The sequence below is a fragment of the Heloderma suspectum genome, chromosome 7 (assembly GCF_057233095.1).
Source record: "Heloderma suspectum isolate Gila_16-S chromosome 7, 16-S_ref, whole genome shotgun sequence".
Lineage (NCBI taxonomy): Eukaryota > Metazoa > Chordata > Lepidosauria > Squamata > Helodermatidae > Heloderma > Heloderma suspectum.
In genome coordinates this window covers 28,954,710-29,026,798 of record NC_139464.1, presented here as the reverse complement: position 1 = coordinate 29,026,798, position 72,089 = coordinate 28,954,710, and the positions used below count along the sequence as shown (strand labels likewise).

At 45.3% G+C, this 72,089-nt stretch overlaps 1 protein-coding gene across 2 annotated transcripts; it reads left to right on the top strand.

The window, feature by feature from the left end:
• Positions 1-39,418: 39,418 nt before the first annotated feature.
• Positions 39,419-68,636, top strand: FAM180A (family with sequence similarity 180 member A). 2 transcript variants are annotated; one of them, XM_084811721.1, is made up of 4 exons: positions 39,419-39,685; positions 48,502-48,572; positions 60,579-60,679; positions 64,798-68,636. In XM_084811721.1, the coding sequence occupies exons 3-4, from the start codon at positions 60,581-60,583 to the stop codon at positions 65,152-65,154; spliced, it is 456 nt and encodes a 151-aa protein (XP_084667847.1). In that variant the 5' UTR covers positions 39,419-39,685; positions 48,502-48,572; positions 60,579-60,580; the 3' UTR covers positions 65,155-68,636. The 2 variants fall into 2 exon arrangements, with proteins under 2 accessions (XP_084667847.1, XP_084667846.1); XM_084811720.1 differs by lacking the exon at positions 48,502-48,572 and having other exon boundaries at positions 64,798-65,425.
• Positions 68,637-72,089: the final 3,453 nt, after the last annotated feature.

Sequence of the window (72,089 nt, the reverse complement as noted above, 5' to 3'; positions counted from 1 at the left end):
TTCCCAGAGAAGCTCAGCAGCCTTGGGAGGTGGGGTGGGGCGGGGCAATGGGGTGGGCTAAACTATCACATTTTATGTTACAAGCTGTTGAAGCACTTGCTGGGGAATATGGTGCTCACCTCGGTAATGCAGGTGACTTGGTGAGCATTTACAAGCAGTGGAAGTGCATATACTGAGCCTGGGTGGGAATGATGTAAGGATGTACGAAAGTCACTTACCTTTGCAGAGCTTGGATTCGCGGTGGGGGGGAGGTGCTCCATCCCTCCCCCTGGAATCCTCCTTTGGCCAGCTCTGCTCCGCAGCAGCTCCGTGGAGCCACCGGCCAGGGCTGTCTGTCCGCAGCCAGAGTTCCGGCTGCGGACGGGCTGCTGTGGATGCAAATGGCGGACGCCGTAGCAGACGCCATTTGCGTCCTGTGAAGCTGCCATGATAGGCTACATAAGTGTTTACGTAGCCTATCATGGCAAGCAAAAAAAAAAACAGCGTACGCAAATGGCGGCGGCTACGGTGGCTGCCATTTGCGTTCCCTATTTTTAGCCGTTTTAGCCTACGTAAATATTTACGTAGGCTATTACGGCAAAAAACAAGGGGAACGCAAATAGCGTAGTGGGCGCCATTTGCGTTCCTCCCCCCCCCCCCCCGTTTTAGCCTACATAAATATTTACATAGGCTATTACGGTGAAAAAAACGGAACACAAATAGCGCCCACTATGCTATTTGCATTCCCCTTGTTTTTCACCGTAATAGCCTACGTAAATATTTACATAGGCTAAAACGGCTAAAAAAAGGGGAATGCAAATGGCGGCCGCCATAGCCGCCACCATTTGCGTACGCTGGGGTTTTTTTTTTGGCTTGCTGTGATAGGCTACATAAATACTTACATAGCCTATCACGGCCTCCGCAGGGACGCAAAAAGCGTCCCTGTGTTTGCTGTGATAGTCTACATAAGTATTTACATAGCCTATCACGGCTATGATGAAGAAGCGAATGGCGGCTGCAGGGCGGCCGCCATTCGCAAATCAGTGTGGATGGCAGCAGGTAAGTGCTCCATTTTGTGCGCCTTTCGTGGGTTGTGGGGGGCGGGGGCTTCGTTCCACCACAGATTTCGGGGGGCCAAATGCACTGGCATTCAGCCTCACCGAGATCCATGGCGGAATTCTCTGACATCCCTAGAATGATGGAGATTGGCAACATCATCATGATATGTTTGGCAACCCATAACATATTTGTATGAAATCTATTATTTTCAAATGAAAGGCTCATCTGACTGATCTGAGTCTCTCACACTCACCCACAGAAGAGGCTGCTCACTGCAACTCTTCATGATTCACTACTCCAGTCTGAGCATTTTCCATTGAAACTGGGCAAAGGAATTCACAGTGCCTCCTTGCTCAAAACATTAAGCAGAGAGACATTTGGGAACTCTATTTCCCAGGCAACCTGGTGGATAGGGTGGCCATCTGTCCTACCTAACAGACCTCTATTTGAAGGCCCATCAGATGACTGTCCACTATTTGAAGGTGTCCATTATTTGAAGGGCTGTCCAGTCCAAGTCCAGTTTAAAGAAAAAGAATTGTGGAAGAGAGGGCTGAGCTGGTGTGCACTACTGAGAGCTGGGTGGGGGAACTGGGAGGGGTTAGTCTCTCCCAGCTTTGCCCACCTGGGTATCCAGTGCAGCACCAACACCAAATTGAGGGTCAGGGTGGGTGCATGGGGATTGCTGTGGTCTACAGAGATTGTATTTCCCTTGTTAGGCTTCCTATCCATTCGAGCACTGATCTTGAGTGTCTGTATCTTATGTCCTGGACAGGTTAGGGATTCTGGTGTACCACCCACCCTGCTACCCATCAGACTACCTGCCTGAGCTGATGGAGATGGTCTCAGACTTGGTGTTGAGGACCCCTAGGGTGATGTTTCTGGGCGGTTTCAACCTCCACAAGGAGGCTATCAGATCCAGGGTGGCTCAGGACTTCATGGCCACCGTGACAACCTTGGGCCTGTCCCAACATGTCATTGGCCCAACACATGTAGGAGGACATACTCTTGATCTGGTTTTCTTAACTGGGCAGGAGGATGGTGATCTGATGGGTTCCAGAGGGCTCTGGGAGATTTTCCTGCTGGTACAGCTGGCAGTCCTGTCGAAGCCCTGGTTACTCTGTGGAATGCAGATATGACTAGGGCAGTTGCCACAATGGCTCCCAAGTAGGGATGGCGGAGAATTCCGCCATGGACCCCAATGAGGCCGAATTCCAAAGCATCTGGCCTCCAGAGTCTGTGGTGGAACGGGGCACACACCTCCGCCTCCCTCCGGAATCCATCTGGGCCGGCTCCCCTGTGCAGCGATCCTGCGGAGTCAGCCGCTAGGTCCACATCGCTGGCAATACAGCCGGCTGCCATTGCTGTGCTGTATCGCTGGGCTAACTTTGGCCGCAAATGGTGTCCGCTACGCCATTTGCGGCTGCAGAGCTGTTTGGTTATCCTAAATGCAGCTGGTTACGGCTGCATTTAGGTTAATCTAACAGCTTTATGGCTGCAAATGGTGTCCACTGCACCATTTGCGTCCCTGTTTTTTCATGCGATAGGCTAACCCATCCCTACTCCCAAGTGACCTCTCCCTGTGAGCAGAGCCCGGGAAGGTCCTTGGTATACACCCGAGCTGAGGACAATGAAGCAGGAGGGAAGACAGTTAGAACGCAGGTGAAGGAAGACTCGTGCTGAGTCCGACGGAGCACAGGTTAGAGCTCATTATCGAGCCCGCTCTGTGGCGGTGGCAAAGAGAGAGTTCTTTCCCACCAGCATTGCATCTTCTCAGTGTTGGCCAGCAGAGCTTTTCTGAGTGGTTTTTGCAATCTGGGCCAGGGAGAGAGATGGCGGGACCCTTGGTAGCACGCTGTGATAAGGTTGCACGGCATTTTGCAGATAAAGTCGCTTGCGTTCATTGTGACCTGGACGCCACAGTTCATGCAGTTCCACTAGCCGAGGTGTCCAGAGCACCATCTGGTTCTTCTGCTTTATTGGATGAGTTTCAGTTCTTGAGGCCTGAGGATGTGGACCTGTGTGCCTGACCCTTGCCCATCATAGCTTATTGCATCTAATAGAGAGGGGATGTCCAGCTGGGTCCGGGAGCTGCCCCCTTTTCACTAGTGTAAATGTTACAAAGGGGGTGAGCTGGCAGCTCGGAGGGCTGAGAGGTGGCAAAAAATGCTGCCATTTGGCTGAGCCATTATGAACCAGGCCTGACCATTGGGCAGATTTGGGCTTGGCTCAGAATTGCTCAGAATTGTCTGAACCTGGGGGAGTTCATTTCAGCCCCCCACCCATCCCCAGTTCCAAATGTTGGCTCCTTCACTAATGATCACACATGCATTGAGCACCCAGCAGTGCTTTCTTTACTTTATTAACTGGTATTGACGAGACTATGAATTATTACAAGAAAGTTAGTCACCTTCACAAGTTCATGCTTCATTTTTACAAATGTTCCCCCTCTTAAATAGGTAAGTGCCTGGAGATCTTTTGGGACCTATTTCTCAACTGGTCTTATTTGCTCTGGTGTGACTTAACAACTCTCTAAGTAGATAAAGGATTGTGTCCATATGCTGGTTTGTGACAGAAGTTTGTAAGGCTTATATTTCTCATAGTTTTTTGTTGTTGTTGTTTACAATCAAAATATGTGTTGCCATCTGGAGATTATGGCATTGCGGCAACCAGGATAAATACTGTAACACAAGAAAGTACATGACTTGCTAATTCTCAATTAAGGCTGCATTTTAAAACTCCTAACTATGCTGTTTGTATAAATGTTTTAGAAGATCGTAAAGTTTGTGCCTTTTCCTGGTGTAATGATATCTCCTGCTAGCTGTAGATTATGCTTTTGCCTCATTTATATTCTGAAACTAAAATATCTGCAGCTGCTGTTGTTCCTATATGCTAGCAGCTATTCAAGACAATAGCTATTCCCATAACTTATTATTATAACTTGTGGCTTAGATATTTCATTCTTTATCTCTCCCAGTGTAATGGGGAAAACTGAGCTGCAGACTTTAATCAATAGGTTAATCAAACAAAGTTGTAATAGACTGATCAATGAGGACAACCCTTAACTAGTGGAACTGTGAGTAGGGATGTACGAACGCCCCACTGTCTGGTCTAGGGGGGCGGTCCATGGAAGGGCAATTCGGATTGCTCGGGGCTCCACGGAATCCTCCAGAGCCCATCTACTGGATCGGCTCTCTGGCTCCCTATAAGACAGGATACACAGCCACTATTAGCCTATCACAGGAAAAATTCAGCAGCTGTAAAGCACTGCCTTTGACCTAAATTGCAGCTGTTTATGGTTGTATTTAGGTCAAAGCAAATGCTTTGCAGCTGCAAATGGTGTACAATATGCCATTTACAGCTGTATTTTTCCCGCAATAAGCTAATGGCGGCCACCATTAGCGTATCACATCTTACAGGGAGCTGGAGAGTTGTCCCACGTGAGCTCCTCCAGACCAGGAGATAAGTGCAGCCTCTCCACTGCGGACTCTGGAGGTCGGATTCTTTGAAATCTGGCCTCATCTGAGTCTGTGGCAGAATTCTCCAGCGTCCCTAACTATGAGCAGATATTTGTTTTGTTTTGCTTTCAGCTATTTTGGCTCTGGTGTGCTACTGCAATAGGGGTGTGTGTGAAAAATAAAATATTGGAGATGGCTTTTTTTCTAACAGTGAGTGGTAGCCATTAATTAATCCATTTAAAATCCTTTCAGTCCTCCTCCTGTCATCATTCATCCTTTAGGCCTTCCCTGTAGGTAGTATCAGAATAATATATAAGCACTAACCTACCTTGTAGCTTTGTTGTAAGGCAAGGGTGGGGAACGGTGGGCCCGCAGGCCAAAGCCAGCTCACCTGGGGTCCCAATCTAGTCCTCTGGGGGTCCCCAGATGGCCACACACCCTTTTCCTGGCCACACCCCTTTCCCCGACAGCCAGTCATTTGGTGACTTTCCAGCTTTTGCACAGTTTTTCTTCCTTTTCTAAAATGTAGAGATGCCTCCCCTAAAGTTTAGTTATTGTAAGTAAGAGCTTTAAGCTAATACATGCTAGTATCTTGGCCCCACCCCTTTTCCCTTTGGCCCTGTCCACCACTGGAATGCAGCCCCCAAATTCTGAAACTGAATTTGGCTCTTGGCTGAAAGAGGTTCCCCAGCCCTGTTGTAAAGACTAAAGAGAGAGATGGAGTGTATATTGAGAATTCTGACACTTCAGGAAAGCTCTATATGAATATTGAATGTTGTTAAATATAGTTGCATGATCCACCAGACATAACCAGGATCTGCCCCTTAACCCACCAGGTGCCTTTCTCTGCCCCCAACAGGAGCACCTAGGCTCTGTTCCTACCCTGTCAGGCCCCACCCTTTAGCATCCAGTCTTTGCTTCCTGCGGTCTGAAATTCAAGAGACCAAGCAAACAACCCTAACCAGACCTACGTGTCAAGGGGGGAAAAAGGAGTAGATAGATGTATAGATATAGATACGAATATATACTTCAGGGGCACTACAAATAAAAACAATGCACATTTGTGGTTGGATCCAGAATTAGTCATGCTTAGAGTCAGGGCCGGCCCTCCCATGAAGAGAGCAGAAGCCCCCGCCTCAGGTGAGAGAGCAGGAGGAGCAGGGAATTACACGGTAGTCCCACCACCACCAGGAGGACCTGCCACTACTGTGTCTTCCACCCTGTTGCTGATGATCCTGTCCACTCTGCAGATCCTCTCAGAGCGAGCTGGCAGAGCGGGCCACAGTGGCAATGTGAGAGGGAGGGATGGGGGACCAGTGGGCAGGCAGGCGAGGAGGGAGATCGACTGGGTGGACAGGTGAGGGAGGAGGATGGAGCAAGATGCAGGGAAGAAAGGGGGCAGTGGCAACTGTGGCTGGCAGTGGCATGTGTGCTTTGCTTTCCTGCTTTGGGTGATAGACTCACTGAAATCAATGGGACAAATTAGCCATGAAAAACATAACCTATCAAGCCTTACATGGCTTGGGACCGCAATACCTGATGGAGCACCTCTCCCAACATGAGCCTACCCATACACTATCCTCAACATCTAAGGCCCTCCCCTGGCTGCCTACTCCGAGGGAAGCTCGGAAGACAGCAACAAGGGAGACGGCCTTCCCGGTGGTGCCCCCCCTCCAATTATGGAATGATCTCCCTGATGAGGCCCGCCTGGCACCAACATTGTTATCTTTTCGGCACCAGGTTAAGACCTTTCTCTTCTCCCAGGCATTTGGCAGCATATGATAAATTTTAATTGATCCTGGATTTTTTTTATGGTTATGGTTGTTTGTTTGAGATGGCTTGCTTGAAGTTGTTTTATATGTGTGTGTGTGTGTGTGTGTGTATATATATATATATATTCTCTTGTGTATATTGTCTGTTCGTGTGTTCTTTATGTAAATGGCTTTTAATCTCTTTATTCTGTATTTTTAATGGTTTTAATCATTGTGAACTGCCCAGAGAGCTTTGGCTATTGGGTGGTATAGAAAGAGGAGGAGGCAGAGGAGGAGGAGGAGGAGGAGGAGGAGGAGGAGGAGAAGAAGAAGAAGAAGAAGAAGAAGTCATCCCAGTGGGTCTACTCTAAGCATGATTAAGGGTGCAGTGCTATGCTTGTTGGGGAAAGCTGGGAGTTGTAGGGATTTTCTGTCTAAACATGCATAAGATTGTGCCCTAAGTCTGGATCCAAGCCAGTATATAAGATAATGCTATCAAAACGATTGTACAATGTCATTCCACAGATGAAACTAATATATTTTTTCAAAAAGGAAAAGAAGAAAAGATTTTATTGCTCTTCTTTGTACTGCTCCTGCATAAGAACATGTTGGCCAATGAACCGTCGTGTTCTGGGGCATCCTTGGGATTCCGCCTTCCCCTGGCAATCCTTCTGTTTAACTTCACCATCTGGGTAGTAAATCCAAACATTACTGCTAGGCTAGGCTGGCTGGCGATGATGGGAATTGCAGTCCAACACCCCTGGAGGGCCCCGTGTTGGGGAAGGCTGGAGCAAAGCCGTAAGAAGCAAGCACTCGGGTGCCACTCACATATCTCCCTCTGCCTCCCCGCCATTGGAGGCTCCAGCACTGCCATGCTGACCTAAAAAGAGCTACCCTGCAGTAAGCAAGATGGAAGGAGACGTCTAAGTGGCTTTTAACTGCGTACTCGCTACACGGGGGGGGGGGTCCTCCCCCACCACTGCTGTGCTTTCATTTATCTAGATAAAGAGCCGCTTTAAGTGAAATATGTCTTGTGGGAACCGAGGAGGCGCTGGAATGTGGATGGGACTTACCAGAGCGATTTAAAAAACAGCTTCGTTCAGAATCTCAGTCCTTCAGTCTGCCATATCAGATCGGAATGCAGCAGGCCGGAGGGGCTTTGCAGCTTCCATATAAAACACAAAAAGTGAAGGAATGCTGGAGGGGACACTGTCCCACCATAATATAAATAGCTTTGGCTGCCAGAAGCAAACAAACGGTGGCATATTTACATGCTCTCCCTTGTGTTTTTCTAAAACTTGCCACAGGTTCAAGGAGCCTGGCTGCTGAATAGCTTCACCAGCCATTTTGTTTGTTTTAACAAAAAAAGAGATGATTTTACTCTCCTCCAAGGAGCTCAAGGCAGCATTCATGATCCTCCTCCTCTCCATATTCGCAACAACCCTGTGAAGATTAGAGTCAGTGACTGGCCCAAAGACACCCAGTGAGCTTCATGGCCAAGTGGGGATTAGAACACGGATCTCCAAGTCCCAGTCCAACACTCTAACCACTATACCATACTGGCTGTCTACATAATCCATGCAGCCTATCAGTTTCTGTGATGCTTTGTCATCACCTTCTCCAAACTACCACCCTCCAAATGTGTTGGACTACAACTCCCATCCAACATGAACAATGGCCGTGCAGGCTAGGGGTGATGGAAGTTATAGTCCAACACATCTGGAGAGCGCCTGTGTGGGAAAGGCTGCTTCATCTTATATCCTCCTAAAGCAAAATTTATCTCTAGTGTCTTTCTTAGCCATATGTCCTACAAGCCAGCCCAAATGAGAACCTCTTCTGGGGCTTCTCAGAATTGCTCAGGCTCTGACAGTTGACCAGACTCTGAAGAGACTTGCAGAACAGTTCTTGATATTACCCTTCTGTATGCCCGTACAATGTAGATGGTGCACACCTCTCCAGCCGCTTGAGCTTAGGGGGGAAAAAACGTAGATGACTTTACCAGGACTTTTCCCTTGGGTCTTTCCAGTGCCATTCCCTGCGGAGTACCTGAAAGCTGAGTGAATTCTTTTTCTTGTTGTTGTTAAAAGGGCTTTTTAACAAAAACAGAACCAAGCCAACCATGCTTAGCTCAGCCACCCATCAGGAAGTAGCTCTGGAAAGCCCCGAGGGAGGAAGCCCTGGTTAAGTCCTCTAGCGGGCTTTTCAGGAAACTCAAGCAGGCGCCAGAGAGGCAACATGGACAGAATAGGAAAAAATGGAAAAAAGAAAGAGCGTGCGCATGCATGCACGCGCGCGCGCACACACACACCCCTCAGCCACCTCATTACAGGATGGCAAGCCCTGAAGTCTTGCACCCTGAGAAATTTCTCCAAAATTCTCTAAAGCCCCGTGAAAAAGGCAGAAAAGCCAGTGGGGTGTAGTGGCTAGAGTGCTGGACTGGGAGTCAGGAGATCCGGGTTCTAGTCCTCACACGGCCATGAAAGCTCACTGGGTGACTTTGGGCCAGTCACAGACTCTCAGCCCAACCCACCTCACAGGGTTGTTGTTGTGAGGATAAAATGGAGGAGGAGGAGGATGTACGCAGCCTTGGGTTCCTTAAGGAGGAAAAAAGGCGGGATATAAATGAAATGAAATGGATGGATGGATGGATGAAAAATGACTGCCTCTTTCCCAGGGAAACAAAGAGGTTGTGAAAAGGCACAGCACTATAGGAGACAATAGTGGACTAGAGGGATAAATAGCCTGACTTGGTATATAAAGCAGCTTCCTAAGACAGCAGAAAACAAGATCAAGGTGGATACGGGCAGGAGAAGTTGTGACTTCCTTGGGTACCACTTCACTGAATGATTTAACCATATATCAACGTTCTTCAGGCTACAGCCTGGCAATCCTACAGGAGGGCCTATGACTGGACAGCTTGCATGGACTTCGAAGGATTTTTCATCAATTTGCTGCAATCTTTATCTTGATGAGTAATTGTGAATCAAAATATACAAACAGCCCAGTCCTATGCTTATGTGTTGTCAATCTCAGGCTAAAACCTCATCTGAACTTGTTTAGAATTGTCCTCCCTTGAACATGGTTCAAAGTATGTCCCCCCCCCACCTCCATAGACACACACACACACTGCCCACCCCATGGTGCAGAGTTTGCTTAGGAAGTTGCGTTGGCTCCCTGTGAACAACTCTTTGGTTTCCTTCTTTGAAAAACAAACAAATAAAATCACCAGCATTAAATGGCTACTCCTAATATGCAAGAAATGTGTGGTGTGCTACAGTTCTCCTGTAATGGGGCTGTAATGCAATACACACACAAAGAAAGATGGCCCTTGAGTGATTAAGCTCAAGTAATAAATTAAAAATGTTTTTAGGATGCAAAGGAAGCAGCACATGAAGTTGTGGCTATGGTGTCTGTTGCTGTGTTTCAGAGATGTCTCTGCTCTTGCTCCTAGAGGCTTCCCTTTGGGTCAAAGACCAGATTTAATTTAGCAGTCCCTGGCCAGTAGGTTACCAAGCAACTAAAATGAATGTCTTCCCACTGGGTTATTAAGTACAAGGGCATGCAAGGAGGAAAACCCTAGCTTTGAATCTCTGAAATCTCTGAGACTTGAAAGCTTTTCACTTCTGTGTTCAACACTATTGATATCACTTTTAGTGATACCATTCCTAAATGCTTGCAATCAGATCTTGCTACTGAGTTTTACTTGTTGTTGTTGTTCAAATTGATTAAATGGTGAATGATTTCATTCCATTTTTATCATTTTAAGGCTGCAATCCTATAGTCCCTAGGTGGGCATATTGAGAAGGTAGACAAAGCAAGTAAGAAGAGCATCAGGGTGTCAGGAGCTGCTGACCACTGCCCCATGTGGTGAGCCACATCACTGCAGCTTCTCAGTAAAGTGTTAGGAGCTGCTGACCACTGCCCCATGTGGTGAGCCACATCACTGCAGCTTCTCAGTAAAGTGTCAGGAGCTGCTGACCACTGCCCCATGTGGTGAGCCACATCACTGCAGCTTCTCAGTAAGGTGTTAGGAGCTGCTGACCACTGCCCCATGTGGTGAGCCACATCACTGCAGCTTCTCAGTAAAGCGTTAGGAGCTGCTGACCACTGCCCCATGACTGCAGCTTCTCAGTAAAGTGTTAGGAGCTGCTGACCACTGCCCCATGTGGTGAGCCACATCACTGCAGCTTCTCAGTAAAGTGTTAGGAGCTGCTGACCACTGCCCCATGTGATGAGCCACATCACTGCAGCTTCTCAGTAAAGTGTCAGGAGCTGCTGACCACTGCCCCATGTGGTGAGCCACATCACTGCAGCTTCTCAGTAAAGTGTCAGGAGCTGCTGACCACTGCCCCATGTGGTGAGCCACATCACTGCAGCTTCTCAGTAAAGTGTCAGGAGCTGCTGACCTCTGCCCCATGTGGTGAGCCACATCACTGCAGCTTCTCAGTAAAGTGTTAGGAGCTGCTGACCACTGCCCCATGTGGTGAGCCACATCACTGCAGCTTCTCAGTAAAGTGTTAGGAGCTGCTGACCACTGCCCCATGACTGCAGCTTCTCAGTAAAGTGTTAGGAGCTGCTGACCACTGCCCCATGTGATGAGCCACATCACTGCAGCTTCTCAGTAAAGTGTTAGGAGCTGCTGACCACTGCCCCATGTGATGAGCCACATCACTGCAGCTTCTCAGTAAAGTGTCAGGAGCTGCTGACCACTGCCCCATGTGGTGAGCTACATCACTGCAGCTTCTCAGTAAAGTGTTAGGAGCTGCTGACCTCTGCCCCATGTGGTGAGCCACATCACTGCAGCTTCTCAGTAAAGTGTTAGGAGCTGCTGACCTCTGCCCCATGTGGTGAGCCACATCACTGCAGCTTCTCAGTAAGGTGTTAGGAGCTGCTGACCACTGACCCATGTGGAGAGCCACATCACTGCAGCTTCTCAGCAAAGTGTTAGGAGCTGCTGACCACTGCCCCATGTGGTGAGCCACATCACTGCAGCTTCTCAGTAAAGTGTTAGGAGCTACTAACCACTGCCCCATGTGGTGAGCCACATCACTGCAGCTTCTCAATAAAGTGTTAGGAACTGCTGACCGCTGCCCCTTGTGGCAAGCCACGTCACTACAACTTGTCACTGAAAACCCTCTGGACTGACTCTGCCAAGCTAGCCATTGGCTCTTCCTGGGCAAAAAAGAGTCTTAGAGGAACATTGCTTGAACGACGAGGTCTACCTGAGCTCTTGTGTTTCTGGTTTTGCTGTTTGAGCTTGACTCCTAGCCTGTTCTCCATTCCTGCCTTCTGGTTTGCCATCTGATCCTAGTTGTTCTTTGGTCCTGACTCCAGGATTGTTCTCTGGTCCTGTCTTCTTGTTTGTCCTTTGATCCTGATTGATCTTCATTCTGGGCTCCCATTTTCCAGCTCCTGACTCACTCCAGACTGCTGCCCATGGCATAGCCCTGGCACAGGCCAGGAAGCTTCAGGAACTGGCAGTGGGGCGCCTACTGGGGCACAGACCTCAGTAAGGGCCCAGTGATGTTGATCCCTGATACTGGCACTGTCCTGTTTGGTGTGGTTGGTAGTGAATGTATTTGTACCTGTCTAAGCGGCTATCATCAGAGTGTGCCATTGCTTTGCCTCACTGCTGTAATATCACATTTCACTTGTGGGTGCAAAGCAGCATGCAGAGAGAAAATGCCCCTCTCCAAAATAAATGAGTGAATCCTCAGATTGGCTTCTTTATTGGTCTTGAAATAGGCACATTATTTCAGCTCATTATTTCAGTGAACACTAAAATTTAGGGAGTTTAAGAAGTTCCAGACAACAGACAAATAATTTATTCTCTTCACCGTGGTCTTGTCTCACCACATAGCACTTATAAGGTGACTTCTTGTCTCATTGCACTGTTTGTCAAAGAGATAAGATACATTTTGCTGCAGTAATTTGTTTTCTAGCATCCTGAATGACAAAGGGCAGATCATGTTTTCCAGCTAAAAATTGTTGCAGTCCAGGAAATGCTGATGTATTCATTATAAATTATAACATGTCCTGGGAATCCAGTTGTACCTTAAGTTTCCTATAAATTGCAAAATTGTTCTTCATGTGGCCTGAGAAGTATCTTAAGGAACATTGTTTTTCCAAGACACCTTTCAGAAGGTTGGCCATGTTAATCTGTTTAAGCAGAAAAAACAACAGAGAAAGGTGTAGCACCTTAATGACTCACTTTATCAGATGACGTGTTATCTCAGTTGACAGATAGCTAGATAGTTAGAGATGGAGATAGAAATAGACACACACAATTTTTTAAGGTAATGCCAGACCAGCCATTTTAAAGGACATTGGAATTTTCCAACCAGTAGGACCATAATTTCAAAGGGGAACTCCCACAGGAAATAATTAAATCAGCATTAATGACAGCGTTTGATTCTATTCTTTGGGTTCTGAATAGAGATGATTTTGTGCCCCACTACAGGTGTTAATTCACTTAGCTGTACTAAGATGATTGTGTCACTGCTGTTGTGAATGGTCACTATGCATATCTGTATCCATTGAGGCTACAATCCTATACACCATTACTGGGGAGTAAGTCTCATTTAACTCAGTGGGACTTAATTCTCAGACATATAGAATTGTGCTGTTAAACTCTATTTGAGACTGTACTTTTTAAGTCCACTTTCTACCATTGTCTTCTATAATTGTATGCGTCTATATCTCTATCTCTAGCTATCTAGCTATCTGTCAACTGAGATAACACGTCATCTGATAAAGTGAGTCATTAAGGTGCTACATCTTTCTCTGTTGTTTCTGCTTAAACAGATTAACATGGCCAACCTTCTGAAAGTTGTTCCCTATTGAGTTTGTTAATACACACCTACCTGGGTGTAAGCCCTATTGAGCACAGTGGAATTTGCTTCTAAATACATAAGAACCTAAGAAGAGCCATATTGGATCAGACCAGAGGCCTCTCTAGTCCAGCATTCTGTTCCCACGGTGGCCAACCAGATGCCTATGGGAAGCCTATGAAAAGGGAATGAGGGTATTAGCACCACCACCCCTGTTTATGTTCCCCAGCAACTGGTGTTGAGAGGTATAATGTTTCAAATACTGGAGGTAATATATAGTCAACATGACTAGTAGTAGCTATTGATAGCCTTATTCTCCATGAATTTGTCCAACCCCCTTTTAAAGACATCCAGCTTGGTGGCCATCACTACGTCTTGTGATAGCGAATTCCATAGTTTAACTATGTGCTGTGTGAAGAAGCACTTCCTTTTATCTTCCCTGAATCTCCCACCAATCAGCTTCAGTAAACATGCATAGAATTCAATTGTGTTGTTAGTCTTCATAAACATTCCTGCACTCCATCTTAAGACTGTAATCCTGGGAGTCTATGGTGCTGGGGCGTTTCCATCATGTCCAGTAAGATATTTTTCTCACCTGTATTCTTCTTCTTCTTCTTCTTCTTCTTCTTCTTCTTCTTCTTCTTCTTCTTCTTCTTCTTCTTCCTCTTCCCACTTCTCTTCGCCTCTTCTTCTTCTTCCTCCTCCTGCTCCTCTTCCTCCTCTTCTTAACATCCAGCCTGAAGAAGTATCTTAGTGAGCTTCAAATGCATCACACTTGTGATATTTAGTCGATCCTGTAACTAGAGGTATTACATTATTGTCACTTCTGGATATATTCTGCTGTAGTTTTCCCCTGCTTAAGCAGATGCAGTGGGACCTGCAGCTAGCCACACCAAAACTAGATATCCCTGGGTTTCTGGAGCAGTTTCTTGTTCTCTCTCTCTCTTTTTTTAAAAATACCTTTTATTCTATTTTTTATCTTTATAAATGAAATAAACAGTACCAACAACTTAATCATTATCTACAGTTTCCTAACAATACAGTATTGTTAGGAGGACACAGCAATAATGAAAAAGAGGGGGGAAAAGAAAAGAGAAAAAAGAAAACAGAAGAAGGAGAAGGAAGAAGAAAGCAAGAAAGAAAATGAAAAACTATAAATAAGTTACTTAAAAGGATTAAATTTAAACTCCATTACTTACAAACTTCAAATACCATTCTACTTAAAAGTTATACCTATAACATTGGCAATATTATGATTCAGTACAGCATAGATAATCAACCTTACATTTCAATATCATATGATCAGTCTTATAGCAAGGAAGCAGGCCTACAATTCATTTCCAATAATCATATATTGCCCTTCAGTTAATATATAATAGTAGAGCTTAACAATTTAACCAGCCAAAAATATTACTAACCGAAGTCTCATAATAATGATAGTAATAATAATAAAAAGGAAGGAAATTAGAAAGGATAAGTAATAATAATAACAAATCTAATAAATTTTATACTGTTATATAATAATAAAGCTTAAAATCAACCTTACAACAATCATTAATGTATTTTGTACTAGATATATAAATTAGTGTGCACATTTCTATAGACCCTCAGACAGTAGATTTAAGTACAGTATATCATATACATTTTAAAGAGAAAGGATTTAAAAGAAAAGAAAAAAATGAGAGAAAAAAGATGGATATATATGAGCAAATATCTCTGGCCTAGCCTGGATCTTACAGACTAAACATAGCCAGTTGACAAAACATGTTTATAAATTCCAGTTCATGGAGCTGGAACAGAAGTCTCATGCATTTTTCTGATTAGCCATGCCTCCGCCACTTCGTGATTTAGAAACTTCTTCATCTGACCTTCAGAAAAAATGCAAAATGTAGCAGGATATTTTAAATGATATTGTAAGTTCATTTGTTTTGCCAGGTTTTTCACCTTGGTAAATTGCCTTCTTTTATGAGCAACTTCCTTGGTGTAATCCAGAAATAACATAACTTTATCTTGTTTTGATCCCCATAAAAGATTTCTGCCCCTCTTGCCAAATGTAGGATATAATTTTTTGTGGAGATTCTTGCAAATTGGACTATAATCGTATAACCAGTCCCTTTGGCATTTGGCACATGGAATGCCTGCTCCATATCAAGTAAATAATCAGATGACACAGGGAGTATCATGCAGAAGCTTATCTACAAAAGTAGACAAATTTACATCAGTAGGTAGATCTTTTTACCGATAACACGTACATTTGCCCTGCACATGAAAGCCTCAAGCTGGGAGATTCTGACAGAAAAAATGTTGTAAAAAGCTTGTGATGCAATCTTCTTCGCTGCCACCCAATCTTGCAGCTCGTTAACCCTCACCTCCATTTTTTGCCAAGAAGTGTTAATTAAGTCCACAGCCCCTTGCGGGGCGGTGATGGAATTTTGAATTGTATCCAGCCTCTTAGCCTGTTCAGCAAATTGCGAAGACAGAGTTTTTATCAGAGCAAGCAACTCCCCTGTATTTTCGCTTCTCGGAGCCTTTTCCACGGAAGGTATAGTGGGGGCTGAAGGAGATCCTGCTCCTTTTTCCATCCTTGATGTAGCCATCCTTCTCTTCAAACAGATCTTGCAGGTCCTCAAATATTGTTGGTATTTCTTAGTTCATAAACTACATTGGGGCACATCAGCCTTGAATTCTCCTAATTAAATAGGAGTTTCAACACAACTTTGAGTGGTGATTAAGCTCTCTGGCAGACTAGCCTCAGAGCCCAGCCCCTCTGCTGCTTCGCAAAAAGAGCTACTCTTCCAAGACTTCACCCAGATTCTGCTCCTGCCACCCCTTTTCATTCCAGGGGAAGATGAAAAGGTTTTTCAACCTTTTAAAAGCTGTTTGAGATAGCGTCCCACAGAGGCTCCGCAGAACGCTGCCAGGGCGACATTGGCTCCGACCGGAAATCCCAGCAGTTTCTTGTTCTCAATGAGGCATGCTAGAGTTAGCCAGGTATGTAGCACCTGTTTTCATTGGGTGACCAGAAGGTGGTGGTGGAGGAGGAGGTATTTCCCCCCAATTTAATGACTCTAGAGCAGTGGTGGGCAACCTTTGGGCCTCCAGATGTTGTTAGACTGCAACTACCATCAGCCCTAGGCAGCATAGCCAATGGTGAGGCATGGTGGGAGTTGCAGTCCAACAACTCATGGAGGGCCAAAAGTTGCCTGCTCAGTCTGAGGCAAGCATCCTTCTTTTCCAGTGGTGGTTGGTGACTCCAGTTCCAGAGGGGTTGTGAGTCCATTCAGGGTTTAGTTACCACCAACCAAAACTCTAATGGTGCTATCCAAGATGTTGGACACATGTTGGGGATAGTGCACAGTACCTTGGATAGCACCTTTCAGCACCTTGGATAGCACCTTTCAGCAGGCCAGCAGGGCACTGGATACCTAGAAGCCTCCATGTTCAGAGGCTTCCAGCTAACCATAGGATTGCACCCTAAATGTTTTAAAATATAATCTATGAGCATCTGTTTATAAAGTAACTGTGTTGGCTGTGTATTATTCAGTCTTTCTTAGCGTCAAGAAAACCACATCTCTTTGAAGCCAGATATAGACAGGAAGTAAGATTCTTTTGCTAGGAAGCAGGGGGTCTGCTTAATTAGATGTATTTTCCTTAAGTTTAACTCTCATACAAATCTGAAAATAATTACTTTAATTCAAATAGAAATAAATCTCACCGTAGTGTGGAAGACTATGACGAGGTGACCTGTGTGCCTGTTCAGTCTGCTGTCCATTTGTTAAGTGTTGATGGACAACTTCAAGGCCCCTGCTATCCCTTCTTATGGTGTGATGATCTTTAAACAGAACATGGCCTGGACTCCCTTTTAAATAGAGAAGTGCCCTCTGAGAGCCTTTCAAAGAGAAGACTGTCCTCTCTAAAGTAGGACACAAGGCCTCCTGGCTGAGGTGGCAGCATCTCAAGCAGTGCTGAGAATCCATTCCTTATATTTTCCCACAATGCCCCACAGTGATGCCAGTTTGGGAGCATTATGCAAAACTAAAAGGCACTCCCATATCAGAATTAACAGGTAACCTGCATGGTTTATTGGTTTTATTTATTTATTCATTGATTGATTGATTTGATTTGATTTGTACCCTCCTTTCTACCAAAAAAAAAAGGTATTCAGGGTGGCTCACAGAGACAATTAAAATTGGTTAAAACAATAAAACAACACATTAAAATACAATAAAACCATAACATTTACAGCACTGAACACAACAGACCCATGTACAGGCCAAAATCTTCTGGAATAAAGTGATCTTTGCCCGCCAGTGGAAGGACAGCAAGAGAGGGAGTGCTCCTAGCCTCCCTTGGGCATGGCAGTGGCCACTGAAAAGGCCCTTTCTTGGGTCATCACCAAACATACCTCTGGAGGTGGTGGTCTTGAAAGAAGATCTTGAGAACTGGGCAGGCTTGTATGGGAGAAAGTTGTCTTTAAAGTAGCCTGGTCCCAAGCGATTTAGGGCTTTATAGGTCAAATAGCTAGGGAGAGCACATTTTTTAGCTAGGGAGAGCACATTTTTTAGCCATCCTCCAATCCTCCTAACACACTTGACCCTCATATACAGCCATTTGCACTTGGTTGATCCATTCCATTTTTCCTAGTAGGCCATTCTCATTAGGAAGAGCTCCTAGGCAAGTTGAGCCTTCAATAACAGCCACAGCCATCCATATTTTGTCCAGGAGAGAATTGGAACTTCAGAAGTATTATCTTGCAGGAACATATGCTTGTAGTACCCATTTTATCTCCAAAGTGCCTTTCTGTTGCTGGCTATTAAAATCAGAAGAACAGAATCACTCTTTATGGTAAGAAAGGGACAAACAAATCAATTATTTTGGATATATACCCTGTAAGTCCTGCAAAGTGTCTTTCTCCTCTCGGTTCCTCTGCCCTCTGCAATGGAGAAACAGCTGAGTGTTGGTGTTGTCCACTGGGCTTACTGTCAAAATAAAATAAAAATAAGAAGGCGAGATAGCAGATGCAATAGAAGGGAAAATAGAAAAGAAGGGATCATCCTTCTTTAATTTATAATTTCAAAAAGGATTATGTTAAATTCCTTTTCCTTTTTCAGTTTGCTAATGTTCAGAGTCAATCTTGCTTTCAGACTGGCCAGCATTTGCTTTAGCATAATTTCTGTCTCATTCTCCCCTTCCCCTCAAAAAAAATTATAGTCATCCATCCTTGAAAGGTAGAACATTATAGTTTAATTCCGCTTAACTTCTTAATATGATCCACTGAAATCAGTGGGACTTATTTCTGAGGCTGCTTCCAGACAAGGCTATTATCATGCAATCACCTTGCTTCATTCACAGGATTTTATGGAGGGTCCAGATGTTGTCATCTTCCAATTGTAACTCTCCCATGTTTCCCCATCACTTCCTCCTTCTTTTCCTCACCACTGAAGTCCATTAAAGAGGAAATGATGGAATAGCTGTACAATGTCCTTGATTGGTAGCATTTGGAGCTGTCCATCTGGAAACAGCCCTGCAAAGGTTTGTGCAAATACACTTGAATGGTAAGAAACTGGAAGCTGGTCAATAGTAATGCTCACCACAGGGATGCTGCTGAAAATGGTATCCTTGGAGCAAGATCTCTTTAAGAACATAGGAACATAAGAAGAGCCATGCTGGATCAGATCAAGGGTCCATCTAGTCCATCGTTCTGTTCACACAGTGGCCAACCAGCTGTTGACCAGGAACCCACAAGCAGGACATGAGTGCAACAGCGCTCTCCTGCCCATGTTCCCCAGCAACTGATGTACATAGTCTCATTGCCTCTGATACTGGAGATAGCACCTAGCCATCAGGACTAGTAGCCATTGATAGCTTTCTCTTCCATGAATTTGTCCAACCCCTTTTAAAGCCATCCCAATTGGTGGCCATCACTACATGTTGTGACAGTGAATTCCATAGTTTATCCACATTCTGAGTAAAGAAGGACTTCCTGTTATCTATCCTGAATCTCCCACCAAACAGCTTCATGGGATGAACCCAGGTTCTAGTATTATAAGAGAGGGAGAAAAATGTCTCCCTATCCACATCATCCACACCATGCATAATTTTGTACATGCATAATCTCTTTCTCCCTCCTGAACTTGTAACATCTAGTACTAGTCACTGTATGAATGAATGCAGCATCGTTATGTTGCAGGTTTCTTTGCATGCAGCAACCCATTGCATGGAGTGACTGTGGGCAAAAATAGAGCCAGATTTCTCATGTCATGGCCACATCAGCTATGATCATGAAGAAGCATGTGGCACATGCTGGCTCCAGAGTTTTGGGGGACCTTGGACAAGGCACCCTCAGTGGTCCCCCTACCTTCTCACCACCATTATCACAATTGGTGTTGCTCCTTCTCCTCTTTTTCCTCATTGCTACCACTCACCAGTTTGACAGGCAGAGAACCACTGAGCAAGTAGGCAGTGCCATCTGCTTCTCCTTCTCACCACCACTGCTGTCTTGGCCAGAGCGAAAGGAAGGTGAACACACAGGAGGAGCAGGTCTAGGAGGCTCTTTCAGTGTGCCCCTGGTGGGGTGTGTGCCCTCAGCAGGTGCCCAACCATGCCTACCATTGACACCAGCCCTGTTTATGGCAGATTATTTTGCATAATGTAGTCTGCTTCTTCCAGGGATGAAGCTATGGAGAGGGATGATGCAAGGAGCTGAGAAGCCTGAATACCTGAGCAACAGAAGTCCTGCTCAAGCACATGCATGCGGGCACACACATTGCTATTGACATTTCCGCAGACTTTGCTACATGTTTCCACACTTATTTTCATAGTTATAAGGCCTAGAAACTTTTTTTAATGAAAGATAAATGAGGGCTAATTAAATATTATTTCTATTGCATAGTTATCAACCACATCTAGATTTTCTTTAAAAAAATAATAATACCAGGCACTGGGGAGGGTTTTTTTCCAGCAGGACCACAGTGCAAAGGGTAGAGAGGTTTACCTGCAATCCAAAAGAAAATTGTTCTCACTGTGTGGCAATTGGCATTGGGGTAAAAGCTCCCACTGGCACCAATGGGAACTTTTCAAAAAAATTTGAAATGGATTTTCAAATTGCAGTCCATTTTTAGTTGGATCATAGCTGGGGAAGGAAGGTTTAAATCTCTCCTCCCCATGTACTGTGGTCCTGAAGAAAAGGGGGGGACACACCTGTTGTTGCTGTTGTTGTTGTTGTTGTTGTTGTCTTCATTATTTGAAAAAACAACAACACCAGATGTAGTTGCTAACCACACGATCAAAATAGTGCATCATTCTGCCCTCAGATCTGTTCTTGAATATCGAATCCTGTGCTTACAGAATTCAGTTCCAAATGTACTGAACATACCCAGCCCCATTCATCACATCATCATGAGCCAAAATCGAGTCTTGAAATGCTTCTTCCATACAGAATGTCTAAGTATGAAGTGAGAGGCTGACAGCTGAAAGCATTCAAAGCAAAGGTCAAAAATAAAAAGAAGCCACAGACAAGGTGAGACAGGCCAGAACAGACATCCCATTCCATGCTTCATGTGTATGAGGCAAAAGCTTCCTTTCACTCCTACGAAGGGTGTGGCCTTTAGCAGTATTACACACACACACACACACACACACACACACACATATCCAGCTACTCAAGCAGATAATAAAGGAAGAAAAACAGGTGGGGATTTGCTATGTTTCCATTGCATCTGGTTTTAGACAGGAATGCCAGGCTGGAGAAGGCTGGGGAAGTGTGAGAGAGGAAATGTACTTTAAGAAAAATCATCACGCAGCCATGCCTGCAACGTGAAAGGGCAGTTTTGTGTACTGCCTTCAGTACATAGCAACACCCAAGAAGAGTACTGGCCAACAACACCCAAATGAACAAACCTTCTCTGAGAGTTAAATATATATATTCCAAAACATGCTTGCACAATGATGCGTACGAAATGAGCCACACATCTTTCAAGCTCCACAAAGGAGTACTAATATTAGGAGGATTGTGTGCAGGGCTCAATACTTTTATTCAAATCTGTATGATTTGTGTTTGTGTGTATACAAAGGAAGATGTAATGGATGGCAAGCAGGGTTATCCCTTTATTGCCACGGGATATTTTCACTTTCCCCCACACTGGCCTCAAAGATCTGTGGATATGTCTGCAACTGGATAAAGTCTCCTGGATGACTGAAATCATCATTGTGCAAGTGCATTTTGAGATAGAAAGATGATAGATAGATAGATGGATGGATGGATAGATAGATAGATAGATAGATAGATGATAGATAGATAGATAGATAGATAGGAGCTGTGTACAAATGGCCTCTTGAAATTCTCCACCTATTTGTGGGCAGAACCACTCGGTTGTTCCATGTCTGGTTCTTACTGTTGCTTCTTGACCCTCGTACAGGTTTCTCAGGAGACAGGTAAGGTGGTCTGGTATTCCCATCACTTTAAGAATTTGCCACAGTTTGTTGTGATCCACACAATCAAAGGCTTTAGCATAGTCAATGAAGCAGAAATAGACGTTTTTCTGGAATTCTCTTGCTTTCTCCATGATGCAGCGAACATTGGCGATTTGATCTCTAGTTCCTCTGCCTCTTCAAAACCCAGTTTGTACTTCCGGCAGTTCTCAGTTGAAGACTAGCTTGTAGGATTTTGAGCATCACCTTGCTGGCATGTGAAATGAGCGCAATTGTGCGGTAATTTGAACACTCTTTGGCGTTGCCCTTCTTTGGAATTGGAATGTAAACTGACCTTTTCCAGTCTTGCGGCCATCGTTGAGTGTACCAAATTTGTTGGCATATTGAGTGCAGCACTTTAACAGCATCATCTTTTAGGATTTTAAATAGCTCAGCTGGAAGACTGTCATCTCCGCTAGCTTTGTTGTTACTAATGCTTCCTAAGGCCCACTTGACTTCACTCTCTAGGATGTCCGGCTCAAGTTCAGTGACCGCACTCTCCTGGCTATCAGGGACATTCAGATCTTTCCTGTATAGTTCTTCTGTGTATTCTTGCCACCTCTTCTTAATCTCATCTGCTTCTGTTAGGTCCCTGCCTTCTTTGTCCTTTATCATGTCCGTCTTTGCACAAAACGTTCCCTTGAGATCTCCGATTTTCTTGAAGAGATCTCTAGTCTTTCCCATTCTGTTGTTTTCCTCGATTTCTTTGCATTGTTCATTTAAGAAGGCCTTCTTGTCTCTCCTTGCTATTCTCTGGAACTCTGCATTCAGTTGGCTATATCTTCCCCTTTCTCCCTTGCTTTTCCCTTCCCTTCTTTCCTCACCTACTTGTAAAGCCTCATCAGACAGCCACTTTGCTTTCTTGCCTTTCTTTTTCTTTGGGATGGATTTCGTTGCTGCCTCCTGAACAATGTTACGGACCTCCGTCCATAGTTCCTCAGGCACTCTGTCTATCAGGTCTAATCCCTGAAATCTATTTCTCACCTCCACTGTATATTCATAAGGGATATGATTTAGGTCATACCTGAATGGTTTAGTGGTTTTCCTTACGTTCTTCAATTTAAACCAAAATTTTGCAAGAAGCAGCTCATGATCTGAGCTACAGTCAGCTCCAGGTCTTGTTTTTACTGACTGTATAGAACTTCTCCATCTTTGGCTGCAAAGGACATAATCAATCTGATTTCGATATTGACCATCTGGTGATGTCCATGTGTAGAGTCGTCTCTTGTGCTGTTGGAAAAGAGTGTTTGCTATGATCAGCGTGTTCTCTTGGCAAAACTCTATTAGCTTTTGTCCTGCTTCATTTTGTACACCAAGGCCATGCCTGCCTGTTATCCTGGTGATTTCATGACTTTCTACTTTAGCATTCCAATCCCCTATGATGAAGAGGACATCTTTTTTTGGTGTTATTTCTAGAAGGTGTTGTAGGTCTTCATAGAACCGATCAACCTCAGCTTCTTCGGCATCAGTGGTTGGGGCATAGACTTGAATTACTGTGATGTTGAATGGTTTGCCTTGGATTCGTACTGAGATCATTCTATCATTTTTGAGATTGTACCCCAGTACTGCTTTTCCCACCCTTTTGTTGACTATGAGTGCTACTCCATTTCTTCTAAGGGATTCTTGCCCACAATAGTAGATATGATGGTCACCTGAATTAAATTTGCCCATGCTTGTCCATTTTAGTTCACTGATTCCCAAGATATTGATGTTCAATCTTGCCATCTCATGTTTGACCCCCTCCAGCTTACCTTGATTCATTGATCTGACATTCCAGGTTCCTAAACAATATTGTTCTTTACAGCATCGGATTTTCTTTTCACCACCAGACACATCCACAGCTGAGTGTCCTTTCGGGTTTGGCCCAGCCGCTTCACCCTTTCTGGCGCTACTTGGAAATTCCCTCTGCTCTTCCCCAGTAGTATATTGGACACCTTCTGACCTGAGGAGCTCATCTTCCGGCATCATATCTTTTAGCTTTGTGATATGTTCCATGGGGTTTTCTTGGCAAGAATACTGGAGTGGGTTGCCATTTCCTTCTCCAGTGGACCACATTTTGTCAGAACTCTCCGCCATGACCTGTCCGTCTTGGGTGGCCCTGCACGGCATAGCTTATGGCTTCACTGAGTTACGCAAGCCCCTTCGCCAGAGGGGTTGTAGCGCAGCTTCTTTCTTTTTTCCTAAGGGTTTTTGGTTTTGTTCTTTGCACTGCCACTGCAAGTGGCAACAGCATCAACTGTGTTGGCCAGTTGCCCCCACTTTGCATCCACCACAATGCAGGTGTGAAGGGGACAGTGTTGTGTTCAGCTCCAGGGAAGAGGTGGAGCTAATGCTGTGCCAAAATCTGTCCTCCAATTTCCTGGCAGTTTTCTTCCCCCATGAAAGAGGATTCCATTGTTCTGCCTCATTTATTTTTGTGGTGTTTTTGAGCTTCCTTAATCACTGCGAGGTGGCTGAGAGTGCTGTTTTTCTTTCTTTTACACATCTCTCCATTCCAGGCTGCCTGCAGTTCATGACTGAAAAAATCCTACGGGAGGAATTACCTCATGATGTCTTCCCCTGGGCTTTAACTGAAGTGTGGGAAGCCAAGGAGGCTACAAGCTGAGAGAGAAATGATTGTACCATGAAAGCTAGAACAGCCACACACATTCCTCAGCCACCTCATAAGTAAGGTAAGCACAAGAACCTGAACCCAGCCCATGAGGTTTTCTCCAACACTTTCTTTGCCTTTGAATTTCTTTCCAAATGAGATTTCTATCAAATCAAATGAGAATGGTTGAAAAAATATGGGATAAATTTTCAGTGCAGCACTAATTATCTATCTATCTATCTATCTATCTATCTATCTATCTATCTATCATCTATGTCACTGCGTGCACAAATCCTAGATTCCCACTAAGTGCCCGCTGGCTTAAAGGTACACCATATTTCTCTTCTCTAAGCAGTATAACCTCCATTATGGGACATAACCATTATGATCTGAAATTGGCTTAAAAATTGCATCATGTCCCTGCTGGGAAGCACAGCTTTAAGTAGCACATGTCTTCTTGGGGGAAGTGACTCAAAAGTGCAAATCCACTTGAATGGTAAGAAACTGGAACAATGGGGGTTATTTTATGGTAATGAAATAGGTTTAAGCTCCATCATGTTTCCCACTGAGAAGCTCTGTGGATGTATGTCATCATCCTGAGTTTTCTCATTCTGTGGGCTGTAAAGCCTCAGGGGACACAATCTGACTCTAGAATCCTCAGGCACTTGGACTCTCCAGCCAGACAGTAGGGATGTCAGAAGAATCTGTTCAGGGGGTGAAGCTTGCTGAGCTTCCATCAGCTCAGCACCCTGGACTTCATCTCATTTACCTGCAACCTGGCCTGACTTGATCTGCATCATTGGGCCAGTTAGCAGATTTTCCAGGGTTTTTTTGTTTTGTCAATAGTAATTTGCACAAATTATGGCCACAAATTGCACAAGTTAAGCAAATTACAGCCACAAATTGCACAAAATAAGACCACAATTTGTGCAAATTATGCAAATTGTACCTGCAATTTGCACAAATTTCTATTGACAGAAAAAGAAACCACCGAAAAGTTACCAGATTCCAGGAGAAGCCCATGGCTCAGCTCACGAATGCAAGCTGAGTCAGGTGGGCAGCAGGAATCCATTGGGCCCCCAAAGGGCCAGATTTTCAGATGACAGACATCCCTACCAGACAGGGATAGCTCTACCATTAAATAGCATGACATCACGCTTCTGGCACCAGATGCTAGGGGTGGTGAGTGGCAAGGCTATGGGGCTCACAGTAGCCTGTAACAAATTCATTATTCATGGCACAAGTGATAGCAGTTTTCTTGCAACATGCATGTGCCCCCAGAAACGTTTTGGGGAATTACTGCTCTAGCCTGGAAGTGTGACAACTTTGTACCCCAGTTTGTCATACAATCATCTGGATCCAGTGTAGATTGTCAAGTCCTTGGGGCAGGGACCATGCTGTTTGTGTATTCTGTAAAGAATAACCTTGTTGGCACTATTTAACATTCAATAATGACAGAGGTTGCTCTTTGGTCCAACCATGGCACCACTCTTCTCACCCTTAGCTTCTCCTACTTCTTCTTTGAGCCTGAAAAAGCCAAACCAACAAACCGAATGGGTGCTGATCTAGCTGCAGACTGTCAGTCAACCTTTTTTTTTCCACTCCAGAAGTGTCACCACTTGGTCTAGCTTTACATTACCAAATCCTACTTCGTTTTAGGGTTCCCGCTACTTCTCTTTGGATTGGGGGGGGGGAAAGCATAACCAATTTATTGAAAATTTATTGCTATATATTGAAAAGACACGCTGGTGCTGTTCTGAAGCATTACTCACAAATCTCCCTTCTGTGAACATTCAGCGTGGCGGTTGTTGACTCTGCAGGCTGGAAGGCAGGAAATTCTTCACATTGTTGACCTCCCTTTATGATTTTAGCAGCAATTTGTGGCACGGAGCTGCTGTCTGCTTTGCTTTGGACCCCATTCCCTCCCTAATACCTCTAGCAGCATTCTCTGTCATTTTGCGATGTGTTGTGTGGTGGCCTCGGCACTTAGATTGACTCTGGGCCACTGGCTTCTTCTTGCTAGGGGGCTCCTTGGAATTCAAAGTAACAGATCTCAGCTAGAAACTCAGATATTTTCATAGGCCAAAACAAGGGTACTGTAGCCTCCTCAGCAGATGACAACGAAAGCCACGCCTTATAGAGATATGACTGATCTTCACAGAAGACAGTTTGTAAGCAGTAATCAGTGTCTAAGGCAGCTTTCCTTAACCTGGTGGCCTCCAGATGTTTTAGACTCCAACTCCTAGCATTCTTGGCTATTGGCCATGCTAGCTGGGGCTGATGGGAACTTCTGGAGGGCACCAGGTTGGGGAAGCTTGGTTTAAGGGAAAGTTAGGAGTGAGGCTGAGGCAGAGACAGTGACCCCTTTCAGCCACAGGCCAAGGCTGGTATGGGAGTCACTTCCCCCATGATTGTATTTATTTATTTGTTTGTTTATTACATTTATATCCTGCCTTTTTTCCTCCTTAAGGAACCCAAGGTGGTGTACGTAATCCTTCTCCCCCTGTCCATTTTATCCTCACAACAACAACAACCCTGTGAGGTGGGTTGGGCTGAGAGTCTGTGACTGACCCAAAGTCACACAGTGAGCTTCCATGGCCGAGTGGGGACTAGAACCCAGATCTTCCAACTCTCAGTCCAACACTCTAGCCACTACACCACACTGGCTCTCACCAGTGGGTCATGATCATATGGGTGGGGTAGACCAGTACAACAAATGTAATGCGGCATGAACTTCTGCAGTGAGTGTTTATTTCATCATGTGCATGAAGTGGTCAGTGAATGTGCCTGTGTTTGTGTGTGTGTGTGTGTATGTGTGAACATGCATGTACACACATTCACTGTCAACTTCATGCATGTGATGAAGCGTATTTATTTATTTCTATACTGCCCAATAGCAGAAGCTCTCTGGGCAGTTCACAAAAATTAAAACTACAAAGTGCAGCATAAAACTATATAAAAAATGAAAGCTTAAAACCACAGTATAACAACACAACCACCAGAATAAAAACCTAGCAGCAATGCAGAGATTTAAAATACAGATTTATATCTGTATTTAAAAGCTAAAAGCTTTTAAAAGACTAAAAGCTAAAAGACTACGAAGCTAAAATGCTAAAATTGTTGTTGTTGTTCAATCGTTCAGTCGTGTCCGACTCTTCGTGACCCCATGGCCTTCCTGTCCTCCGCTCTCTCCCGGAGCGTGCTCAAGTCCATATTCATTGCATCAGTGATGCTATCTAGCCATCTCATCCTCTGCCGTCCCCTTCTCCTTTTGCCTTCAGTCTTTCCCAGCATCAGGGTCTTTTCCAGAGAGTTTTCTCTTCGTATTAGGTGGCCAAAATATTTGAGCTTCAGCTTCAGTATCTGTCCTTCCAATGAGCACTCAGGGTTGATTTCCTTTAGGATTGACTGATTTGACCTCCTTGCAGTCCAGGGGACTCGTAAGAGTCTTCTCCAGCACCACAGTTCGAAAGCATCAATTCTTCGGCGCTCAGCCTTCCTTATAGTCCAGCTCTCACAGCCATACATTACTACTGGGAAAACCATAGCTTTGATTAGACGGACCTTTGTCGGCAAGGTGATGTCTCTGCTTCTTACTATGCTATCTAGGTGTGCCATAGCTTTCCTCCCAAGGAGCAAGCATCTTTTAATTTCATGGCTACAGTCACCATCTGCGGTGATCTTGGAGCCCAAGAAAATAAAATCTGTCACTGCTTCCATTTCTTCCCCTTCTATATGCCAGGAAGTGATGGGGCCAGATGCCATGATCTTCGTTTTTTTAGTGTTGAGTTTCAAACCAGCTTTTGCACTCTCTTCTTTCACCCTCAACAAGAGGCTCTTGAGATCCTCTTCGCTTTCTGCCATTAGGGTGGTAAAAATACTGAGAGAATAAAAAGGTCTTCACCTGGCGCTGGGAGGAGTACAACACAGGCTCCAGGCAAACCTCTCCAGGGAGCTCATTCCACAGCAGGGGTGCCACAGCAGAAGAGGCCCTCTTCCTGGTAGCCACCCACCTCACTTCCTTTGGCAGGGGCTCACAGAGAATCATACACACATGCCTCGTTTCTCAGGTCTATATCCCACCCTTCATCAAAAGGAGCTCAGTGCATTGTTTGGGGATGAGGTTACCACCACCACCTCATCCCATTTTATCCTTACAACAAGCCTGTGATGTAGGTTAGGCTGAAAGAGAGTGATTGGCCAAGATCAGTTAGTGAGCTTTGTGCCTGATAAGGCCAGGGGCAGCAGTTTGAAGAATCCATTAGCTGGGAATCAGGACCAAAGGGCAAGCAGCATCAGAGGACACACCAGAAGGCAGGACTGGAGAACAAGCCAGAAGTCATGCCCAAATAACCCAACCAGAAATGTCTGAGCTCAGGTAGACTTCGCTGCTCAAGAAAAGTTCCCGTGAGACAGGAAGTCCACTTATACTCCTGCCTGCCCAGAAGGAGCCAATGGCCAGCCTTGGTGGAGTCAGTCTGGAAGGCTCTTCATAGAGAAGCTTCAGTAATGCAGCTTGCCCACATGGGACAGTAGTCAGCAGTTCCCAACACCTGACTTGGGATTTGAATCCAGGTTTTCCTGGCCCAAATCCAACCCTCTAACCAGTTCAACACTCTTAGGGTGCAATCCTAGGCATGTTTAGACAGAGAAAAGGCCTACAATTCCCAGCATTCCCCAGCCAGCGTGGATGGCTGGGGAATGCTGGGGGGTGTAGGCCTTTTCTTTGTCTAAACATGCGTAGGATTGTGCCCTAACTCTCTTATATATATATGGATCCAGTAAAATCAGAGATGCATACAAACATGAGTCAGTGACGGGAGCAATTTGTGGGGACATAGGATTGTTCAGTTTCCTGGCTCTGAGCTTGTAGACAGGGCTCTGAGCTGGGAGTTCTGCCCTGCCCCCAGCCCCGCCCCCTCATAGCTGGCATGGAGAGAACCATGCTGGCTATCTCTCTGTGCTCTCAAAACAAAGGTGGGGAAAAGAAGGTGTTCCTGGGGGTGGGGAGGGGAGGGGACTGGGGATATGGGGCTACAAGGTATCCCCAGCTGTCCCCAGCCTCCTTCCCTCCTCATCTCCAAAGACTCTGCTAGACAGGTGAAAGCACCTATCTAGCTAAAATGCAGGAGGTGCTTCCAGCTCTGTGTTGGATCAGAGGCTTATGAGTAGCCAGGATGTATCCCATAGGATTGTGCCCTAAGCTGAAGTAAAACAGGTTGCAATGGCCAAGAGGAGGTACTCTTATCAGTGCTGGCCCTATGCTGGAGTGTGGGCCCTTGGCAAGTGCCCAGTCATGCCGAGCCTTGACGCTGGCCCTGGTAGACCCACATAGAACATACAGGAATCTAACCTGGACATTATAACATGGCAAGATTTTATTTGTTCAAGATAAGTTGTAGCTCAGCCTTCCCCAGTCTGGCACCCTCTAGTTGTTTTGAACCTCAGCTCCCATCAGCCTCAGCTAGCATGGCCAATGGTCAGGAATGTTTGGAATTGTAGCTCAAGACATCCGGAGGGCAACAGGTTGGGGAAGACTGTTGTAGTTGGTGTCCCAACAGAAGTTGGCAAAAGGTACTCCAAGCCATGGACTCCACTTGAGCATTGAACACCAAAGCTAGATGTTCCTAGGAACACCCCTAAGCTGCAAACCCAGTCCTTACACAAGAGTGCAACCCCTGTCCAGAAAAGGCCAAACAACATATCCCGGGTTCTTTCAGTGCCTGCTCACAACAAGGCAGTATTTTCTAAGTGTTTACATTCGTTATGGATGGGGCACAAGAGGTCATTACAGGCTCTCTCTTTGCAGTTCTTGTATGGCGATCTGAGCTCCTGTCTCAAATTTAAACTCTCTTGTATGTAGCTATATGCTGGGACAAAAGCTGAGCAAAGATCATTGGTAAACAATGAGATTCAACAGCCTATCTTCTATTTTTCAAAGGACTTTGGGTTTCTTTGGAAGTCCGAGTCATTTTTTCAAGGAGTGAAAAGTTGTCTTTTGGCTGAGATGCCAGATTAAAGGCATCTGATGTGGGGGTGCGGGGGTGGGAATGACCTTCTTCCTTAAGTCCATGTTGATTGTTGACTCAACCAAGCTGTTGGTGTGGGGAGAAAGATGGCTGGTCAATTCAGTGTAAAAAATCAGGAGTCAGTTGTCTTGGGTTTGAGTCCTGACTTGACCAAAGTTTCACTGTGGTTAACTGCCTGTTCAGTTGCACTAAGAAGCCCTCATAGCCCGCTTGATTATCCAAACACTTGGAGTGTCAGAGACTTTTCCTGGAAGTCAGGTGATGATGTGAAGTGAGATGAAGGTTGTATTTGCTGTGATCCATCTGTTTAGACTCATTTGTAGGAATGAGATGGATGAATCGGTCTACACCTGGTCCTTGTCAATTTTGCATCTATTCAAATTCCATCCAATGTCCACATCATTCTGTGATTTTTTTAAAAAAATGCATTAAAATTCATATTTATCTAAGGCAGCCTCCCCCAACTAGGAAAGCAAAAACAAACAAACCATCATATTAGTCCAACAGCCAGTCACAGCTAGCAGAACGGAAAAAAAAAACCCTTCCTGGCCACCATGAAGAGTGACCAGACAATGCCCAGAATGCACCACAGCCCTACCTCAGGTAGGTGGGTTGTGCTGCTTATTGCCCTCATCTGGCTGGCTGCTTGGGCAGGAAATAGGCTTTAACATGCCTCCTTCCTGCTTCAAACTTGCCTATGTGAGATCCCGGGCAAAGCATAGCCCAATGTTTTGCTTGCTGAGAGGCAGGATATGCTGCCTCCTTCTTTCCCCACTCCTCAAACTTTGCTGCAGAGGGGAGTGGCTGTTTCTCTCTGCTCCCTCCTGATTCAGTGCCTGTTGGCTCAGGTATGTCTGGCAGAGATGTGGCCCATGGCACAGCTTTTCTTTCAGAATACTATCAAAGCATCTTACTTTTTTGCAAAAATTCAGCCTATAATAGGACCAGCAACCAATACAACACAATACAAGCAATACAGTACAATATTCTCTAATCACACACACACACACACACACACATTTCACAATACATTCGAGTCCATTCTATGCTGGAAAAATTTCCCCCTCTCATTCCAGGATGTCACAAAAAATCTGGGACCTTTCAGGTTTTGAAAAGAGGCAATTAACAAATCTGTCCTTCCTAAGGAAAGGCTTTCCAACCCAACAAATAACTATGATTGTTTCTATAACTTGGTCAGCTCACAGTATGGCTCCCAATTTCCAAACTTCTGGGAAAGAGTTCAGGCACACAGAGATAGGATGCCAAGGTTCTAACTTTGGTTGGTTGCATCAAACTTCTAAAGAAGTGACTCTTGGGGGATCTCAGAAATTCATCACCAGAATCCAAGTGATTGTCAGCCTTGATTTAGGATGTACATTCTTACATATAAGTGCCAGTACTATTAACTGTTTTCCAGGTGCACGAACACTCCAGCATTGTCTTACTTAGCAGTTAAGGGACAACAGAGGAACTGAAGAATGAGAGGCTTCCTTCCAAAGAGCTCCTAACTACTCTTTATTCAGCCTTAAGACCACAAAGCCCATGGTGCGGTGCCACCATGATTTAAAACACATGAGAATGGGTATGTGTTTATGCAGTTACAATCTTCATGATGAATTGCTTGTGAGTGAGAACAAGCACAAAAAGAGCAGAAGCCTTTGACTAAAGAAAAGCTGAAATTCAAAATGGTGGGTTGTCCTGGGAAAATGAGTTGGAAATGAAATTCACCTATAACCAATGACAATGCAGGTAACTCTTTGTTCTGACAAGAGAAGTGACAATGCTCAACAAAGGAAGAAGTAAAGAGGGAGACTTTGCAATTTTACCAAAGGGCTCGAAGAAGCTTAGGGGAAGGATCCAGAGTTTAGTGTCAGAGCAAATGCATTTCAGGCAGAAGGCCTTAGGGTCAGTCTCTGGCATCTCCAATGAAAAGGACTGGGTGATGGGAAAGATCTTTGCCTGAGACCCTGGAGAGCTGCTGCGAATCAGAGTAAATATTGGCCTAGACAGACAAATAGTCTGATGTGGTGCAAAGCAACTTCTTACGTACAATGAGCGCCAGGTAGCATCCAGGAAGCTTACACCTGATCAACTTCTATAATGCAACTGTACAAACCTGATCAACCTCTACAGTACAAACCTTTACAGTATCAAACTACAGTACAAACAATACATACATAAAACCTGTACATACAACCTCTACAGTATCATCCTCTACAATACAAACCTGATCAACCTCTACAGTACAACCACATCAAGTACATTTAAAGCATTTTCTCTGGTTTTAACTAGGGATGTACGGACTGTGTAAAATCTGCTCTTTCTGTGATTCGCAGATTGTCAGGTGCCTTTTGCTCAGTTGTCCGCCCACAGATGGATGCAAATATTTTTTTTTCATCGTACAGAAAATCCACAAATAATTATGTAAGTATTTACATAAGTATTTACATAATTTACCTCAGTGTGTAACATTTAGCATATTGTCCCCCATTCCATTCAACATTTCCTCACCAGAAACGTATGTATTTTCCTACAAATATATATGCATAAATTTTGGGAAAGTAAAAAAAATCATTCATAAGTCCACGGACTCCATGCGGCCTGAGGGGGTCGCTCTGCAGCAGATTCCGCTGGTTGGATTCTTAGAAATCCGTAGGGATGTACGAAAGTCACTTACCTTTTCGCAGCTTGGCTTCGCGGTGGGGGGGAGGCGCTTCGCTTCTCCCGCCGAAGTTCAGGCGAGGGGGGGAGGCGTCCCGCCTCACCCGGCCGAAATTCAGGCCAGGGAGAAGCGCCCCGTCTCCCCGGCTGCGAAACAAAAAGTGAAAAAAAAAACCCGTGATAGGCTACGTAACGATTAACGTAGCCTATCACGGCTAGATTTCCAAAGTCAGCCGTGATAGGCTACGTTAATCATCACGTAGCCTATCACGGGTGACTTTGGAAAAAAAAAAGCATGTACGCAAATGGCGGCGGCCCATGGACGCCGCCATTTGCATTCCTTATTTTGGCACATCTAGTCTACGTAAAGATTTATGTAGACTATGGCGAAAATAAGGGCAACGCAAATAGCGTGCCCTTATTTTTGCCGTAGTCTACGTAAATCTTTACGTAGACTAGACATGCCAAAATAAGGAATGTAAATGGCGGCGCCCATGGGCTGCCGCCATTTGCGTACGCGCTTTTTTTTTCCAAAGTCACCCGTGATAGGCTACGTGACGATTTATGTAGCCTATCACGGCTGACTTTGGAAATCTAGCTGTGACAGGCTACGTAAATCATCATGTAGCCTATCACGGGTGTTTTTTGTTTTTTTTTACTTACTTTTTTATTTTGTAATGGCGGCGGCGGCAGCCGGTCGGGAGACCGGCCGCCACCCCCGCCCCCCACGAAACGTCGCCGAACCGCCACTGGGAACCGCCGCCGAGAGGGACATTTGCTGAAGGTAAGTCCCATCCCGGGGGGGGGGGGCGGCGGAGAATTTCCCCAACACTTTCGGGGGGCCGAATGCCTCGGCGCTCGGCCTCCCAAAGATTCGGGGAGAAATTCTCCGCCATCCCTAGAAATCTGAGCTCATTTTAGTCTGTCTCGAAGTTCTCCAGCATCCCTAATTTTAACCTGATGTTTCTTAAAAGGCATCTCTTATGGGCATGATGTGCAATACCCTACAGTAGCGTCACATATCTTTCTGGGCCCATTTACTCATTCACACAGCTGAATTTCCACTGGCAATATGCAAAGGGAAATGTTTCCCTTCTGGTATTTTTAGCAATTACAACTTCGTACTCCCAAGGCTGCCTTTCCTTTGTTAAAATGCACACACCTCATTGAGGATTCCCCAAATAGAACCACACCGCAAAACGGTATGCTAAGCGGAGTAGCCCAGCAACTGCTGCCATAGGGAGACTGAAGGCTCATTCACATTGGGTGTTTCAGTGTAGTTCTTGGCCCAGGAATCATTTTGGCACGACCAACACTGATCAAGCTACGTGCAGAGCATGTGCTGTTCAGCTCTATGACCGTAGGAGTGTGAGATGCAGCCCAGATTTTCATGAACAAGGTATTCGACATCATATTCAACATCATATGTTCATAGCTCTGGAAGCAAGTGGAACGGGATTATACCATAATTTGACCTTAAAGCTTTGTAGTTCTAATAGGACAGTGGTAGGGATGTTGCATAAGCCCAAAATGGATTCAAATGAATTTGGATTTCTATGAAGTTGATGTGTGGATTCTTCAGCAGACTGGCATCTTCCAGGTCATGTGTGGACTTGCAGACCATTTCTTTTTTTAATTTCCAGAATTGTACATAGGGATGTCAGACAAATCTATCTGGGGGTTGGAGCTCACCGAGCTTCTATCAGCTCGGCCCCTTGGACCTTGGCTCTTTTCCCCATGAGCTGGCCCAACTCACTACATCAAGACTGGCCAGTTCATGGATTTTCCATTTGTGTGTGTGTGTTTTTAAATGCATAAATAGAAAATCGCACAAATTTCTGCAAATTTCAGCTGCAATTTGTGCAATTTGCAGCTGCAATTTGCACAACTTTCTACTTATGCAAAAGATGAAAGAAGTACCCAGAGTATGGGAAAACCCAGTAGTTTGGCTCATAGATGCAAGTTGGGTTGGGGGTACCACAGAAATTCGGTGAGTCCCAAAAGGGCCAGATTTCCCAGTGACAGACATCTGTAATTGTATGCAATTTAGTTAGATGGAAATACAAATGTTACTGGAAAATGTCATATATATATACACCATTTTAAACCCCCACTATATTTTATACATCTCTGATATCTCTTCATCTTCTGCTGTGTAGCATTCTTTTTTTTCTTTTTTTTTGTAAGCTCTGCTTATTGATTGTACGCTGAACTAAGAAAAATAGATGAAAATGTTACATGCCAGCAAAATTGATATAAATTGCAGTGGCCTTCTTTGGACACTTTTCTGAATGGGGAAAAAAAAATCTGATTCCATCAATGAGTGTATGGAATGAAAGATGCTTGACAATCTGCAAAACGCACACAGAATGAATTAAACAACATCTGTACCTCTTTAATCAGTGCTGGGACAGGTGTGCATTCTTCCAGATGTTGTTGGAATGCAACTCCCATCAACTCCTAGTCAGCATTGCCAAAGCTGATGGCTAATGGGAGTTGTAGTTAGGGATGGCTGAACCTGTCCATTTCGGTTTCCCTCCATTTCTCATTGTTACAATCTTAAGTTCGGTTCATCTTGAACTTTGAGAATGTCTCCAGTCTTAGGCTTATTTTTTCCTGAGCTTTGAGAATTTTTTTTTTTTTTTGACATTTGCATGAAAATTCATAAACTCAAATTTGCACATTTCTCCTAGTACATGCATTTTTCTATGCATTTTTACCTAATGTACACATTTTCAGCAAGCAATTTTCTTAACATAATGCGTTTTGAATGTTATTTTCCATAGTAAAAGTTTTAAAAAAAATTTGCACAGTTTTTGATTGGAGAACTCCATTGCAAAATTTGGAGAGGTGCATATTTCAAATGATAATTGAGTTTGGTTCACGTAGTGGTTCAAAAGTGCAAAACTGAATGGATTTCTCCCCCATCCCTAGTTGCAGTCCAACAACATCTGGAGGGTCACACATTCCCCATCTCTGTTACAGAACATTCCAGTTATTCAAAAACTGGTTCACTTAGGGCTAAACAAAATGGCCACCCAAATCTCTCCCCATGGTTTATAGGTAGCGAAATGGGGGGGGGGAGATATTGCCCATTTTGAGTGGCAAGGGCCTCGATGGTTTGGGAGGATAGGCACTTATCGAAGTGGCAAGCTGTAATGGCTTCCTCTCCTCTCCTTTTTTTTTAATAGGAAAAAATGTCATTTTGCTGGTGGTTGTGACTGCTGCAGCACTGGCAAAAACAGAACTGTTCTCAGCAGCCAATGGCAGGTAGCCACTCCTCCCTCTCCCCACCTTCAATACCCCTGGAAGGATGCTAGACATTTTGTCAGCAATCCTTTCAATAACCTGTACAGTATGCCAAGAGCCAGGGCTGCTTGTACTCTGTGCTGGGGTGGTGGTGGGGGGACACCCTGCATTCTGAATCAAGGTAATCATACTGTATGAGAGAGAGAGAGAGAGAGAGAGAGAGAGAAAGAGAGAGACCCAACTTGAACTCTGTGTGTGTGTGTGTGCATATATGTATTACATTCATGTTCTTCCTGTCAATAAGTATGCTCAGGGTAGGGATGTATGGACTGTGTAAAAGCCACTCCATCAGTGTTGCATGGATTGTCAGCTGCCTTTTGTTCTGTCGCCTGCTCACAGATGGATGCGAATATCTTTTTTTTGTCATGCGGAAAAATATGCAAATAATTACATAAGAGGTTTTCTAAGAATTTACATCATTTATCTTAGTACATAACATTTACTGTATTGTCCACCATTCCATTCAACTTTTCCTCAGCAGAAACGTGTGTATTTTCCTACGAATAAATATCTGTAAATTTTGGGAAAGTAAAAAAATCATCCGAAAGTCCATGAACTCTGCACGGCCTGCTGGGGTCGCTCCGCAGCGGATTCCGCAGGTTGGATTCTTAGAAATCACAGCTCATTTTAGTCCATCTCAAATATCTCCAGCATTCCTAGCTCAGGGTGTCTAAGAAAATCAAAATTGCAGAGAGAAATTACTACATTTGCAGCGCCTTCTCATACTGACAGTTGATGTCATGGAATCATAGAGCTTGAGGAAGCCTTGTAGGCTATCTAGTCCAATTTCCTGCTCAATGCAGAAAATCCAGAGTTACAGCAGATGGATGTCCATATGGCTCAAGGGACAGGCAAATGGAGGCAGTCTTTAGCCCCACTCCTCTGCTGTTGCAATCAATGTTCCCAGAGCCAGTAGCGAGGACAGCAAATGGAAGCAGATTTGCTCATTTTATATCATTTATTCTGATTCGTTTGCTATTTTGCATAAAGCAGGGCACTGGAGTCCCACCTCTAAGCACTGAAAATCTTATTCAGCACCAGTGTGGCTTCTGATATTTTAGGGAGAGATTGGAAGATTTTACTTCCAATTTTAAACAAACAGCAGTTCTCCATTATGTCCACATTTCGGGACTGTGGTTTGTTTGTTTGTTTGTTTGTTTGTTTTAATGGCTGATTCCCAACTTTGGGTCCCCAAATGTTGTTGGACTGCAACTCCCATCATCCCCAACTAGTATGGTCAATGGTTTAGGATGATGACATCTGTTGTCCAACAACCTATGGCAGGGGTCCCCAACCTTTTTGGACCCGTGGACACATTTGGAAATTTGAGAAACTGCTGTGGGCACCACCACAAAATGCCTAATCTTTGGATCACTACTTTGGCATCTGCTTGTCACATCTATGGATCTTAGGCTATGTCTTCTTCATCAAAAATGTTTGTTTCTTGTCTGTTGGACACTGCAATGACTTTTTAATAAGGGATTGCCTAATTCGGCTAACTGCTGGCACTGAAATGTCTTTTAAACATATGTTTTGGCAATGTCTAGAGGTTACTTCTTTTTTGGAGGAGGTTATCACATGGCTAAAATTTGTACAGGAACAGTCTTTAATATTCACTGATGTACACACTCCTTTCAATTATTTACCTGCTTCGTGGAAATTAACAGATTATCAGTGTAAACAGATTCTCCGTGCCTTTTTGACAACTAAAGGGTTGATACTACAACACTGGAAGGATAAACACTCACCTCCTATAATGCAAAAGATTGAAGACCTTATAACACTTTGAAAATTTGAACGGGTGGCATATAGATGCCACCTTCAAATGGATACTTATTTGGATATTCGGTCCGCATTTGTTGAAGCTCATGCATAATTGCAAGAAAGTTGTATGCATTTCATATGTATTCATTGCTATGGATATATTCAAATCCATGAAAGTATATTTAAAAAAGGAAAAATGATTGTTTTGTGGGTGTCTGCTGGTGCCACATTGGGGATCCTTCATGGGCACCATTGAAGGTGCTCACAAGTGCTATGGTACCCGTGGGCACTATGTTGGGGATCCCTGATCTATGTGGACCTAAAGTTGGGTGCTACCAGGTTAAACCATGGTTAGTAAGAGCCAGGCAGGAACAAACTGCAATTTCAGATCCGAGCTGTCTCTGAAATCATAATTAAACTTTAAAGTATGTCCATCACCAGGAACTGAGTAAAAGTGAATGTGTCTCATCGTCATGAACGTGAAATAAGAGGGGAGAGGAGAGGACAGGAGGAACTGAGCCATCTATTCACCAACATTCTTTCAAAAAAAGAGGAAATGTATGCATTTCCAGTCATACTGCATCATAGATTTTGTAGTCTTAAGACTGCATAAAGGGTTAGGTGTTGTTGTAGGACTGGATGCAATTACAGGAGTTGGTTTAGTGTGAAAATTTAAATGTTGTAAGAATATTATGAGATTACATAATCTTCATTGACATGAGGTTGGAAAATACTTTTTGTCTTGCTTGAATGAATGAGCCTGCTGTTTTTGACCAGCAACATTTGTGGAGTTTGGTAAATCTGACTATTTTCTGTAGAATTCACCCAAATCATTAATCCTTTGTATATCCCTGTCTTTCAATGGGATTTAAGAGCAATCTAGTCAAATTTAAAGCACTGTTGAATTCAATCAGAGAAAATTAAGCACTCATTTAACTATGTCTCATTGAAATCAATGACATTTAAAACTGCTTAACTTTGGCTAGATTAGGCTTGTTCTTTGGACTGGACACATGAGAAGAATAAAGTGGTCTTGGCTAAAAGCTGACTATCCCTTCCATAAATGTATCCGGTTGGCTATTAAATCTTGTTTTACAAGCTTTACAGTTGTGTCTATCTGAGTCAAGGATATACTCCTTCACACCTTCCACCTAATCATAACCCGATTGGCCAATTTCTCTTTTAGTGTTCTCCGTAAACAAATAGGCACTGTAAAGCATGGAACATTCTCTCAATGAGCATGCTGCACTCTCTCCTATATGCAACCAAGAAATGTCTCAGTACATCACTTACAAAGCACAGGAACACAGAGCCCTAAAGATGTAATAGTGTTCTCTAATACAGTGACTTGTGTATGTTGACACAGGGAAATTCCAACTGACCCAACTTACTGAATGGAATTGAAATTCCAAAAAAATAAAATAATGTAATGATATTTATACCCCACAGCTGCCAGCAAGCTCACATGCGTCATGAGTCATTCCAGATGTGGCTATAAAACAGAGCCCGTCTGTGCAAATGAATTCCCTGATCCCAAAGAGACTTTGTTTAAGGCGAGGTGCTGCTACTTAATTTCATTTAAAAAAATTGTACTCAGCAAGTTTTTGCCACTGGGAGGAAAAGGATAAAAATTAACCAGCTGTCCTAGACACACGCAGAAGGTTGGAAAGAAAGGCCTAACCTACATAGATCTCTATTTTGGGGAGACTGAGGATGCACTGGAAGAGTGTACTGCTGCTCTTGTTATATTACAATGCTCATGCCACTGTGCCCCCGAGGTGGAACCGAGGTAAGAGTTCTAAATGTGAATTACTTACAACAGAGAAACAGAGGTGTAGAGGAGATATTTTATCAAGTGAGGTGTTCCCTTCCCTCTCCCCCCAGCCACATCTACCAGTTCTTGAAGGAGTTTTCTTTATTGTTGTTTTGTGTATTATTCCCAGCCATCAATTGCAAGGCTGTTTTTTCCCCTTTTTTTCTTTTCTGTGAAAAAGAAAATTAAATCAGATTCCTCATTTCCAGCTGTGAAGCGTGGAAATTGAAAACATTGGGTCTGTTATCTGGATTGAACCCCCATGACTAAGCACAGCCAATTTTGTTCACACAAACAGCAGCTGTGTGGGCTGGAGATCTTAGCTTACCCTTTGCTGAGCGCATGCCGCTGCAGCGATCTGTTTAAACCAGGCTGATTTTGAACACACTGTACTGGAATGCAATCTCTATCTTTCCTGTTCTTTACCATGTAAGGAATGAAGATCCATTGGGAAATGTCTGTCTGTCTGTCTGTCTATCATCTATCTATCGTCTACCTGTCATCTACTTATCTCTATCTCTATTTATCTATCATCTACCTATCATCCATCCATCCATCTATCTATCTATCATCTACCTATCATCTATCTATCTATCTATCTATCTATCTATCTATCTATCCATCTATCATCTATGCTGTTCTTACTGCACTTTTACTTTAAATGCATCCGACCACAGCCCCTGTTGAGTTGTAATATATCTTTCTGGCTTTTCTTTCATTGAACTTAGAGCAGTGGGTAAGTATCTTATTGTGCCTGTGTGCTTGTGGGACCCACCTCTTGTGCAAAAGAGCTATCATACTCCTCAAAATAACCCCAAACTAGCCGAAGTGCTCATTTCTGGAATGGGGCAGGTCAGCGGAGCTCGCAGAAGAGAGCTCTGCTGACTTGTTCTGATCCAGAAACAAATGTTTCCATTCATTTCCAGGGTTATTTTTAGAAGATCAAAAGCCCTGTTGTGCAAGTGGTGGATCCTGCAAGTGCAACAGAACCAGCAGAGGTGGAGCGGCCCTGTTGGATCCTGCCCAGTGTGCACAGAATTCTCAAGTGGTGTCCCACTGTGGCATTAACCAAAGCCAGACCAGCACAGCTCCAGCAAGGTTGCTATATCATGTGCCTTTAGATCAGGGCTAGGGAGCCTCTGGGCTATAGGACAAATATGGAGCTCCACACTAGGGATGTCAGTTGCTTGGAAATCATTTTTATTTATTTTATTTTTTTGCCTCAGTGGAGTTCTGTGGCATGCCCAACTCAGTTTGCATTTGCAGGCCGAGCTGCAGCTTTCCCCCTGAACTCTGGGAACTTTTTGCATTTTGTGTGTGTGTGGTGAGCTGTAATTTGTGCAAATAGAGATTTGAGCAAGTTATGGCCAAAATTTGTGCACATTTGCATCATTTGCATAAATTGCAGGCCAAATTTGTGAAAAATTGAGCCATAATCTGCACAAATTAAAACTCATGGACAATCTGCAAACTGGCCCAACTCACTGCAGGCTGAGCCAAGCTCCACAGCAGAAGACAGACTGAAGTCCAGGGAGCCAAACCAAAGAAAGCTTGTTGAGCTCCACCCCCGAAATGGATTCCTCCAACAGCCCTACTCTACACCTCTCAGTCCAGATCTCTGGGCTTTCCTGAGGCCATGCCTCTTGGCCAACCCCACTCCAGGCAATTGATATTATATACTCCATCCTGCTCTGTCTCCCAGCTACAAAGTTGACGGAGGGCACCTTGTGCAAGTTAGGGAAGGAGAATGCCCAGGTGCAATGTCTTCCTATTGTTGTTGTTGTGTACTGTACAAAGGTAAGTCACATCCGTAAGAGTCACTTTTGGCTCTGGCTAGGTCAACTGATAGAATGTAGACCCTGACAGGTTTTAACTGAGGTTAAAATAAATAAAAAAGGATCCTCACCCATGCTTGAAACCAATCCCTGGGCTTTAGCATATGCCTGTGGCTTCATCCCTGTGGCTTCATCCCATCTAGATGGAGGGACCAAGTGGTCAGGATGAACAGGCAACATGACAATGGGAAAGAACCGTGTCATTCTCCTTACCTACATGGGTCCTCCATCTAGACCAGGGGTGTTGAACCACTGTTACTCCAGGGGCATTTACAAGACATTTACTTCTTTATTACCCAAATAAAAGGTAACATGGTAATGTATATTTGTTTCTATGCATGTCACCCAGAAATATGATTACCTATTAGATATACATGCACAATGCAGTGTGTGCCACTGAACCTGTGGCAGAATCCTATGCTTCCCCAATGGGAACGTTTATCCTGTTTTACCTGTTAGTAGCAATTCCAGTATTACAAATTTAATTTACGGCTTACTAGTGCTATATGTTCGGTAAGTAGCATTGTGCAACAGGATTTTGCTCCAGGTGGCCAAAATGCCTCTCAGTTGGTGTATTACGTGAACCATCCCTAGCCCTGCCTCAGCCATGCACTCTGTATGCCCATTCATATGCCACAGAACACTTCTGCGTGGCACTGCTACATCACATCTGACAATGATTGCTGTTGACATTACAGCATTGTCCCACTGACTTCACTGGCAGCACCAAGGCAATATTCCAGATTGGCTCCCATTGTCAGCACAATAGGAAGTGTGTTGACAGCTTGCAAAAATCATGCAAGCACAGCAAATGTTGTACATCATCTAACACACTCACTTAGTGACCTAGTCGCTCATAAGATTGGGCTGTCAGTGGTCTTTAGGCTGTAGAAAACTTTACTGGGGTTTTGAAAAGCCAATGAATGGTAAAAGGTAGACCATCATTTTACTATTAAAAATGGACATGGAGGATTTCGAATCACAACATACTTAAGGTGCTGTGCTTTTCTTTAAACCAGGCTCATGCTAGATGGTTGCTTTCATGAACCTGTAAAAAAAAGAAATCAACATTGCTTTCTAGGTGAGCCAGAAATGAATCAGGCCAGCCACATCTGTAGGGGCAAACAAATGACACATGTGGACAGGGCCAGCATCACCAGTGTTGGGATCCTGCTTGGGTGACTGATCCAATCTGTAGTGCCTGCTGGGGGACCAAAGCTATTTGCCTGCTGCATCTGCTCAGGCAGTGGTTCGACTGCCAGCTTATCTGCTGAGCATTGCTGAATGGGGGAGGGGGGTCCAGCACCAGCACTCTTACATTTGACTGGAAAGCAGTGCCCAGTTTGGGGGTAGGTGATGACATCAGTGACCCCCAGCAGGAGGTGCTCTCCACTTAGCAGGAGGTGCTCTCCACTTAGCAGCCTGCCTGCACAGTGCTGAAATACCAACCTTGTTGACTCTGCCACTGGCTTGTGGCACCATCTGGTAAGGGTGCTGGATTCTTCTCTTCCATTCAGTGGTGGAAGCTGAGGGCCCATCAGCAACCCACCAGGGATGGGGTAGAAGTCTGTTTAATACCAGATTTCACTTGCAAATCAACACTCAAACTGAAACTCAGTTATCCTTCAAATTTTGCACTTCTCCGAACTTTGCAATGGGATCCTCCAATCAAACAAGGCATGCAAAAGCTAGGGGGACGTGTGCTCAAAAATGTCTATTTTCATGAAAATAATGTTCAGAAATGCATTATATTAGGAAACATGTTTGCAAAAAATGTGTATATTCGGCGAAATGGTGTGTATTAGGAGAGATGCGTGCAAAAATGTGTATGGATTTTCATGTGGGGTTTTTTCATTCTCAAAGTTCAGGATGAACCAAACTTAACACTGGAAAAATGAGAAATGGAGAGGAAGCAAAATTGGTGGATTTGTCCATCCTTACACACATTCTGCTACTGGTGGTCTCTAAGGATTAATGGCATGACAACATGGGTTGTTTCCCTATACACTCTCAGAATTGGGGTACAGTATCCCATAATTTTCTAGGGTTGCTTTGAGAAGTATCAAATCAAAAGGTATGCTAAGTGGTGTGAATAGCACTGCTTTTAGAAGTGTGCAGACTACCACTAGCAAACATTACATAACAGCAAATGCCCCAGAACAGGAATACACGTCCATATCAGCATCAAAGGACTCATCCAGGTGGTTCATCGGGGACCACTTGAACATCATCTGTAGATGCAGAAGCCCTGCTTCCATGTTCTCAACCATCTCTTGGAGGACTGCAATGAGGATAATAACTAAGAGGAATTTTCCTTTTTGGCCAGAGAACATTTGTTATGGGGTCGATTAAATATACAATACACGAATTCTGTATTGTAATTAAAATGTTCCATGAACACAAAAAATGTCCCTGGAAATGTTTAGAATTTGCTACTGAATATGACCGAATCTGATGATTCATTTTGCTGATGATTCACAGGGAAAGTGATTTGTTCAATTCATGGTTTATTGGTCAGTTTGAGGTCCATTTGGTTAAACCCCAAACTCTTTCTTTTATGATGTCCTGCCTCCTTTAATTTCTTCACTGTTATTTAGCGCTGAATCCAAGCCAGCTTTTTTAGAACTCCTTGCAACAGAGAAGGAAAACACCTCCCAGCAGAATGTTTGGGACTGGCCCTAAATCCGCAGGTTTTCCAGGGAATTTTGGCACAGAGGAAGAGTTATATTTGTCCTTAAAATAACAAACTCTGCCTTTGCTTGCCTTGAATCTATGATTCTGTTCATAGAATCATAGAGTTGGAAGGGGTTTTGTAGGCCATGTAGTCCAACCTCCGGCTTGATGCAGGAAATCCAGAGCTGTCCAATGTCTGCTTAAAGGTCTCCAATGAAGAAGAGCCCACCATTTTTCAAAGCCAGGAGAGTGATGGGTAAATCTGTCAGCTTCTCTTTCTCCCACATTCACTTGTTTGAGCTTTTAAAGCTCAAGTTCTGTCTCTCCCAAAGATGAACTTTGTGAATGTTGGTAAATTCTTATCAAAAACATAACTGAAACAAAATTCTCACCCATCTGCACCACCCAAATTCAATACAGGAGAGGACCATGTCATTCCTGTCTGCCATATAGCTGTCAAAGATGAGGAGCGTGTTATAAAAAAAAGACATGGCAACCCTAATTCAGCACCCCAAACGTGGTTGAATATACAGGCCTTCAAACCCAGACTTTTAAGAGCAAAGCTCTCAAAGCCCCAAGCCTGGACGGACAAATATGAAATATGTCAGTTTTGGTTTCTCCCACATTCAGTTTTTTTTTTTTTAATAATCTCATGTTCATTTTGTCCTGAATCTGGACAGTTTGGCAAATTTTCATAAATTCTTATCAAAACCAAACTAAAATGAACTTCTCACCCATCCCTATGCCAGGGTAGGCCACATGGTGCCCTTCAGATGTTTTGGACTACGACTATCATCAGCCTGAGCCAACATGGCCAATGGCCAGGGATTATGGGACCCATAGTCCAAAACACCTGGAGGGCCGCAGGTTGCCTAACCCAGCTCTAGGCAATTGGATCCATTGTCAAATTGTTCTGAGGTCAGGTAACAAAAAACAAGCCTCTGCTCTCTTTTATGTGGTAACTCTTCAGGTATGTGAAGACTTCTGCCATGTCCTGCTCAGGTTTGTCTTCTTCAGGTTAAACATACCCAGTTCCTTCAACTTTTCCTTGCTTTTCGATACTGCTGACCACTTTCTTTGCCTTCTTTTTAAATTTGTCTACATCCAACTCAATGTGCAGTGCCCAGAAGTGGACACAATTCTTTCTAGCTTGTTGCTGATTCTGTGAGAGGCAGTGGTTTAGTCGCAGTGCAGTAGGGTGCATTCCCCCCTAATTTTTGCAGGCAAAAATTGGGTGCAGCACTCATTTAACATTTTAAAGGCCTTTCAGTTCTTCGGTGTGGCTGTTTTTCTGAGAAGCAGGAAGGGAGTAATCACTTTCTGTTGTCAATTGAAACCACTGTTGGAAGAATCAGGACAGGGTGTATTAAGGACAGATGTCTATAACAATCAACATGCAGCATTCTTTGTGGAATGAAGACTATGCGGTCCGGTCACAGATATTTTAAAAATGTGATGGCTTGCATACAGCCAAGACAGCTAATGATTAAAATTTAAGGATTCCAGTGAATAAATGCAGCAGGCAATACAATCGGAAATGTAGTAGATATCTTTGGTGCTACTCATCCATCAATCCCGACTAGGATTGCCAAGAGACAGGGTTTGACATAAAGTTTCAGGGTTTGAGCCTCCTTCTCTGCATCTCTAGGTTGAGGCTGCTTTTCCTTCAGCCACCCCATCCCATTTTTAAAAAATAAAAGAAGGCCTAAGCACACTAAGGGGGGGAGGGGAGTAAATAATAGGACATCTGAGTAAATGTGCTTAAGAGTGCTCTTCAAGAGCTGTATAAAGCTCTGTGTCTTCTGCTATTGGCTCCACCATCTTATCCATCAGGTTCCATCCCTGACTTGCCACACAACGCTCAACTCTGCCTCTGCTAGTTATCACTAAACTCCACCCCTGCCCAATCAGGTGTTACCTCCTGAATTCTTTGCCTCCACCTCCCATCTTAAGGTCTAAACCTCAGGACAGCAGGCCCTTGTTTACAACAGTCATAAAAATATACGCAAATGGATAGGAGCCATAGGATTGTTCTCTAAGCTGGTTTTCCTAGCAGTGTTTTTTTTTCCTTTGGAAAATCCATGGAACAGTTTTATACCGCCGGTATGTTGCCTGGTTTGGGGGACATAAAGCCACCTCAATGGCAAAATCTATACTGGGGATATTTTATGCCCTATGTTGGGGATGATAAGTGGCTGACATTTTGGGACATTATGCAGATGACAGAAAACAACAATGTCATGGGAGGACTGTGTTGTAGGTCTACTTCTGTGTAAATTCTGCAATGAGGACACTTGGGGTAGCCCTTTAGGTTGCTCTATTTTAGCAGGGTTAAGCCACATAAATGTTCAGTTACGCTCTCTTTCCATCTATACCCATGGCAGATGGTGGTTGTGCATGAGCCATGCAATCCACAAGAGGAAGGAGTGGCATGCAATGTCTCTCAAGATACTAGTACATGGGGTCATCGAATGAAACTGATTGGCAGGAGATTCAAGACAGAAGAAAGCACTTGTTCACACAGTGCATCATTAAGGGTGCAATCCTATGGATGTTTAGGCAGAAAAACGTCCTACCACTCCCACCATGCCCCAGCCAGCATGGCTGGCTGGGGCATGGTGGGAGTTGTAGGACTTTTTTCTGCCTAAACATCCATAGGACTGTGCCTTAAGTTACAAAACTTGCTGCCACCATAAGGCATGGTGATCGCCGCTATGTTTATATGGGTTTCAATGGGGATCAGACACATTATATAGGTCTTATTCAAAGACTTTTTATCCTGCATCTCAACCAAAAAGGCTTGGAATGGCTTACATATATTCCGTAATACAACACAGCTCCTATCCACAGGTTTACAATCTAAAAGACACAACACATAAAGAAAAAGGAATGGGGAAGGAAGAGGGAGAAAAATTAAGTCTTTCAGCAGGGCTGGTAGAATGGCCCCACTTCCTCCTCTCATCATTCTCAGCAAAGCCTGATGGAATGGCTGCTGGTGGTAATAGTTGAGGGAGAAGAAGCCTTCATGTGGGAGGCCTTCAGCCAGGCTGGTCTCAATGGCACCTGGTCATCATGGCTCCATGGAGATTCTATGTTCAGAGGCAGTGAATGCCACTGAATGCTTGCTGATGGGGGGCAATAATGGAAGAGAGTCCTCATGCCCTGTTTGTGGGATTCCCAAAGGAATTTGGTTGGCCACTGTCAGAAATGGGATGCTGGAATATATGGACCAGTGGTCTGAACCAGCAGGGTTCTTATATTATTAACCTGGGCCTCATCAGAGCTTTTGCTTTCCCTCATATCTTGTACAACTTGAATTTCCTCATTGATGCCAAAGCACACCTAGAAATAGATGGGCCATTTGTGATTGTAGATGTTTACCTTCTCCTGAATACTATGTGCACTGCAAAGGTTCTGGTTTGAGATTCAGATTTACTTCCAAGACAGAGATTCATTTCTTTGCATTCTGAACTTCCAGGTTCTGAAAGGAACATTTATTTTCTGGCCTCATCTGTACGGTATGGTTCCACATCCCAGTCATTTTCCTTCTTGCAATAGTTTCTTGAATTTACCTGCTATCTGTAATTTCCACTCATCCATTCTAACTTGGGTGGTTCAAGTCCCCAGAAACAACTCTTGTAATGTTCTGAATATTTCATGTTTGTTGCTACCTAGTGCCAGAAAACAAAAGAGGTGAATGAACGATGTTCGAGACCTGTAGGAGTCTCTGAAAATCATCTCACTGCTCATCTCGTGCCTGATTCTGATTTGCGCTTGCGATAGATGCTTGCTCAGTGCAAATGGGAAATTTCCACAGATTGAGCAGTGATCAAATGGGAGATTTGTGCAAATCTCCCCAAATTTGCACAAATCTAATTTGTGCAAATTTCTGCCATAAACTAAAGTGGGGCTGATTCAGTCTATTGAGGAAATTTGCACAAATTTAGGAAACTAGGGAAATCAAAGTGGGAATTGGGAATGAGATGAACATGAGCATGTGTTCAACAATTTGCAAAGATTTTTGGTGGACACTTGCTCTCACTCACATTTGGAGCTTCAAACGGGGCACATTCACATGTTTTGCAAGCAAAAACAAAGTTCTCATATGGCCCTACAAAAGAATGGTTTAACCAAATAAGCTGGAGTGTTACTTCAGGTGGGAGTTCTTTGTCCCACAAGTCTGGTTGACTTGCACTTCAGGTGTGACCTGCATTGCCAACACACCATGAAATGAGGACATGAAACAGTTATCAGATTAATAAAGGCCATTATTTTAACTTAAAGGGATCTTCAATGAGATACAACATAGAGCACAGCTTTAACTCCACCCAACAGCGTGTGTTCCTTAATCTAAGGTAAGAACTGGGAGGAGACACCTCCCCCCCGACTCCTTTACATGGGCAACTTCACCCTGGCTCCAAGTGCTGAATTAGTCTCAGAAGCGATCTGTGCCTTTTCCCTTGCCCTTCCACCTTAAAGTAGGGGTGCAGAACTTCAGGCCTGGGGACCAAATTCAGCTCTCCTGGGATCCCAAGCCCCCTTTCCCCAACCACTGATCATGGGGTGGTTTCCCAGTTTTTGTGCAGTTTTTTCTCTATTCTAAAATCTGGACATGCCTCTCCTAAGGCTTAGGTATTGGCAGTAAAAGCTTCAAGGGGGCATAGCTCAATGATAGAGTCCATGCTTTGCATGCAGAAGGTCCCAGGGTTGATCTCTGGATTCTCCAGGTAGGGTGAGGATGAGGAAGGAATCCTGCCTGAAACCCTGGAGAGCAGCTGCCAGTCAGTGTCAACAATACTGGGCTAGATGGACTTCAGAACTTCTCTGAAATGGAATTCAGCCCTCAGGCTGAAAGAAGCTGAAAGTTACGATAGCCTGGTGGCCTCATCCCATCTCAGCTGGTTAGTTTTAGGTGGGATGATGGCATCCAGGAGACCAGGACCAGATCTCCAGTCAGCAGTAAGAGGCTGGTTGGGTAAGTGCAGGCCCAGCTCCAGGTATGGGGGAGACTGGACAAATTTCCTTCAGTGGGCCCCCTACTTGCCAGTTGTCTGGCTGGGTTCCTACCTGCTCACCCATAGTGGTGGCACACACTCACTACAAGCAGATCTCACAGTCTGCACACCCACCATGTACTTCCCAACACCACCATCTGAATGCTCCTGCCCCTAATGTAGGCACCTTAGTTGCACTATCTCCCATTGAAATCAAGGTGAAAAGTTAGTCATAACTAGGGATCTATGAGAATTCCATTTGGGAGGTGAAGCCTTGATGGATTTTTCCAGTTTGGCCCTGGTGGATTTCATTCTGTTTCCCACTGCTGGCATCAACTCGATCTGTAGTGAGTCAATCCAATGCATGGATTCTGTTTTATTTATTTTTTTAATGGCAGCAGTTTGGGCAAACTGGATCTTTTTCTTCTTCTTTTTTCTTTTTTGGAGATCTTGAAATTTGCACAAATGGGGTTGTAATTTTTTAAAATATCAATTTTTATTGGCATTCTTGACAAGTGCGCATGATCGCAAATCTGCCTACGTAGTCCAGCAGAGGCATATTCCCCTCTTGTAAATACCCTTGGCAGTTTCATCCTCTCCACATACTACTTCATTTAGCCTAGGTTCCCTTGTCAAAGAACTTGTCAATCTCGCCCCCCCCCCTTTTGCTTGGGAAGCGCAGAAGTGGAGGATAGAATTAACAAGCTCTTTGACAAGTATGGAATATGGCTGTGCTGGGCTGAATGAAGTCATGTGTGGAGAGGATGAAACTGAAAAGTATGTTTACAAGAGGGGAATGCACTTCTGTGGGGCTACACAGCGGATAGGTGGGCTTGCAATCATGCACACTTGCTCAAGATCACCAATAACAAAAATGTTTGTAAAAAAATACGACCCCATTTGTGCATATTTCAAGACACCTCCCCCCCAATATCCAATTAGCACCAATTACAAAGAAAATGCACAAAACATTTCCGGATTTTGGGGGGGGGGATCCGCTACAGTCCGTCACTGCTTACCAGAATGGAAGCACTGTGGAATCCCATCAGGTTTACACGGAATGGAATTCCCAGTATTGCACATTGCTAGTCCTGACTCAAGTCCCATTGATTTCAATGGGAACTATGTGTGATTATCTTAGTCAGGATTCAACCTAATGCTTCTGCATTACTGCATACATGCAAACTCTCCCTCCCTCCCTCCCTCCCTCCCTCTCCTGGGTCACACTTCTGGCTTGCCTAAATATATGATGATCTTTTCCACAGCTCTGCCCTAGGAGGGGAAAATTAAAACCACGAATCACACCCAGATAGACTTGGCACTCAGCAAAATTCCACAGACTGGCTATTACTCTGATTCATCATTAAAAAATAAATAAATGAAAATGATGAAGGAGTTGAATTCTTATAAATGTTGTCCAGGAGACTTTGTGAAGCAAAAAAAAAAAGCTCATCTTTTTACATTACAGGACTCATTTTTCTTTCCAGGGGTAGAAGAGGGAGTGATTCTACCTGCAGCAGCCTTGGTTGAACTTGTGTCTGCTGACCACTCCCCTTCTGAAATCTACTTAACAACCACCTTTTCCAGAGGCAAGAGCCTATGGCAAGAGCCCTCAGGCATTTTGCCAATGGCTTGCTGTCTCTAAGAGCAGAATAGCAGGGGCTCTAAGAGCAGAACAGCAGGAAACATTGGCTGGAATAATGCGGGAATAGGGAGAGACTGATTAGCCTCCATCTACAGTGTGGCTTTATGTTATGTTTCTGAGGAGAATGTTTGGTGTTTGGTTTTCCTTTCCAAAACTGCCTGGGAAATGGCACACCCTTATTTCTATGACGGTGGGATTCTACTGAACTAAAACACCCCATTATGTTAAGAGTTTCCACCAGCTCTGAATGAATTCCTTATACTGTACATCAGTGTCTTATATATCTGTGCCACCTATTTAAGGATTCAGAAATGTTTGGATGTCTGCTTTCACATTAATCCCCAAATTTCAGCAAGGCCTGAATTTGGCAAATATATGGAGTAATATTCTCTCATTCCCACCCCCGTCTCTCAATCTTCATTCTCCTGCACCATTGAGTTGCCCCTGTTTTGAAATTTCTGTAATATCCAGTTGGAGATGGTATAAAGCAAGAGATGAATGCTATTTCAGAGAAGCTCTTAAGGCTCCCAGGCCAAAAGCTTCTCTGAAATGGCATTCAGACCTCAGGCTGAGAGAGGTTCTGCACCCCTGATTTCAAGGGTCAAGAGCTGGGTCAAGAGAAGAGGATGGGCCCAACATTAGGTCTAGCATTGTGAAGAAGGGTTGAGGAAGCATGGGGAAATTGGAGAATGCAGTTACTCAGAAGGTGACCTTCTCTGGAACTTTCTTCATTGGGTGCTGGGAGAATGCTGAACCTCAGTCCCAATCCTGGGAGGGCAAACGGATTGCACCAGAAGGGTTCAATACTCTACATCCGGGGTGGGCAGCTTGTGGCCCTCCAGATATCCTGGCCCACACTTCTCTTTAGGCCTAGGCAGCATAGCCCATGGTGAGGGATGATGGGAGTTGTAGGCCAAAACATCTGGAAGGCCACAAGTTGTCCACCCCATCTTAAAGTACCAGTAGCTGAGGCTTGATGTGCTATCACTTGGAACTGGGCACCAGACACAAACTATTGCACATAAATGGTTTGCGGTGGGGAGCCATTTTGAAGGAGTTTCCCCATGGCTGAATTGCTGCATGAAGCCTTCTGACTGGTTGTGCTAGGAGCCCTCTGTCTAGAAGAACCCTAAGGCAGGGCTGGGCAGAAAGTAGATCTCCAGAAGTTTGGGCCTGCAACTCCCAGCATTCCTGACCATTGGGCATGCTGGCAGGGGCTTCTGGGAGTTGATCTATCTTCTGTTTACTCCTGCTATAGACCAAGACTAAACTATAACGCAACTAAATGAGACCAAGCTGAAATTAAAAATAATTAATAATCAGTGCTTTCTCCTGTGTTAAGACATATGCAAATATCTATCCCATTGGCATTGTTGTTGTTGTTGTTTCTGTTGTTATATGGAACCTCCAACAAAAGGCTGGTTGGGTTAATGAAAGAGTTTACTGCCCACACAAGGCCCCATTCCCTCCGTCTCTCATCTGTTCATTCTAAAGCCATACTCCCCCACCCAAGAGTGTGGGGCTGTTTACTTCTGGGTGGGGGTCAGGAAAAAAATGTGAGAAACATTGGGGGGGGGGGTCAGCTTACTGTAGTTTTAGACAAGGTGGCCGAGAGGTTTATTTCTGTTCTTTTTTTACACTTAAAAAAAAAAAGAAAAAAAGACGGCCTCACGGTTGCTCGGAACATCCACAAGGCTTTTCTGGAGTCTCCCACTTTGCATCCCAGAAAAATAGAGCTGTGGAGAAACCTGTGGTTGTTTGGAGCAGCTGCGAGGCCTTTTTTGTGGGGCATTTTCTCCCCCCAAACCACACATTGCCAAAAAACACTGGGCCAAAAGTCTGGTCCAGCTCTGGTTCATTCCCCCTCTCTCAAACTCACCTCTTCCTTCTCCTTCCATCTTCCCTTCTGCTTCCTCCTCTCCCTTGCTCTTTTCCTGCCATTTCAGCTTAATGGTACCAAGCGGCTCTGTTAAACCCCTCACTTGACCAAGGCAGGAAGCTGCCTTAAACCGAGTCAGACCATTGGTCTAGTTCAGCATTGTCAACACTGACTGCCAGCAGCTCTTCAGAGTTTCAGGCAGTAATTCCAGCCCTCCCTAGAGATGCTGGGAATTGAACTTAGGACCTTCTGCATGCAAAGCGGGGGCTCTACCACTGAGCCTGTTGTGTGTGCATTTCCCATTCCCCGCTTCTTTCCTTTTCCTCCATGCCTCCATACACATGGACAGTCTTATTGTTTCCTGTTGAGGGGCAGAGTTTTCCACATAAGATTTTGTATACTTCTGCAAATGGTGACATTCAAGTAGCACTAGCAGAGCTCCACCAAAACTTTCCAATGCACAAACCGTTGCCCATTATGCTTGTGCAACTCATTGTGCAACTGGTTGCACAACAGATTGCACAATGGATTGCACAAGAGTTATATGCAACCCGTTGCGCAACAGGTTGTACAGCCATAATGCACAATCACTTGCGCGACCACACTTGCACAAACTTAACTTGGGTTGGATTCTCCTCTTGCACATAGTTCGGAACCTAGTTTCCACTAGTGCAACATCATTTGCGCTACTGGAATGATACAGTTGAATACCCCTTGGGATTCATCCAAGCATGTAGTTTCCTTGCTGCTCGATGGCTCCATTTTGACTAGAAACCATTGGCGTTCAGCACTAGAAGGAGTGATGACAACTATTCTTTCTGGCCCATCTTCCTATCAAGACTAAAATAAACAAACACTACAAAATAATTAAAAGGTTAGAACAGTGCAATGAGAAAACCATCAAGGACAGATGGAAACATGGCTCAGTGGTATGACACATACTTCACATGAAGAACCCAGGTTTAATCCCTGCCCTCTTCAGTTAAAAAACAAAAAAGGAAGGTCAGGTAACTGGAGATGGGATAGACCTTTGCCTGAGATGCTGGAAAGACACTGCCAGTCAAGAGTAGAGAATATTGGGCTAGATGGACAAGTACACAGCTATCCACATTTACATCGTATCAGGGAAGGCTGGTGGCTCCGATGTCACTGGGGCTGTGAATCCACTCCAGGTTTCAGTCAGAACAGCCAGAACTCTAAAGGAGCCTTCCAAGGGACTTCAAGTTGGAGCCACCAGCCTCCACGGCCTATCTATCGCTGCTCCTAAGGCACCTATGTTGATTTCAGTGAGATCTGCCAAGGACTGCAATTCATTGTATCAGAACCAGTCTTATGTATCTCCTGTCTCCAAGCAATCATAATTACTGTGCGTGATGTGAGTCAGATGCATCATTAAAATAAATTAGTGCACATTGAGATGAAATCATTGTTTTACATAAACTTCTCCTGGGGAAGAAGGAGGAGACTGCGAATCACGTTAATACTGCCATGCTGTTCTTCGATACTGAGCCAGTGCCTCGTGCTGCAACTCTGAGTCGGCGTAGGAGGAAGCCGAGTCAGCAGAAAAGTTTCTGCATGAATTTCTAATTAGGAGCTGAATGCTGGCTGTGCGTCTTTGTCCATTTCAGTTGTGGGTGTGTGTGGGGGTGTTGGCTAAATTCGCTAACCAGTAAAATCTGGGGTGAAGAAATAGTTAAAAACAAAACCAGTAATCATGCATATAAATTGGAAATGGAAATACATGAGGAGATAGAAGTGTTAGAAACCATGGAGGCTGGTGGCTCCGATGGCAGTGGGGCAGTAAATCCGCTCTGGGTTTTAGTCAGAACCTCCTTTAGAGGCCAGGTGGCTTGGAATGGAAGAACTGGAAGATTTTAAGAGATCAATTTGAGTAACTATGAAATTTTGAAATCCAAATAAATTATTGGAGAGCCAGTATAATCTAGAAGCTAGAGCAGCAGTAGCCCTCCAGATGTGTTGGACTACAACTCCCATCACCCCTCCAGATGGCCAATATCAGGGATTATCGTACTTGTAGTCTGAAACATATGGAGGGTTGCCTATTCCCGCGCTAGAGTGTTGGATGTAGTCCAGGGAGAGCTAGGTCAGGTGTAGGCAACCTGGTGCCCTCCAGAAGCTTTGGACTACAACTAGCATGGCCAATGGTAAGGAACTGTGGTAGTCGTAGTCCAAAACATCTGGACGGCACCAAGTTGCCTACCGCTTGCCTAGAATCTAGTCCCTACTCAGCCACAAAGTTCACTGGGTGTCATGTTCCCTTGGCCCCCACCTTCCCCATGCACACACACAAGAAGGGAGGCTTCAGCCTCACGCCTTTAATTCACTATCAACAGGTTCATTACAGATGCAAATCCTCAAAGACTCTCGGGCTACGAAGGAATGACAACAGGGGACCCAAATGGGAGCTACGATGTTGCCAGCAGTTTGAACAGGGACTCGCTGGCTAGACTAACTTAGGGAGGGATGCCTCTCCCTTCCAGTGATGCTTCCCCATGATGCTTCTTAAGAATCCAGCCCCTCGGAGTCCGTGGCGGAACGGACTACTCCCCACCACCACCCCGCGAAGTTCGGTCAGGACGGACCCTCACACATCACCAACCGGGTCGACCGTCTGAGCTCCGCCTCTAACTTTTCCCACTTTGCTCTGCGCCGCAGTCTAGCATCCCTCGGGTCACACCCCACGCTCTCCTCCTCCTCCTGGGATCTCACGGGGGGGGGGGAGCAGGCTTCAGGCCCAGCCATCTGGGCACTAGCCTCCTGAGAAGCATGCCTAATCATATCTGAACTCACTCAGGAAGATGCCTCCCCTGGTTCTGGCTGTTCCTTTTCTGAATCTGAACTGCTAACTATCTCCATATGCTCAGAATCAATCCTGACACTGGAGGACCTTGAGCCAGCCTAGCCTACCTCACAGGTTTCTTGTTAGAGTTGTCAGGGTGGCAACAGCCTAAATCCTGAGACTCACATGGAAGGGCCTAGCTTCCTGCTTTACAGAGGGCAGTCCTCTCTTTGAAGGGCTGTCAGGGAAGAGTCCTCTCTTTAGAGGTGTCCCCTGTTGGAAAAGCTGCCCAGTCCAAGTCCAGTTTAAAAATAAAGAATCACAGGAAGAGACAGCCAATCAGCGGACCAAGCAGGCACTCAGGAGGTCACGTGGCCACAGCCCTCCCCACTATGGGGAGATGAATCGTATTTCCATTCAAATTATTGCCATCCTTTCTAAATTTGTATCTAGGTGTCTATAGTAGCACATGCAAATATTATTCAACTCTGCAACCACTTTTGTCCCGTCTTTTGGTGATGCATTTCCTCAATGATGTGCAAGTAGGGATGTACAAAAATTCCACCACGGATCTCGGGGAGGCCAAATGCCAGTGCATTTGGCCCCCCGAAATCGGTGGCGGAACGGCCTGCCCCCCCGCCCCCCCGGGACGAGACTTACCTTGGGTGGATCTTCCTGGCGGCGGCGGCGGCTCCGGCAGCGGCTCCAGCAGCGGCTCCAGTGGCGGTGCAGCGGCGGCCACTGCGGCGGCCGGTCTTCTGACCGGCTGCCGCCGCCGCCACTTCCAGTTAAAAAAACCACACACACAGTGATAGGCTACGTAAAGATGTACGTAGCCTATCACGGCTAGGTTTTTTAAAAAAAACGTGATAGGCTAAGTAAATGTTTACGTAGCCTATCACGGCTGACTTAAAAAACAAACAGCCATGGCCGCCGCCATTTGCGTATGCGTGGTTGTTTGTTTTTTTAAGTCAGCCGTGATAGGCTACATAAACATTTACATAGCTTATCACGGCTGACTGTAGGGACACAAACGGTGGCGGCTACAGCTGCCGCCATTTGCGTCCCTGCTAGCCAGCGGCCGGTTGTCTGGCTGCTGGCGGAGCTGGTTGGCGGCTCCGCAGAATCCCTGCGGAGCACAGCCGGCCGGCCAGGATTCCGGGGGGGAGGAACGGAGCGCCTCCCTCCCCTGTGAGGATTCCGGGGGGAGGGATGGAACGCCTCCCCCCCAACCATAAACATAATCCGCGAAAGGTAAGTGCCTTTCGTACATCCCTACTTGCACATGACCACCCTACATTGCCTGCCAACTCTGGAAGGAGTTCAAAGCAGATAGAGGAGTGCTGAAATCTAGGGATGGCGGAGAAATCCACCACAGACTCCAATGAGTCCTCAGAGTCCGTGGCAGAACGGACTACTCCCCACCACCACCCTGTGAAGTTCGGTCGGGACGGACCTTACCTGTCGCTGGCCGGGTCTGGGTCCATCCCCTTCAGCCCGCAGCCGTCCACTGCTGGGCTGCGGACACAGATGGCGTCCGGTGTAGTGGATGCCATTTGCATCCCTGCCCTTTGCCTTGATAAGCTACGTAAATATTTACGTAGCCTATCATGGCAAAGGGCAGGGACGCAAATGGCGTCCGCTACACCAGATGCCATTTGTGTCCGCAGCCCAGCAGCGGATGGAAGTCCGGCTGCGGACGAGCCTGGCTGGCGGCTCCGCAGACTCACTGTGGAGTGGAGCTGGCCGGGGAGGATTCTGGGGAGAGGGATGGATCACTTCCCCCACCCATGGATGCCTCGAACTGGAACGATGAGTGGGGTTCGTACACCCCTACTGAAATCCGACTAGGGCCACAATGCTGGAGGAGGGGAGAATCAACCCTTTCTCCCTGTGCTATTTTCCCAATCTAAATCATGCCCTCTTCCAATAAAGCTGCTATGTGCTTCGAGGCAGGGGGCAGGGGACATACCGGTACCATACGGGTCCCAGCAGCATGGCCAGGGGGGCAGAGTGTGTGTGTGTGATTTAGATTGGGAGAGTGGTGGAGGAGTCTTATTCCGTGGGCCCTACAGTTGCATTGAACTTATACAAAAAAAAGCCACCCAGGAAAACCTGATTTCCTGTGTCACACATCTAGTTCAGCCCTTGGTGAAATCCTTTGCTCCAGTCACCATTGATTCACTGGGAGGTGGAAGTGTTCGCATCTGACAGGTCACCCAACCACACAACCTCCCCCAAAACAACAGGAATTCTTCTGGTGCTTTAAAAATGACCGCCTGGGGTACATTTAGTGGAATACCGTTCACTTCATCCCATATGCATGAAAGCTTTCTGCCAGATTTCCATGATTTAGGGAGCTGCAGTCCAACACATTTGGACAACACACGGTCAGGGAAGGCTGGTTTATGCCACAATCCAACTGTTAGTCTCTGTGACAGCTTAGCACAGCTGACCCTCAGGAAGATGCACGGGGAAGTTTTCCAAGGAAGGGTAGCCTGAAAAGTTATTCATTTGATCATTGTTCCCTGGATCCCTGCCAGCAGTTGTTTAGCAAATAAACATTGTAACTGCTGGGTGATTGAAGTTTTAATTACCAAGCAATTAGCACTTCAAGATTTCAGTGCAGAACATTGTGTGCTTTTGTCTTTTTTTTAAGCCGCAGGAGCAAAAGGTGCCACAGCTTAGGAACAGAGCCCAAGTGAAAGCAGAGTCCAAAAGGGACGCAGGGGAGGAGGTGCTCCTCTGAAGACTGGATTGCTAACCTCCCTCACAGGGAAGTTGTGAGGGGATCAAACAAGGGATTACCTGGCTGAACCATTCACCCTCTGCACGCACGCCCACACGCACGCGCGAACAAGCACATCTGTCACCTTGAACTCTTGGCTTGAAGTGTTGAGGTGCATTGATTTATGGATCAATCCCAGGTGGACTGGGAAGTGATGTGGCTGATGAGCTGCTACTCTCAAAGCCCTGCTGACGGGGGAGCCACTTACACATCGCCAACTAGGAGGAAGTGCATTATCCCAAAAGTGGACCCCCATTTGAAAATGTAGAGGTATAGGTACAAACTTAGAAATAATAATGATTGTTTAAGTAGAAATACAATTAACCTCTCCAGAGTGAGCTTAGTCACCTAGACTGACTAGGTGACCTGGATGCTTGTGTAGTTTGCTGTCCAGGTGGGTGCTAGCTGTGGGTGAGCCGCTTCAAAGCCCCTGCTGCTCTCCCTTCTTAGGGTTTCTCGACTTTAAACCGGACTTGGACTGGACAGCCCATCAAGAAGAGGTCACTTTGGTCCTCTGCCAGCTGTTCAAAATAGATGACAGTCCTCTGTAAAGCTGGACACCCTACCTCGGTCACTGGAGCTATGGCATGAGGGCCCTGTGGGGGGGAGCTGATTTCCTTCCACCCAAACTGCTGCTTCTCCTTCTCCTTCATATCTTTTCCCTCCCAATGGGAAGGAAAGCCAGCCCCACGCTGGGGTTGATTCTGTGTGCCCGATCCCTGTCAGGGGAGTGAGTAGGTTTGGGATGATTCAGTGGATCCAAGGCTGCTCCTGACACACACACACTGGAATGACACACACACATCCCTTGGACCTTGTGCCACTGGGAAGACCACCAGTGGTAGATGGACACCAGCAGAGCTTTGGGCCAGTCACCTCCAGAGTGGCCATGCCTCCCCATGGACAGATCTCTCCTCGGTCAGTGGAGGGCGCCTCCACCCCATCTTAACACACACACATGCCCATCAGCCAGCCTCCAGCCTCCAGCAGGGTTTGGAATCACCCTAGTAATACAGATAGAAATAAAGAAAATAGCTCTTGATGTAAAAATATGAGCCCACGGCATGGACAGAGAGAGTGGACTGGGGAGCCAGGGCAACGCATGGCAGGTTAGGGGTGGAGCTTGGAGGAAGCCAGCAGGTCAGCACAGGAGCTAGGACATAATCCGCGAGTCCAGGGCAAAATATAGTCCAGCCAGCGTAGGCTGGTGGCTCCGATGTCAGTGGGCAGTAAATCCGCTCCGGGTTTCAGTCAGAACTCCGAAGGAGCTATCCAAGGTGTGAAGCATATCTCCGATCCAAACAAGGAGTTTGGACTGGTTCTGACTGAAACTTGGAGCAGCTTCACCACCTCATTGACATCGGAGCCATCGACCTACACCAGTTAGAATACCAGGTGGCTGGGGAATGGAAGAGCAGGAAGATGAGAGCCAGTGTAGTGTAGTGGTGAGAGTGACGGACTGGGAGCCGGGAGATCCGGGTTCTAGTCCCCACTTGGCCATGGAAGCTCACTGGGTGACTTTGGGCCAGTCACAGACTCCCAGCCCAACCTACCTCACAGGGTTGTTGTTGTGAGGATACAACGGTGAGGAGGAGGATAATGTAAGCCACCTTGAGTTCCTTGCGAGAGGGAGAAAGGCGGGGTATAAATGCAATAAATAAATAAATAAAAGATTGTGAGAGCTGGATTTGAGAGCGGGATTTGGAATGGGAGCATCCCCCCTGCCATTGTGCAGAGCCACTGAGTGCAGCCTTCCCCAAGCTGGTGCCCTCCAGATGTGTTAGACTGCAACTCCCATCGTTCCCTGGCCATGCAGTCAAACACATCTGGAGAACTTGGAGAAGGCCAATATTGTCAGTCTTGCATGAAAGGTGGCAGAATCTAGTGAGTCATACAGAGAGCCTGGCAGATGCTGGAGTTTAGGGACTGTTTGATGTATTCCTATAAATGTTAGAGAAGACGAAATATTGGAGTGGGGTGTCTGGAAGAGGAAGCAGGACAGTTCGGATGTTAGGAGAGAGGCAGGGCTTAAACTGAATCAAGGTTTGGCAGAGCTCAGACATTGGACTTGTTTTAATACCAAGCAGAAGTTCAACTGATGCAGTTTAAATTTACCATTGAATTTCTGCCTGCTGGGCAGCTCTGAAAAGTAGAGGAGCTCTGCTCAGTGGGGGTTATGGTGGCAAGGGGTGGGGAGTAGCATATTGTACAATGACCACTGACTGACATTCTCTCATCTCCTTCCACACCCCAAGCGATGCTTTTCCCATCCGCTCATCGTGTGAAGAGGTCCTCCGCCGCTCTCCTCAACCCAGTGCTGCAGAAGTCTCAGGATGACGTGGACCTTCTCTTTGAGGTTCAGTATGCACGAGAAAACATCCTCGGTCTCCCTATGCAGGAACTATACTGATGACTTGGGATAATCATATCATCAAAGCAATAGATAATGAAGAGTTTGGAGCAGAGATGTCATGGCATTCGTTTCAGGGTCTTCTTATTTCACATTAAAACAAACAAACCCCGACCGCTTCACCAGCTACAAACTGCTTCATGGATTAGGGATGGTTTGGGCAAAACTGAAAACTCAGGCCTATGCTTTTTAAAAAAGAAGCAGCATACCAATAAATAAATAAGTAAGATTTATACCATGCCCTTCAAAGAAGGGACCAGGGCAACTTATAATAAAATATTAAAACAGATCAAATTCTGCTGTTAGAAAATAATTATGCTATTATTGGATTCTGCGACCTGCATAATCCCAGGAACACTCTCGATTGTGAGGTTCAGGAGGCAGAAGATTTGGTATGTTTTAAATGCCTCCTGAAAACGTACTTGCTTAAGCAAGCTTTCTCTGACTTGTAATTAATCATAATTAATATGAAGCTGCTCCATTGTATTATTTTCCCATTGCTATTTTTAGCATCGTAGCTGAAAATGTTCTCAATACTGTGTTTTGAGCTGCGATTTTTAATAGTGTAATTTAAGCTGTGATATTAATATTGTTATATGTAAACCACTTAGGGTTTTTATTACATTGAAAGGTATATAAGGATTACTCAATCAATCAATCAATCAATCAATCAGGGGCATTGAACATCTTTTATTTTACTCCTCCTGGTCTTAAATGTGGTATCAAGCCACCACCACCCCAAAAAAATTTATTAGAGCTGCGCCTGGATGAGTTTGAGGAGGTCATCGAGGACAAGACATTCTCTTTCCTTGCAGTGAATCCAGTTCCTGCAAGACTAGGATGGTGCTTCTACACAAACTCTGTCATTGAGACGAACTACCTTTCCATAATGTAGCATTGAGGTGGGGAGCCTCTTTCAGCCAGAGGGCCAAATGCAACTTCCGAGAAGCTCTTGGGTGCTGCATGCCAGTGGTCAGCGGGGCCAAAGGCAAAAGGGGTGGGATCAAAATACCAAAACTACCAGCACATTTTAGCTTAAGGCACTTGCTGCCAGTGTTTCAGGCTTTCAGAAGTGGGGCGGGGGGGCGGGGAAACTGCACAAAAGCTGCAAAGCCACACAAGAATCCATGGTCGAAGAAGAGGGTGCTGGGCCTTCTGGGGAACCCCAGAGAGCTGGAACGGGACTCCAGGTTGGCCAGATTGGGCCTGTGGGCCTGAGATTCAGGGACCTTCAGGGCTCTTCGTCCATCACCCGGCTGAGTCTGAGACTTTGTTCTCAAAAACAACAAATGAGTTGGTAAAGCTGTGTCTGAACTGTATCAGTTGAGGGTGCAGGGGGAGGTCCTAGGATGGAATGCTGCCCCGCAAAAAAAAAAATATATAGATTCCTGCTCATAAAAAAAACTAGCATGACAGGAAGAAGGTCACACAGCACATAGTTAAACTATGGAATTCACTGCCATTAAGATGTAGTGATGGCCACCAATTTGGATGGCTTGAAAAGGGGATTGGACAAATCCATGGAGGAGAAGGCTATCAGTGGCTACTAGTCCTGATGGCTACGGGCTACCTCCAGTAAAAGTGGCAGTGAGCCTATGTACACCAGTTGCTGGGGCTGGTGTAAGAGAGGGCTGTTGCACTTGTGTCCTGCTTGTGGGTTCCCCTTGGGCACTGTGTGAACAGAATGCTGGACTAGATGGACCCTTGGTCTGATCCAGCATGGCATTTATTTATTTATTTCATTGATATCCCACCTTTCTTCCATCACGGAACTCAGGGTGGCTACATGTGGTTCCCAGGTGGTCCCCCCTCCAAGCACTGACCGGACCCAGACCTGCTTAGCTTCAGTAAGGTAGCTGTCTCATGTGCCTTCAGAACATGTCTGGGACCTTATGTTCTTAGGGTAAGGGGAGGGCCTCAGCTCAGTGGCAGAGCACCATTGAATGGGTCCCCCATTCAATCCCTAGTATCTCCATGTAGGGCTGGAAAAGACCCTCATTGGTGACCCTGAACAGCTAGTCAGTGCAGAACCTCTGACCCAGGGGCCAAATCTGGCAGACCTGGGGTCCCAATCCAGCCCTGCTGGGTTCCCCAGATGGCCATGCTCCCTCTCCTGGCCTTGTTCCATTCCCCCAAACATCCATCAGTTGGTGGTTTCCCAGATTTTGTGCTGGTTTTCCCCCATTCTATGTGAAGCTTCTCTTAAGGCTGAGTGAATGGCACTAAGAGCTTCAAGCTAAAACACGCTGGTGTTTTGGCCCTGCCCCTTTTGCCCTCAACCCTGCCCAACACTGCAATGCGGCCCCCAAGAGCTCCTCTGGAATGGAATTCAGCCCTCAAGCTGAAAGAGCTTCAATACCCTTGCTTTAAGGCAAATGCTTAGCAATCATCCGAAATGGAATTCGACCCTTGGGCCGAAAGCAGTTCTGCTGGTGTAGGCAATACTAGTGCTGTGCCAAAAATTTCTCCCACATTTATTTCAACCATTCTCATTCAGGTTGATAGAAGAGAAATTGCTTCCGAAAAGAAATTCAGACCAGGAGAAATTTTGGAGAAATTCTCATGGGTTGGGTTTGGGGTTCTTGCCCTTCCTTTACTTGTGAGGTGGCTGAGGAGTGTGTGTGAGTGTCCTCCTGTCTGTCATTGTACAGTCACCTCTGTGGCAGCCTGTAGCCTCCTCAGCTTCCCGCACTTCACTTAAAGCTATTACGAGGAAGACCTCATGAGGCAATTCCTCCCTTGGGGCTTTTTCAGTTCAGAAAGTGCAGGTGGCCTGGGAGGCTGCAGAACAGTGGAGAGATGTGTAATCAAGAGAGAAAATACACACAGCACCACCTTGCAGTGATTAGGTAAGCTCAAAAGCCAAAACAAATTCAAAATTCTGCCTCAGAAAAGTGGAAGCCCCAGTGTAGCTGCTGCTGTTGCCACTTGCAGGAGCAGCTCAATAAACCAAAAACCCTTAAGAAAAAAGAAAGAAGCTGTGCCAATAGTGAGCCCTTTCTGTGAGAAACTGTTGGAGAATTTCTCCTCCCCTAGGTAGGGATGTACGAATCCCCTTACCTGCCATGCACAGGGGGTCCACCGGGGGGGGAGGCGATCCATTTCTCCTTCCAGAATCCTCGACAGGGGGGGAGGCGATCCGTTCCTCCCCCCCAGAATCCGTCCAGGCCAGCTCTGCGTCGAACCTGCGGAGCCAGCCGCCAGCTCTGTAGGGCTGGAGAAAGTCGATACGGCTGGCAGCCATTGCTGCGCCATATCTCTGTCTAAGTCAGTCATTTGCATTTGCATCCCTGTTCACACGATAGGCTATGCAAATATTTGCGTAGTCTATCACGGCCAAAAACAGGGACGCAAATGGCGTAGTGGGTGCCACTTGCGGCCGTAAAGCTGGTCGATTAGCCTAAATGCAGCCATAAATGGCTGCATTTAGGCTAATCGACCAGCTTTACGGCCGCAAGTGGCACCCACTACACCATTTGTGTCCGGGGTACTGACTTAGAGATACAGCACAGCAATGGCTGCTGGCTGTATCGACTTTCTCCAGCCCTGCGGAGCTGGCGGCCAGTTCCATAGGTTTGATGTGGACAGGGATCTGACCCGGACGGATCCCACGAGGAGGCAGAGGTGAGTGGTCCGTTCTGCCACGGGCTCTGGGGGGGCTGGATTCTAAGAATTGGGCCTCATTGAAGTCCGTGACGGAATTCTCCGCCATCCCTACCCCTAGGAGAAATTTGGTGAAATTGTCTCCCCGGTTTCTCTGCCCACAAATAAGCTGGAGAATTTTGAGAGGCCATTTGTGCACACCTCTAGACAATACTTTGCTAGATGGACCAGCCATCTGGCTTGGTATAAGGCAGCTTGCTATGTTCCTTAAGAGCAGGCTGGAAGGAACCCTTCTCTCTGACATCTAGTTTTCTATCTGCATGCTCCCCGTTTGGAGGAACATTCCATTATGTGACTCCTCCCCTGCAGTCAGAAGTGGTATAGTCCAGGTGCCTCATCTACCCTTTGTGGGAACTAAATGAGAGTCAGCATAAAACCCTTTCCCTGTGTTTTTGTTCCAGTTTCTTCTTGGCGAGCTAGAAATCAACAATGACCTGAAGATCTCCGTCAAAGATGAGGAACTGGCTTCAATGAGGAAGGCAATGGCATTTGACACTCTGTGCAATGATGTTATCCCCAAAAGCATCACGGATATTCGCCGACTGAACGCCAGGCTGTCAGGATATTCGGGAATGCTAAAGAGAGAGGATTTCGAAAGGACAGTGTTGACTATGGTCTATGCAGCATATAGGGCAGCTCAGTCCCAAGGACACCAGAGAGACACCTGGGCAGATTCCTTTGTGAATCTCTATAAGGCCCTGAAGCATGACTTGATGTTCTCATCCAGCCAAACACCACCCTCTCAAAGGACTTTATAGATTGGAAATTCACTTTGATAGGAAGCACATTTGCCTCTTTGCTTTGTATAAAAAAAAAAAAAAAGGAGAAGAAGTTTAGGACTGGCAGAAAGTTTCTTTATTCTCTAGCTCCTCCTAGAGGGTACCGGTTATAAAATCTTCTGTATCCAATGACTGATTGTATTAATTTTGGCCAGAGAGCCTTCCGAATTTCTCTTCACCTGAATTTCTCCCTGGAAATGACCTGGTCTTATTGCTGAAGGAGAGCCGATGCATTAAGAATCCTTCACTCTTTTGCTTTGGTTTAATTTCCGATTTTTGTACAGAGCGCTGTGAGTGCAGAGTTCGCCACACTAGAGGCAAACACCTTCTCCCAAACTCTGCTTGGGTTAACTTGGAAATCAGCCAGGTCTTCCAAGGGGTGGGGGGTGGGGAATCAGAAAACTTACACTGATTTTTTTTTTTCTGAGCCAATCAAAGGACTCAGGAAAAATGCCTCCATCAATCCCTGCCAGGCCACCATCTCCAAAACCTCCCCCTGCCCGCCATTGACACCTCCCCCTCCCACCTAAACACACTCCCCTTTCCCTTCTTTGTCAAACCTTGGAAGTTTTCTCTATTACAGTATGTGAGAGAAAGGGGGAGGGAAAGAGGTGAAGGAGCATGCAGGCATGTTTGTTCTCAGCATGTTTGTTCTCAGTCCAATAAATATTGATTTATTGGACTGAGATTGTTACATCTGAACAGGGCTACAGATGTGTAGTAATGTAGCAGCAATAATGGTGAGGGGAGAGGAGAAGAGAGGAGAGGAGGGAGGCTTGTCCTTTTTCTCCCACCCTCTCTATCACCCTGATGCACTGGGTACCAGCACACCCAACACACAAAGCCCAGGAGAACATGGGAGATGTAGTTCTCCAAGGGCTGTCGCAATTGCTTTGGAATAGAACTGTGTGCAAATTAACTCCCCCCTCTCAGCCTCCTGGACCCCACTCACTGAACTGCTGTGTGTTTACCAGGCTGTTCACGGATTGCCGCATGGTCCACAAGCACCCAGAGACTGCCCTTCCCCTCACCGAGCTGCCATTTTGCAAAAAAATGGCAGCTCGTGGTTTTCCATAAAAGTAACTTTGCATAAATGGCAGCCAAAAAGGGGCCATTTACACAACATTACAGGCGTAAATGGTGCATTTACACCAGCAATTTTCCATAAATGGCCTCTTTATGGTGGCCATTTATGCAATGTTCTTTTTATGGAAAAACCTGAGCCACCATTCTTACACAAAATGATGACTCAATAAGGGAACGGGTGGCCACTGGGTGCTCACCAAGGTGTCCTGTGGCTTGCACAGCATGGCAAGCAGGGGTGGGGGGGTGGCACTTCAGCAAGTGCCCGGTGGGGATGGACAGAGGTGAGTCCGTCCATCCTTAGCGCAAATGGCCTCTTGAAATTCTCCACCCTATTTGTGGACAGATAAATTGGGGGTGGGATTGCACTGAATTTCTCCTTGTAGGCCCCGTCCAATCCTACTATTCTATGACTATTCTATGATTCTCCAACAGTTTCTCACAGGTAGGGCTCACCATTGGCAGGGGTTGTAGCACAGCTTCTCTCTTTTCCTTGGGGGCTTTTTGTGCTGCCACTGCAAGTGCCAATAGTATCAACTCTGTTGGCAAGTTGGCCCCCATTTTGCATCCACCACAACCCAGGTGTGAGGGGACAGTGCTGTGTCTAGTTCTGGGAAGGGGTGGAGATACTGCCGGGCCAAAATTTGTCCTTTAATTTCCTGAAAGTTTTCTTCCCCCATGAAAGAGGTTTCCATTGTTCTGCTTAACCTTCAGGGTTTTCATAATTTATTTTTGTGGTGTTTTTGAGCTTACCTAATCTCTGTGAGGCAGCCGAGGGTGCTCTTTTCTATTATACAAATCTCCTTGCTCTGCAGCCTTCCAGGCTGCCTGCACTTCCTGATCTGAAGAAGCCCTATAGGAGAAATAACATCATGGTGTATTCCCCTGGGCTTTAACTGACATGTGGGAAGCCAAGGAGGCTACAGGCTGCTGGAGAGATGATTGTATAATGAAAGACAGGATGCTTGTGCAGAGTCCTCAGCCACCTCCTGAGTAAAGTAAGCACAAGAAACGCAAACCCAAGCCATGAGAATTTCACCAAAATTTCCTTCTCCTTTGAATTTCTTTTCAAAAGCAATTTCTTTCTTCTTTTTTAAAATCAAATTGAAAGAGAATGCTAAAAAAAATGAGGGAGAAATCTTCAGCACTTTGGAATATCTGGGTGCTTCCAGTATTGCTGTTTTTTGACTAAGCCACCATTAATTGATCTCTCTGGTTCATGGAGGGTGCAATCCTATGGGGATAGTCGGCTGCCTCCAAACTCAGAGGTGGTCGACTATCCAATGCAGGGCAGGTGGACCACAGAGGGGATCTTCTCCTTCGTGCTCTGGATGCCCTGCATTTGTGGCTAGATAGCCGATTTTGGCTGTCTATCCAGGGCATGTTGGAGCAGGGGTGGGGGGCAGGGCGGGTGGCACATAGGAAGCATCGTAATGGTGCTTCTGCAGTCCCCGCCCTGCCCTCAGGAACATCCCCTTTTTGGCTGCTCTGCACTACTCTTACTAGTACGGAGCCAGGGACGAACTGCTCCACCTGCAAGGCGGTGGGCGAGGGAGCAGGGAGTCGGGTTTCTGGGAACTGAGCTTGGAGTGCTGGCTCTAAGCTCTGTTCCCAGAAACCAAAAAATCGGATACTATGGACATCTAGACGCTGTCTAGCAGCCACAGGATTGCACTTTAGTTTGTTTATTTCCAGTGTGTTGTGCAGAGAGAGAGAGAGAGAGAGAGTTTAGTGCTAGATGGCTTTCTCTGCAGGAATAAAATAGAGAATATGCTGTAGAAATATTTATCCCGAGGAATAGATTACTGTTATCTGGCACCTGACAGTGACTTACTGCCTTGAGGTTGGTGTGAATGTGTGAAAATTGAGTTCTTTGCTTCAGTACAAATACATCAGTGAGCACACCCATCCAGAGCAATCTAAGCACATTTACTCAGAATCAAGTGCTGTTGCATTCTATGGGGCTTACTGTAGGCATAGGGGAGAAATTGTTTCAGTTTACCTTCTAATGTGAGCCTACCTAAATTTTCAATTTCAAAACACCATGCAAACCGACACTCTGTTATCCTTCAAACTTCACACTTCTCCATATTTTGCAATGGAGTTCCCCAGTCCAAAAACATATACACAAATGTGTATACTTGGGAAAATAACATTAGAAAATGCAGCATATTAGGGAGAACTGCTTGCAACCAATGTGTATATTAGGAAAATATTCATACAAAAAATGCATGTATTAGGAGAAATCTGCACAAAAATGCTTATGAATTTTCATGCAAACTTCTTTAAAAATCACAGTGTTCAGGATTAACTGAACTTAAGACTGGAGAAATTCTCAAAGTTCAAGATGAAATGAAGTAAATAAAAAATGAGAACCTGAAATTGACAGATTCTTCCATCTCAAGCTTACTCCCAGGTAAGTGTGCACAGGATTGCTCCCTTGAGCAGTATTTTTTTTTTTAAATATATATTCCTGACATGAAAACTGGTCGATGTTCGATATCCACAATGGAGAAAATTCCCATCCAATATACTCTTGATAAATTCAGTAGTTTTACAGCAGGGAATACCTTTGGCATCATCTGTTTCAGAGATGGTGACAGAATTATTGTAAGAGGTGAAAACTGTGCGATACAGGCCTCACATGATTCCTGAGAGATAAGAGAAATCATTAAAAGAAAACAAACCATCGTCACCACCCTTCCTGCAAATGAAACCAAGCATGTCAGCAATGGTGGCTTTTGTAAGCTCTTTTGCACACAGATGGTGGAAAAAGTCAGTATTTCTTTTCTAGAAATAAATTCTTTGGAAATTCTGTGGAAGTTCTGGGAAGACTAATATTTATATATATTCTCCAAAACTGCACTCACAGTCAGACTGAAAAGGCCCAAGCAGAGTCAATGTCCTGGTATGGCTCCAAGCCTAGAAGGGACTCTGTGTGGGCTCAGACATCTGTTCAATGCTGGCAGATCAAAGCCCTCAGCTAGCTGTGTAATTACAGCATCCCCGGCTGTTTCTGTCTTGTGATTGAGTAACTCTCTAGCACAGGTCAGGAAGAATTCTGCTGAATTCCCCGGAGAGCGGATAGGTCAGTTGAGGTCACATCAGGTTGGCCAATCAGAGAACCAATGACAGGCAGCTGATCTTGTTTGGTTTGGCGGGTGCAGGGAGAAATCAAAGGACATCGCTGCAAGGCCGGATTCATGTTGCGGAACCCCGAAGGGCACTAATCATTTTGGGAGCGTGGCCTCCCCCTATTGTGCAGAGGTATCTAGAGGAAGGATGTTCACTCAGGTTAAAGGGGGCGCACACATTTTGACCATGCAGCTCAGTGGTAGAGCACCTACTTTGCATGCAGAAAGTCCCAGGTTTGATCCCCGGCATCTCCAGGTAGGGCTAGGAAGGAATCTTGCCTGGAACCCTGAAGAGCCGCTGCCAGTCAGTGTCAACAGTACTGGGCTAGGTGGACCTAAGGCATAAGGCAGCTTCATAAGGCAGCTTCCTAGCTCTTCTTGGACAGACATTCACATAGTCACACACATGTTGAGAAGGTGTATGTGTGTGAGAGAGAGAGAGGTGGGGGCGAGAGAGAGATTTTCCTTTAGAGGGGGAGGAAGAGGGACACAAGGATCAGAGCAAGAACAGGTGGAACCATCTGTGACTACTTCCATCTCACAGCATTACATGAGATCAGGGCTGGCCCAGGACATTTGGCTGCCTGAAGCGAAGGACAAGATGGCGCCCCCATCCCATGCACTTGCTTCAACACTTGTGATGGGATTTATTTATTTTATTTTATTTATTTTATTGCATTTATACCCCGCCTTTTTTCCTCTTGCAAGGAACCCAAGGCGGCTTACACTATCCTCCTCCTCTCCATTTTATCCTCACAACAACAACCCTGTGAGGTGGATTGGGCTGAGAGTGTGTGACTGGCCCAAAGTCACCCAGTGAGCTTCCATGGCCGAGTGGGGACTAGAACCCAGATCTCCCAGCTCCTAGTCCAACACTCTTGCCACTACACCACACTGGCCACGCCTGAGGCTGCAGCTTAGTTTAGGGGATCTATGTCTGACTCTAACTATCACTAAATCTGTATCCAACACTGAGCTAGATCTAGATGAACCAGTCGTCTGTCTTAGGATGAGATAGTTTCGTACGCTCGTTGACTGCACCCCTCTGATATGTGTTGCCTACGTGATTTGTGGTGTAGTGGAGCCAAGACTCTCAGGGATGCAGTGCTGGCACTTTTTTATGAACAGGGATGCTGATGTCATCTGCCACCCCCATCAGGCTTCCCTGTTGCCCCTGAGCTGAGCTGCAATCCTCACAGTAGCTGGGGGAAAAAGAATGTTCCCAGCAACAATAGATTGTTCCTTGCTGTTATGTAAGCGATTGGAGAGCCAGTGTGGTGTAGTGGCGAGAGTGTTGGACTGGGAGCTGGGAGATCAGGGTTCTAGTCCCCACTTGGCCATGGAAACTCAGTGGGTGACTTTGGGCCAATCAGAGACTCTCAGTCCAACCCACCTCACAGGGTTGTTGTTGTGAGGATAAAATGAAGAGGAGGAGGATAATGTAAGCCGCCTTGGGTTCCTTGAATAAAAAAGGCAGGATATAAATGAGATGACAGATAGATAGATGATAGATAGATAGATAGATAGATAGATAGATAGATAGATAGATGGATAAGATAGATAGATCGACCGATCGATAGATAGATAGATAGATAGATAGATAGATAGATGATAGATAGATAGATAGATAGATAGATAGATAGATAGATGGATGGATGGATGGATAAGATAGATAGATAGATAGATAGATAGATAGATAGATAGATAGATAGATAGATGATAGACAGACAGACAGACGGGTAGGTGTATTTTGAGATGGCTTGGGCTAAAATGGGCAATTAAAACCCATTACCTTTACAAAAGACCTGCTTCTGGTGGTGATGAAAAGTGCTAGAACTGGTTTGTTGGTATGGATCAGCACAGCAGCCTGAATTTGTGGACTCTCCTTGGGGGCGTGGCTATGGGGATTGTCATGCTGAGCACCTCCACTTCAAAATCTACCGTGACACCGCTGTATATGCTGTGGCTTATCTCACTTCCTTGAGCCTTTGGGAGTTAAGTGCTCTTCAGCCATGTTGAGGTCGATCTGGGCAGTGCTGGGAAATGATACTTCTGATGGTGCTATCTTATTTTGAGGGATGATGTTGGTGGCCTCCCTGCCCTATGAGCTTTGAACAGAAGAGCCTCCTAGCACAGCCTTAGTTTAACTTTAAAGCACATTTCACACCACAGTGAGACTTCCCCCACAGTCAAAATGGAGCGTTGTTGATTTAACACCAAGTTTCCCTTGCTCTCTGAATAATACATGTACAAACAAAACATAAAACACCCTGGGGCTCCCTGTGGAGCAATGAACCTTAGGAATAACTCTTACAGCCCTCTTCTTCCAGCTTGTAAAATAAAGCCTTCCCAGCTTTGTAGTTTCCACCCATCTTTTTTACTGTGGGTAATGTCAGAAACACAAAATATGGCAATGATATCCCAATAGGTCTATTTTATTTACTAAATAATCTCTAATAAAGAAATAAAACAGCAATGTTTCAAGATATATTTGGATCTGGGGTCCATCGATCCATGGAAATAAGTAACGACTAGCAAGAAATGAATGAATGAATGAAAGAAAGAAAGAAAGAAAGAAAGAAGCCTTCCCCAACCAGTGCCCTCTGTATGTGTTGGATTACAACTCCCAACATCTACCAGCCAGACACCAGTCGTAGTCTACAACATCAGGAGATCACCATGTCACCATGAAGGCTG

Coding starts and splice junctions, on each gene's coding strand:
- FAM180A (XM_084811720.1), top strand. CDS start 39,610: ATGCACTGGAAGAGTGTACTGCTGCTCTTGTTATATTACAATGCTCAT. Junction 39,686..60,578: donor GCCCCCGAGGTGGAACCGAG/GTAAGAGTTCTA, acceptor CCACACCCCAAG/CGATGCTTTTCCCATCCGCT. Junction 60,680..64,797: donor ACGTGGACCTTCTCTTTGAG/GTTCAGTATGCA, acceptor TTTTTGTTCCAG/TTTCTTCTTGGCGAGCTAGA.